General features: G+C 41.2%; 1 protein-coding gene across 1 annotated transcript; it reads left to right on the top strand.

Annotated features, from left to right (window-relative positions):
• Window positions 1-21,008: 21,008 nt before the first annotated feature.
• Window positions 21,009-51,381, top strand: GAD1 (glutamate decarboxylase 1). The gene is made up of 17 exons (XM_054277512.1): window positions 21,009-21,215; window positions 22,356-22,501; window positions 24,235-24,297; window positions 29,604-29,762; window positions 30,467-30,709; window positions 33,422-33,512; window positions 37,553-37,665; window positions 39,016-39,131; window positions 39,268-39,347; window positions 39,552-39,606; window positions 40,575-40,691; window positions 40,851-40,915; window positions 44,237-44,315; window positions 45,912-46,061; window positions 47,402-47,509; window positions 48,180-48,269; window positions 49,834-51,381. The coding sequence occupies exons 2-17, from the start codon at window positions 22,432-22,434 to the stop codon at window positions 50,005-50,007; spliced, it is 1,773 nt and encodes a 590-aa protein (XP_054133487.1). The 5' UTR covers window positions 21,009-21,215; window positions 22,356-22,431; the 3' UTR covers window positions 50,008-51,381.
• Window positions 51,382-61,124: the final 9,743 nt, after the last annotated feature.

The raw sequence follows: 61,124 nt of genomic DNA, 5'->3' as shown, positions 1-61,124 counted from the left end.
AGGTGGCTCTGGGGTGCATCCTGTGCTGCAATGTACTGAAGTTAGTGGCCAAGATCTTCTGAAGAACTGGCAAGTTTGTACTGAGGTACAAACTGAGCTGCTGTTCACTGAACAATTAAAGTGCACCCTTTATAGGTGCAGAGCCCTTGTACAGAGTGTCTGTATAAATTCAGATTCCACAGTGCTCCTGTCTTGAAGCTCTTAGACGAAATATACCCTTCATTGTTCAGTGATATTCAGTGAATGTGGCAGACCACTCAGAAGTTCACAAATAGGACAAATTTGTGTCTCTGTGCACATGTTATCAAGGCACTTTTAAAGGAGCCTTGTGCTAAGGCAGCTCATCTCAATCTGCCTTCTCTGGAGTATTGGTCGTGGCCATTAATGCCAGTAATGACCAAGTAACTCCTGTCAACCTGTGCCATCATAAGGTGCAATCTTTTTTACATTTCTAATTTTCTGTTGCCACTGAATTATAGGCCTTTACCATGACAATGACTGACATGTCCTGAACTGAGTATATTACGTCACCATAGCATTTAGTATGGAGGAATGATGAACCACAAGGGGGGAAAATAATAGTCAAAGGCCATAAGATGATATTTTTCACAACTTAAACGTGTCAGTTTGCAAATACCAAAGTCAACAGCTTTATCAGAAACAATAGCATGTACCGATGTTTTTGCATTTTTAAAAGGTAGTGTTGTCTGCAAAAGCAATATATGCCTATTATCTGTAAGTTCCTGTTCTTATTACAGTACTGGCTGTTTAAACAATGTTCCAGTATTACCCTGTATAGTACTTGAAAACATTTTTCATTTTCCTTTTTAATAGGAACCAGACATCACAGAGCACGCTTTCAAAACAGGCTCTAATTATAAAGCAGGTTAAAAGAAATTTTATTAGCCAAAGCCCATATCTTCACTTAGGGTCATATCCCACATGCTTTTTTCAGGATCAGATGGTGTGCCTGTGATCTCCACATGCAGATTTCTCATCTGTATGGAAAGGAGATGTCAGTCACACTGCCACATTCGCCCGTATTTCAGACAGCTCTCCACAGGTCGAGAATCCACATGTGAAGAAGAGAAAGGAAAATGCACACTATTCACGCATTAAAGATTAGACAGGAAAGATAACACAGCCTGAGACTGTCAGGTGGTCTCAGCTATCATATGTTAACCCCAAAGGAGTGTGAAAATGGCTTCATTTCTTCCCCTCACATCTAAATAATTAGCTTTTCTTCTGAGCAGGAATAGTGGTAGTGCTTTGCTCTTGTTTAATTCTGCAAAGGACAGCCCAAACACTTGACATCTGCTTGCTTTGTATGTTCTAAAACATTGCTTGTGCACCTTAGTAGCCTAATACAGGAAGCCCATTCTTCACAGCATGACCTGACCCTTCAGCAGTGTGGCTCCACTGACTTCTTGCTATTAATTTGCTCTGAAAGAACTGAAAGAGTTTTAAGCTGGCAAAGATTACACTTTTATATTTTCCAAAATATTAACCAAATCTTCTTATGTGCCTACATGAGGCCTAAGGCTACGTCTGAGCTTCTTAATAAAATGCTTAAATAAATTGTATAATGACACTGAGAAGCTACTTGCAAAATCCAGTAATCAAAGCTGTGTTTGGTGGTTGAATACTTAGGTTGGAGAGAGCAAACCATGAGCAATCTTTTTAGGGGAAGTATGTTCTCTGTAACATTTTACAATTGCATGTGAACACTGGAACTGTAACTCTGCTACCCCAGTGGGATCATGAATATACACAGAGCAACACTAAACACATTCAGCATATTCTGGCAGTCTACAGGGAAATGGTTTTTTCTCATGAGAGGAAGGGCTTGTTTAAAGTTTTTTCCCATAAGAGGGGGAAGAAGACCTTCATGGATCTGACGATCTTTATGCTTCTGTCAAGGAGGAGGGCAAGGGAGGAAACAAAGTAGATAGGCAACCTTTACTTTTCATGGGCCACCTTTGCTTGCCCTCACAACTCTCAACACTAGTAAGGAGTCTGGGTTCCCCTCACATCCTAGATGAAAAGAGGAGGCATAAGACCCAAGAATTTTTTAGAAGCCTCAAGCTGCTTCACTTTCCTCAGTTTCCTTTTACAACTCAGGAGAGTTTTTGGTACAACCCCAGAGTTTTCTGCAGGGTGTTCCACTATGCAGCTGTTATATTGCATTCATGTCCACAAAACTTCAAATCTCTGTGCCTCACTACACATGAAGATGAAAGTTTCCTAAGCTAAATAAAGTAACTGTAAAGTACTGAAATCACTGAGACTTAAATGTGGAAATTACCTTCTAGATTTATCATTCAATTATTTTTCTCATTAGAACCACAGTTTTAATCTGCTAAGAAATATTAAATATTAAACAGCCAGTAAAGCAGAGTAGTATGTTACATTAAACTAATTCCTTATAAAGTGCCTAAGTACGTTAGAATCTCCTTTGTCTTTTTATTATATGCATTCATTCATCCTAGACTTAATTTAAAATGGGTGTCAAGTGTCAGATATAATACTGAGATCTAGATTCTGATCTAGTTGCTAGAACCTCTGACATTTAGTGAGTGTGTTCAAGGAAGGACAAGGAGGAGGGTAAGTTCAAGCCTGTTTTTAATTAGCTACAGCAATTAGATGTTTTGAATACCCAGAATGATGTATTAGAATTACACAATTATTTGGTTTGTTTGGTTGCTTTTCAATACACTTGAGAACCAGCTCCTAATTAAGATACACACACTATCAAAGATTAAAAACTTAGATGATGGTAAAAACAATTAGAATGATGATGTAGGTTTAGATTCCCCATGGTTCCTGCACGGAGCTGCAAGACAGCATAGAGTGTGAACCCATGGAATTCACTCTCTCTGCACAAGGTCCAGAAACAGCTTCACTGTTTATGTGCCCTAGAGGGACATGGGCCACCCCAGAGCAGGTGTGATGGTTTTCCCTGAGCTGGCTGGGGCCTTTGGCAACAGGAGCTCTACCCTTGCTGGGAGCTGCTGCAGTCACCCATTGCCTCTGGGTAAGGAGCTGTTCCTCTCTGCACAAGGCCGCCTTGGGTGCTGCTGTCCTTGCCCTGCTCCCAAGGGCAGACTACCAGATCACAGCAGAGCCTCTACCCCTTCAGAAAACATTCTTTCCTATCAAAAAGGTGTAAAAGAAAAACACAGCATACAACAAAGCACATTTTTTAAAACAGAACCCAAGATCCAACCAAGATTACCTCCAATTAAAGGTGTGCCTCACCCCTTTAAAATTAAATATGTAATATACCATGCTTAATATGTCCTGAATGTTTTGCTCTGGATCTCAAAAGCAGTAAGCACATCCTCTCATGAAATCTTGCTGCAGAAATGACCGAGTTCCTACCATCTCATGTGATAACCTCAATCAAAGCAGCCAAATCTCTTGACTTGCTGCTGATTCCACAGCAATTTTTTTTTTTTGTAGTGATAACCACTTTTCTCTATCATCATTTATTCAAAAAGGTAAATCAAAAGCATAAAATAGTCTCATCTGAGTTCTTGCCTGCAGGAGATGTTCTTCTCATCAGTTAAGCCATGAAGTCTTACATCAGCCAGAGACAAACTATGGCTCACCTGACTTTCTCTTCTCCTTTTCCATGTATAGAGGCTTCTTATACACCAGTTACAAGCTGGTCTTAGAATAAGAATTTTTAAAAGGAAAATATTTTTTTTCAGCAGTTTGGCTGACACAAAGAGGTACTTGCTTTTAGAAAGCTGCAACATCTTTTTATTTGCTGACCAGAAAGGCAATCTTCTGTTAATCCTAACAAAATAATCTGAATGTATCACTAATGCCTGCTAGTGTGAGTTGCATTTAGAGCTATATTAATGATGATTAATACCAAGGATTTTTACAATGTGAATTCTACAAATAAATTCTAACATTTGTGCGTGTAAAGTCACATTTTTTCACAGTGTGACTTTTACCAAGCTTATTTTCATTTAAAATAAGTAATTAAAAATTCACTTTGAACTAGACTGCAATAAGCAGCACTTCAGCCAAAAAGGTTCACTAAATGATAGAATCAGCCCTGAAGACCTGCCCAGTGATAGGTGGCATGTCAGATTACACAGCTAATGCCCCCAAGTTTTTGTGACAACAGATGAGTGTGGCTAAGATCACATCTTCCTGCCTTCAGCTCTCAGGCATCAGTAATTAGACTCTCATTAGTAGCTCTCCACCAAGTCTCAGTTTTTTCCTAAATTTTTGGGGGGGAGCTCTGATTCATATTTCTGGGATCAGAGTATTTTTCCCACTCCACTGTAATGCTCTCAGGGAAGACCTAACAGTATCCCACCTACATCTGTTTAAAATCATTTTGGTGCCTTTTGGGGAGCATGTGTTTGAGGCCATAAGGAAACTGCAGAGCTGCACATGCCCCTGGGGCAAACCACATAGTCATTAGAGAGTCCCAGAACGCAGGGTGAGCCCCTGCTACACGCAGCTTCCCTGAGCAAACAGGAATGGAGTTGCTTGAAATGGTTTTCTCAGGGGAAATGGTAAACATAATGGAGATGCACAGCTATCGTGAGCCAGACCAAAGGTCTGTTTAACCTAGGAGCCTGTTTTCCAGTAACAGATGCTATGGAAAGTGAATTAAAAACAAGGCATATATAAAACAGATATTTCCCTTGGCACAACCTCTCAGCTTCTGGGGAGCAGTGCTTCAGAAACTTCCTGAGCTGGAATAGCATTGTTTGTTGTGTTCAATAGTCACAGGTTGGCCAATCCATCACAGATTTGTCTTACCCCGTTATGACTGGATTTATGCTCTGTGAGTCTCAACATCCTTTGAGAGTTGTTTGAGCAGCCATGATGACTTTATAACCATTTCAGAGTTGTCTGAATGACCCTTAAAACTGAGGAACGGCACAGAATCCCATTCTCCAGCCCGTTCCCACCCACACATCGCGCTCCTCGGCGCATAACCCCAACTGCAGCCGCGGCTCGCAGGCCGCCCTGCTGACCGCAGCGAGCCCTTCCTGCCCGGAGCAGCCGTGGGACAGCGGGCCCCGCCCTGCGCCCGGCGGCGGCAGCCGCGCCCCCGCCGCACAAATCCCGGCGGGGCGGGACAGCAGCAGGTGCCGGAGGGCAGCGCCCGGGCCCGGCTGCGCTGTGGCCCCGCGGGGGCGGCTGCCCCGGGCTGTCGGTGCACCCGTGCGGCCTGGGGCTCCGGGTTGTCGGTGCACCAATGCGGCTGCCCCGGGCTGTCGGTGCGCCCGTGCGGCCTGGGGCCAGGCCGGCCGTGCCGGTGCCTCTGAGCAGGTGGGCTCGCCCCGCTCTGCTCTGGGACCCGTGGTAGCCGTGAGGGCTTGGGGACATAAACCTGACAGGAACCAGTTGGACGCATTTCAGACTTCTTTTGCGGCAACTTGGAAATAATTTTACAGAGTCGTGTGTATGTTCAGTAATAGATAGCTAAATTTTTTTATATAGTGGCTTTTGGTGTGTTGTTTTTGGTTTTCTTTTGGGGGGTTTTTTGTTTTGTTTTGTTTTTTTTGGGGGGGGGTGTTGGGTTTTTTGATTGATAGTTTGGTTTTCATTTGATTTTTCTGTTGTTTTGTTTTAAATGCACATGGCCCTCAAGACTTCTGCCTTTCATTTCTCTTACATGGGTTGTTCATCTTTCACTGCAGTGGGATAAGCTTTGGCATTGTTATGGTTCATTTTTCCTGAGGGTCAGATGTGCAGCAGCATTTCCACACCCAGCTCTGTCCTCACAGCTTGTCCTTGGGCTACAAAATGTCCCTGTCTCTGAAGCAGGCTATGTGAATTCCAGAGAAGCTTTTCTCTCATTAGTGGACAACTTTGGAGTTAAAGGGGTGAGTTGAAATATGAGGTTTTTTGTCTTTGGGATTTTTTTTTTTTTTGTTATATGCCTGTATAGCATGAAAGCTGATTTAATTTAAAATATAAGACATGATTAGACAAGCAGTCTTGACTTCTATTTTTTCCCTTTATTACATCATACAGAAAGATGAAAGTATTTTAGATAGCAACATCTGAAAGGTGATAGCCCTTCTGATAGTTTCTTTTTCCCAGGATAGATTTTGTAACACGTTATTCTTGTCTGACATATATATTCTCAATACAATGTACAAGACCTGTCAAATTTCCTGAATGCTTCAGATGATGGATATTTTTTGCAAGAGGCATGGTCAAATGTTTGGACTCTGTGCTACTTAGGTGAGGTTAAATAATTACTGGTCTTCTTTTTTTCTTCCCTTTGTCTGTTTTGTTCCTACTCTTGAATTAGTCCACACAAAGTGTCTTATAACCAGATCTCGCTAGCGTGAGCTGACTGTAAAATAACCTACCTGGCCTGAGTCTCATCAGTGCCCAAGTTACAGAAAGTAAAAGCAGGTGAGAATAAGGCAGGGGTAGAAGCAGCAGCTGTGTGGTGGTGCTGCCAGCCCTTGGGGCAGCCCTTAGGTATAGGCAGAGTTGCACTAAGAAGTCACCTGTGCAGTGCTGCCACGGTATTTCAGTGGCCTCTTCTCTGTGTTGTCAGAGGAGTGAGTGGAATCACACCCAGGGTGAGATGAGCTGGCTGAAGTTCAGCCATCTCCTCAGGCAGTGGCATTGTTTTCTGCCTGTTATTTCACCCCGTTGAAATCCCCTCTGGTCCCCACCTGGAGTGCTGTGTCCAGCTGTGGGCCTCCAACGTAGGAATGAAGCGAACCTTTGGAGTGAATTCAGGGGGGGGCCACAAAGATGATCAGAGGGCTGGGGCACCTCTCCTATGAGGAAGGGCTGAGAGAGTTGGAGATGTTCTGCCTGGAGAAGAGAAGGCTCCAAGGGAGACCTTAGAGCACCTTCCAGTACCCAGAGGGGCCTACAGAGAGTTGGAAAGGAACTTCTTGCAAGGCCAAGGAGGGGCAGGACAAGGGGTAATAGGTTCAAACTAAAAGAGAGCAGGTTTCAATCAGATATTAGGAATAAATTCTTTACTGTGAGGGTGGTGAGGCAGTGGAACTGTTTGCCCAGAGAAGTTGTGGCTGCCCCATCCCTGGAAGTGTTCAAGGCCAGGCTGGAGGGGGCTTTGAACTACCTGGTCTAGGGGAAAATGTCCCTGCTGATGGCAGAGGCTTTGGAACTAGATAATCTTTAATGTCCCTTTCAATCCAAACCTTTGTGTGTTTCTATAAATACACACAATACTGAAGAAACTTGCTGCTCAAGACCTCTTTCTGCTCCTCATTAACTTAAAGGAATAACTTTCTCTGACTTTTAAGGGAGCAGGGTCTGGCCCTGCAGTGGAATTCAAACATAAAACATTGTGCCTTCCTGACAGCTGTGTGCCTTCTGTGAGGGGAGCCCAAAACCCAGCCACAAAATCCAGCTTGCTTTAGCTGCTTCAAAGTGAGGGAGCAGCCAGGGGAAAACATTTATAAATGCCAGTAGTGGCAAGGAGAGCAGGGAGATGTTGGTCTGATGCTTTCAAGGATCAGCAACTACTGTGTGCTCAGGAATTCTGCTTTTTGTTATTGAGCTTCTGAACTTCTAATTTGTATGTTGTGGAAAAATGAAGGTATCCTTAAGACTGACCAGAAAAGTTGCAGATCTTTTTGTTTAATGTTCCTAGGGGTTATTTGGTATATGACTACTGTGTCACAGACCCTTTCAGCCTAAGATTAAAGGAAAACAGCTGATTCTGTTTATAGGAGCCTTCAGATCTCTGCTAGATTTTATGTGGATATGGTTGTGAAACTTGTTTTAAAATTATTTCTTTATGTTTAATTTTATTTTTCAGGAGTTTGAAATGCCAGAAGAGATCATTTCAGTTGTATTTTCTTATGAAGTATCTGTGACTACAAATAATGTGGTAGTATTTTTAGTAAGAGTTTCTAATTTCCAAGTCTTATTAAAATGTTGGAAAGTGTGCTTGCTATGACAGCATCAGTAACACATTTTAGTACCTAATGATTTTATTTTTGCTTTTTAATCAGTTTTTTAAGAAATATTATTGATATTTGTGTCTTGTCTTTTGTGTGGCCAAGCAGACCCTGCTTAAAATTAATAATGGAATTGTAGTGTAGTATGTGGGGTTTATAATGAGCTGACATATCCACTTGCTGGAAAATTGCTCTGACAAGGATATTCTACTTGAGATATCTATCATGATAACACACACGTGTTCCCATTCATGTCCCAAATAAAAATTGAAATTTTTTCAAGACCTCATTCCAACACCTCCTTCTCATGTAAATGTATAACTACAAATACTATATTTCAGACTTTTGAATGACTTTGCATTATTTATTTATTTATGTTAAACCATGCCTTTTAAACTTTTATTGTCTCACATAAGATAATCATGTAATTTTCCCCCCATTCACTAATCCCTAACATTTAAAATAGTTTCTCTGTGTTTGTTTGTAAAGTTGAACGCTTTTTACTGAGGATGTTTTAGGAAAGAAAATAAACCCCACCCACCTTAAAAGTCCAGTACACATTATATTCTCAGTAGTACATGTAATTTGTTCTCTATTCAGCTATCACATATAACAAACCATTCAAGACTGTAGTTTCCAATTTAAATACCATTTTAATTTTGTTTACATCTCATTTTACTGTTGCTACATAAAACCATTATGAGCATGTACTCTGAGAATTGCACAACACCAGCCTTGTAAGCTCCTGTAAGTTGTATTTACCAATCATGGTCTCCACAAATGTGTGTGTATGCTGGCACAAACATATATGTAGTTTACTCTAAAAGTTATTTTAAAATAAGATTTTTTTATTAATAGGACTGCACAGCAGAGGTCTATATAGAACATCTTATACTGTTAAGAATAATATCATGCATTAATGTTTCCAGTATGTTTTATAGGATGATATCTTAGCATGTGACCACTGGGGTAGTAGCTCAATTTTTACCACCTTTACTCTTAACTTCCAAAGTATTTTCTTATATGATCATGAATCATCTCGTAGACAAATATCTTTTGAAGTACATGGAAACACCAAGAATGCAATTCTAACTTTATTTTTGTAAACTAAATAAGAAAACATATATATATATATATATATATATATATATATATATATATATATATATATATATATATATAAAATATTAAACCTACTGTGCCAGTTATTTAGATGAACTTATTCCAGAGACATCTATAACTGACAAGGCAAGAAAAGAAAGACACATCATGACGAAAGCTTTCATTGTATGAAGGCCATTGGTTATACTGATTTGGGAAAGTCCAGTGGTAGATGGTAGTCTGACTAAACCCAGCATTTATTTATAAAAGCTTTTCCCCCATATTGTGTGTTGTGTTATTTAAATGAGGGTTTTGTATAGCAATATGGAGCAATATATTTTATTTGCAGTTAAAATGTTCCTCTTTAGATTTTGCTAATTTATGCCTTGCCTAATACCTACAGCAAATAAAAATGAATTGTTTTATTTGTTTACTGTGATTTGCAGGGATATTACTCCATGACAAGGTTACATTGACCTATCATTTCATGCATCAGCAGTTCTTCTATTGCACTGATTTGATCGCGCCCAGTGGATAAAAAAGGAGCCATCCAACCAGTGGACTAAGCTAGAATTATAATAAATAGTGCACATTCTGAAGGGCAAAGTAGGTTAAGTATGGTGCTTACTGCACTGGGCATCATTTTTGTGATGTGTCAAAATTTAAGCTTTTTTTATTCCAATTTCTACATTCGAATTTTGTACTTTGATTTTATGCAGTTATGGAGGTCATGCTGTAGCTACAGTTGAGGAAAATGTAGGGTTTTGTAGCTACTGTAGAATGTTTTAGGTTAGGTACTTGTGAAAGTGCAATTCACACTCCTTTCTGGATGAACAATTCTAGATACTGTTGTTGCTCCTCATGCTGGAGAATTTCCCCATTGTACAGTCATATGATGTCAAATAACCCTTCCAGTCATGGTTTGACATCTGCTAGACTGAGGAAAAGGGGCTGCATGGCTTACAGCTTCACTCTGCTTCTAGAACTGTCTTGTTCAAGGCTTGCTCTCCTTGAGTGCCAGCAGTAGCTCAGTGAATCAGGAGGGCTCTGTCCTGGTTGTTCTCTCCCAGGTAAGTTTTTCAGCTCCTGTTATCCAAGGCATGGGCCAAGGTGCCTGTTGTATGCAAGAGGTGAAACAGCTGGTAAATGTAAATGCTATTTTAATAGGACATACCAAATCAGAGTTTAAAATTACTCCAGAGTAAGATTTCTGGCTATTAAAAATAGAAGCTTAATTTTTTGCTTCTCTAATGACAAAGAGTAGACATTAGACACGTTTTAAAAATCTCTGCATTTTTGTTCCATGTTGCTTTGTTGTGGTGATCTGCTAGGACTACAAAAATCTACCTGTAGAGTGTGAGGGTTTAATAACAGTGGAAAAGCAAGGCTATCAGAAAATATAATCACAAATTCTAGAAAATCTGAAATGCTAAAGAGCATAATTGTTGCATTCCTGTGGTTTGCTTACTGGAGAATCCCCAGAGAAATTCATTTAAGCACACATGTAAGTTTTAGTGATCTCAGTAGGATGTGAGAACAAGCTGTGGGTGTTTACATAATCAGGTAGATCATGAGCTGTATATCAGTGTTTTGCTAGAAAGATGACTTATAATAGTGATGGAGACCCCAGCAAAGGAGCCCACCTCAAGAACTTGTAGGAAAGGAAACCTTGTTCAAGTCCTCACTGGTTTACTTTCTTTTTGTTTGTTGGATTTTTTTCTTTGTTTAAGTCAATATGAATTAATCGTTTCAGTAATTGAAGTGAAGTAAAAATGTGCTGTCTCAGGCCTTCTTTAAAAGAAAAGGAAAAGGGTGTTCTGTTTGTTCTGCTGTTCAGTGTCTGTTCAGACAAATTCTGATGGTCTGCTGTAAAGACAAAGACATGGTTGGTCTTTCGTTTTGTCATTTCATTTTCTACTAGAGGCAGTTGTTTAAAAAGGACAGAGACCAAGAAGGTAAGCATCAGCTTAGTCCAGAATCTAATATACACCTCCTTTGGTGAAATAGATTATTGAATATTTTACATTCCATTGCTTCACATATTCATGCAGTTAATTAAGACATTCCAAAATTTCAGATTATCCTTACATGGATTTGTGTTGAAACTGGTGAAAATTTTCCCTACCTCAGGACTTAAGTAATACCATGAATATAAAATTTAACTTTTTAAAGTTACTGTCTCTATTTTGGAAGCAAACAAAATGAAAAATTATCTGCTTACGGGCCAAAAGATAAATTATTTAATTAACTTTTATAATACTGTTTGCTTTAAAATACTCATCACTTAATCAGGGAAATTGAACAAAGCATGGGGTTGAACAATTTGATAGTGTATGTTTGAAGTGGAACTTTAAAAAATTTCACCATAAACTTAAAGTCAAAGAAATATTTGATTTGAGGAACAAAATTCCATCAGGTGAACCAAAATGTGAAACAACTGTTTTGAATTTGCTTTTCAAAAGTGGCAGTTCAAGCAGTACCATGGTAATATGTCTTCAGTTTTGCAGCTGATCTATTACATGGTTTTTTAAGCAATTAGAGCACAATAATACAACAATTTGTCACCCAATTAATTTTGAAAGACTGGAAATGCATGGATGAACTATTTAACCTGTGGTTCACTTGGCACCATTGTAATTTAGATCAAATAAAACATAGTATTGGGTGAGCTACATTATGGGAAGTCAGCATCTTCATGTTCTGTGACTTTAATCTGTTTTTATGTTTCTATTCTAACTATAGGTGAATGTATAGATAAATAAATATTACATGCCTTTGTTTTGTATAGAATGTTTAAATTCATTACAATTAGAACCAGTAGTTGAAAAAACATTTGTGAAAATGTTTCTCTGGGGTCCATTCTGTACCCCAGCAACAACAGAAAGTGTATCAGGAGCATTAATGTGTGTGGACTTGTGAATTGTATTTCCTTTACAACTTGGGAAAGTTAAGCACTGCAGCTAAAATTCTTCTAAAGCTAAGAGAAACCTATGAGCATGTCAAGTATAAACCTGGTACTATGTGGTTTTTTATTCTTCTGGTCTTGAAGTCGTGTGTGTGTATGTCCTGTTACTGCAGTGCATCAGAATGCAGCTCATTGCAAGGTTCTGCTCCTCCTGGGGACTCACAGTGTAAGGGAGATTTCAATATGGGCAATGTACTGAGGCCTGATTTCCAGAATTTCTGCACTTGTATTCACAGCACATGCTGACTCAGATTTTGGTAATTTTGAAAAGAGGTGTATGAATTATGGAATAATACAATAGAATCATAGGATAGTCCTAGTTTGGATGAACCTTAAAGATCATCTAGTTCCAACCCCCTGCCATGGGTAGGGGCACCTTTCACTAGACCAGGTTGTTTAGACAGCTTTTTATTCACAGACCTAGATTTACTCAAGATTTTGGTTTATAGTGAGAAAGGTCCACGCTACATTGTGTCAGTTATTCCTATGATTTCCCAGTGACAGCTCCTGATGAGAAATATATTTCTATGTTTTGCTGTGTTTGCAAAGCAGCACAACTTTGGAGGCCCTAAGTACATGATTATCAGGGCTATATCAGTTTCTCTTTCACCTGCCTGACTGCTGGCACTTAATGGTTGGCTTTGGTGTTTGTTCTTTGATGTCTGTTGCTGTTGTTGCCTCCAAGTGACTTCAGCTGATTTCTCCTGGCTCCCTGTTCATTATCTGGTCACAAGCTCCTGCATGCACTGTTTTTTAGGATGGGGAAGGGAACCTTCATTTCAACTAATGCAGCTGGGTTTTGTAGAAAATGCAGTAGAGAAGGAAGATGGACAAGAGGAGGTAGGATGGCAAAGCCCAAAATACTGGCACTTTGCTATAACAAAACTAACAAAATTTGTGTTAGCTTTTGAAAAATTACAATTGCACAGCCATTGTCTAACAAAATCTTGAAGGATGTAATTAGAGCAATTTTCATCTTCAAATTTATTCTTCTCTGTGAGATTTTTGAATTTGATTTTGCTCACTTTTTAGTGCATATGTGCAAGTGTTATGCAAAATAATATGAGATTTTAATGTTTTGCTATTGTGGAGCAATAGCAAAGGTTTAACCTGGTGTCTGAATTTGCTATGTCTGTTTTTCTTCTATTGCTTGTTTTTGGATTTGCATTTTTTCCTAAGAGAAAACAATTTGCTGAAAAACTAAGTGAATTCATATGAATGCTTTTACTAATGACAGGAAAAAAACGTGGGCTGGGAGTCATTCTTCTTACTTTATAAATATGCTTATTTTTCTGGACTGGCATTAAAACTTGAAAATGATTCAGATATGCTCTTAAGAGTCAAATTCCCCTTTAGTAGAGTAGCTCAAGAATAGATCATGTATAAAAACTCAAGATGGTTTACATTTTATACTAATATCTTTGCCATTTTTAATGCAGACATCTATGTGGGATGTCTGCCATATGTATTACCTCAAATCAGTTGGTGTCCACATGGTGAGGACTAAGTGAACCATGTTACAATGCAGAAAGAAATAGATAAGTTAAAATATTTTTAGAAGTTTGGATGTACATTGGCTGACATTCCTGTAAAAAGGTATGCATCTAACTTGACAGATGGTGCTACTCTCTGGTTTTAAGGTGGTGAAAAAGTACTTTGATTGAGCCATGCTACTGCAGGTAAGGCTTGTACCCATCTCCTACTTTATTTACAGGGGTTTTTTTAGATATTAATAATTTCACTGTAAAAACCTGCAGTTATATGGATGTGGAGAATTGGACTGAGTGTAATCACATTCAGTAAAGTTAACTAATGAGAACCAAACACAGCTAACATGCTGTTCTGGGGTAGACAGAAGAAAAGATACAATAAACATATTTTATTTAACACATGAGTACATTAAAATTTAGTATTGTTTTTCACTGCAGAAATTCTAGGGCCTGGTAGTAGTATTTAGGGCTATATTGTAACCATTTCATGCTATAATATTGTGTATATTTCTTTTACCTTAGCGTAAGAAAAATCTTTGTTTATCAATGATGTGTCTAAATGATAGTTAATGAAGTTTATAAGTCTTGGAGAAAGAACAGGTTAATATTCTCATGCTTAAATAGGTGTGCCCATAAAAAGAACTTCCATGGGTTTCTTTCTGCCTTTAGCCAAAATGATATCTCTGTGTTGTGTTATTTTCCTTTCAGTAATTCCTGATGCAGGAATAATAGGATAAACGTGACAGAGAATGCTGATCAAAAACTTGTGCCTCTTAACAGGGCTTAGCTTTGTAGGGTCTGTTTCTTTGTTTAACCCCAGAATCATGAAGAACATGAAATCACAGGTTTGAAGATTAATTACTCAAAGAGATCTTTCTGTGTTGCAGAAGTGCCTTTGCAGGTCTCCAGTACTTTATCTTGGTCCAAGGTACAATATCTCAGTATCCCAGTGGCATCTCAGATCATTCCTGGAGTCACTGTCATTACCACTGTATTCTTGTTCTTCTGTAGAGAATTAATTCCAAGTGAAAATTAAGGATAATTGTTGGGTGTTGTATGGTTTTAGAAAGGATTTTGCATCTTTTGTGCTCAGTTAGTTAGCTGGCTGGTTAGTTGTTTAAAATATGCATTTTTAAACTGACTGTTGACTAAAAAAACATTTTAAAATAGCAGATCAATCTGTAGTGCCTTTACTTGAAGAAGAATTCCTTAAATTTCTTGGGAGTTATCTTTCACCCACCTGGATCCCATGCTGTATCTTAGGAAGAGTCTATTCATTCACTAAGACAGTGATTTTTTTCAACATATTAAAACCCAATGAGCTGAATGCAGTCCTGCTTACTGCACCTGAAGTCTGCTGCAGCATTTCATACAGCCTGTCTCTAGCAAGCAGTGGTTATGTTTATATCTGATGACATTTAGGGCTAATTTACACCAATACACAAGCCAGATTCCATGTCTAACATATCAGATTCCGGAGAAGGAAATTCTGACTCTCTAACATTCTAGAAAAGCTACGTGTTGTTCATTCTTGCAGTTCTTCCAATCCCTAACGCCTCTGTAACAGAATTTTCTCTGAAGAAGGAAGCCAGTGGAACATCTGTAAACTTTTCTGTATGGCCTGAATAGCTTGAGTGTAGATACCTGACAAATCTTTCAGCATTTTTGCTAGCTCCAGTTACTTTCAGGGGAGTTGAGACATTTGTTTACACAGATTAATAATCTCTGAAGAAAAAAGATGACTGTTAGAAGAATGCTGAGGAGCAAGTCCCAGGTTGGTGTTCTGTTGTTGGTGTTCTCTCTGTAGCTGGAGAGGAATGCAAGCAGCCTCGTTACCTGTGCTGGGGAGAACAGAGCAGTTGGAAACCAGAGCATGATCCATTGTGCTCTCTTGACTCCCTTCCCAGACAGTTCCTTTAAAGCCTAGCAAACATTAAGTATTCCTTAAGATTGCAAAGAGAGAAGTTATGCTTGATTCACTGCTCAGAGCAGTGCTGCTCTTTATCTCCTGTGTATTTGCTTTTAAAAACTTTGTTGTGGCTAAATGTTAAAGATAGCATGGCTAAATTCTGTCCCCTGTTCTAGTGCTGAGTTGCTAATGCTGTCCCAGAGGACAGCAGCTCTGTTTTTTCCTGTGGTTGTCTTCTTCAAGTGCTACCATCAGAATACCATCAACAGGAGTCAAGAGCATTAGGTAAGTGTGTGCTTGCGGAGAAGTTCTGAAAGGTCAAAGTGGACAAGATTTTATTCCATAAATAGATTGGAATATGTGTCTGTAACAAGTCAACTCTAATCTGATTTTTCTGTCTGGGAGATGTCTTCAATTTGAATTACCTCTCTCTTAATCTGGGAGGAGTGGTTTTGTCCTTAAAAATGCCCCTCAATATTTTCATCATCTTCCATACTTGTACTGAGTAGAGAAGCCCAAGTAACTACTGATTGCTTTGCTTCAAGTTCATGCACACTTCTATTACCTCCAAATAGGCGTCTGATAGTTGTAAAAATGCTAATCAAGTCCACTCAGAATAGGGAAGATGAACTACTCAATCTAACAGAGAGAAGGGATTTTTTTTCTTACCTGTCCATCTGTTTTTTTCTGTTGGACAAACACGTCTTGGTAGACAACCACATATCACTGTGCTTTTCAGAGTACAGTGTGCCAGTTGTCCATCTTTGTAGCTGTTCCTACCATCCTGTTTGTGCTTCTGTGCTTTGACTGCACCGTGTTAAAAAATGTAGGTATTGGTGCTTTGTTTAAACTCTGGATTTCAATCAGGTGCACTTAACCTTCCATTTTGGAAACAATTTTTTTTCCATTTCTGTAATATTGTAACTATAAAGAAACCAGAGGAAGGAAGGGTTTCAAATGCAGTGCTGTGGGAAGTCTGCTATAGCCATAGTACTGATGGCTATCCAGGGCAAATGAACCAACTTGTCAGGGCATAACCTGACTTATCCACCAGAGAGGAAAGGGGGGGGGAAGGGAAAAAAAAAACAAAACTAAACAAACAATAAACCCAAAACAAACAAAAACCCCAAAGCAACCAACAAAAACAAAACAAAAAATCCTAGCTAAGATCACAACTCTAATGATCCCAAAAACTTTTGAGACTTGCAAAGCCTGTACCTGAAATTAAATTATGATTTGAGAAGTGGAGTTTTTTTTTAAAGTAACAGAAAACCCCATGCTTCTTGTTTCCTGAGGATTATTTATGAAATATGCCTAATTTCAATAATCATGTGTTGAAAAATCCCAGAATCCAGCTCTCCAAATTTGTTCTGAGATTGGAGAGTCAGACTGCACAATCTCCTGCAGCAGCATTCCTGAAACTGCTGAACATTCTCATTGTAAACTGATGCCCTCCTATGGGATAGAAAGATATAATTCAGTGATATGTATCAATTATAATATCACAAGGGGAAATATATCCAGGCATCAGCTGTCTTGGCTCTACAGGGTTACTGGGGGAGGTGGGAAATAATTTTCCTTTCAGATACAGGGTAAAATTGCAGTCTCCTAAAACTGGTAGAGAGTGGACTTACAGTGTACTATCACTTCTGTTATTCTTTCAAGTTGCAATCATTTAAGTAATTTTGTTTGATCTATCTAGATAAAAAAAGTTTTATTTAGTTACAGCTTGGAAGTAAGGGGATTCTTTGTTTCTTTCCATGCTTGCTTGGGGGTATTGGTATTTGGGATTGTACTGCTGCTGGATGTGGGTTGTTCTTTGGGATGTTTTTCAGATGAAGCAGATCAAAATGGACAACAAGACATGCCAGCGTGGATCAGGAAGGGGACATCCTGAATCAAGAAGCCACAAAGTATGTAAAACAATGTAGAAGCCACAAAGTATGTAAAACAATGTGCTTCAGATTAGACTTTTCTGAATGCCCTTCATCACAACAATGCTGAATGTTCTCTCTGGCAGTTCATATTGAGCTGTCTTTGAAATTCAAGTGATGTGCATGATCCTTAAATATGGGCCAGTTGGGTACATCAGTGCTGACTGTTCATAAAACCCAAAGCAAACATATTATTCATCTTCAATTAATTTTTGTCAAGTTACAGAAAACAGCAAGTTACCTGTAGAGTAGGAGAATAAATCCACAGACTTCACCAAATTTCCTTTTATAGAATTTTCTGGACAGGGCCAAGTAATCCAAATAATCAAAGCACTAATTTATTTTCTCTTGGCATGTTCATTTTTTTCATTACAGATATACAGGAAGTTATTTTCTGTGTTTTTAAGTGCTGAAGATGATAGCCAGAAAAGGTCTGAAACACATAGTTTTGAACAATTTTCCAATTTTTCTATGTCAAGAGTTAATGAAATTTATTATTTCAATTATTCCATTTTATCTAAGATACAGGTAAAGTAGACGTTTTTGTATACCAGAAATCGTGGAAAAAGAAAGAGATACTGGATGCAAGAAATATATTTTGTAATAATGTTTTGGATTACAAATTATAGCTGTATTACTAAAAAAAAAAAAAAAAAAAATCACAGCCTGCAAAGACAAAAATACAAACCTGCAAGTCCAGAAACATCATAGATGTTCTGTGTACTTACTATTGTATACAGTTTCAAGGGAAGAGTTTGCCTAATCCCAGCCTGCTAAAATATTTGTAATCCACACAAAATGGCAATTAAAAGGCAACACAGAGCATTCATGGAGGGAGCCCTCCACAATAATAATAATCACCAGAAGTCAAATTTGCTGCCCTGCCTGCAGATAAAAGCATATGTAACATGACTATAGTTCAGAATATGAAGAAATAAAAAGTGTTATGGCACAGGGACTTCTCTCTATTTGCCTCTCCATTTCATGGAGCTATGTTGTGACCTCCTTACAGTGTAGGCAGGAGGCACTCATCTCTCTTAAAATATTGTATACAGCTCCAAACACAGTGACTATTCAAATCTACAGGTTGCAATACAAATAGTGGGTTTTTCCAGCATTGTTTGTATGTCCACATCTATAAAAACTATATAATTATTGAGTAGACTTTGTTGCCAAAGATATTTATTGCATCACGTTCATTCCTTTGCCCATTCAGGGTATTCAGGATGCATATTTTAGCATGTGCAGTTTGTGGATGGAGGTGAATTCAAGAAATACCCCGTGGTCTGGCTTTTTAAAGTGAGTTCTAACTGATGTGCTGCTTACAAGCTTCAGCTAAGGGAGTTATATATCTTCATCCTACTGCCTTGATGATACTGTACATCAATGGTTTTTCTGTGTGTTTCACGCCCTCAATAAACATCTGGATTGAAAGCAAAGCCCAGATCTTCTGTAACCTGTGCATAGAATGCACTCGAGCAGTAGCCTCAGGGAGGGGACAGTCACATGCAAGGAGAAAATAGCAGATTGCTTGAGCAGCACAGCTGGAGGGGAAGACAACTCTCTCGGTGAAAGCGGCACGTCTCTGAGTGCCCTAGCCTGGGCGTGTACACTCTGCAAGGGTGTTTCAATGATTTCAGTTGGTGTGGCGAGTTCTGAATGAAGCCTCTGAGCTGGAGTGGTTCGGGTTTAGGTCGGATTTTCAGGCGGGTCCGTTGCAAATGAAAGTTAGCAAGCGTTTCCAGGCGTGCTGTACAGCCACGCTGTAGACGAGCGAGGGAGGCAGCGAGGAGCCGCAGGGTTCGCTGCTGTCCCCTTGCCGCCGCCGGGGCCAGGACGAGCGGCTCGTGGTGAGCGCGGGCTCGGAGCAGCCGCGGCCGGGCGGGCTCTGCGAGCGCTCTGCGGAGCGCCGGGCCTTGAGGTGCAGCGCCACCCAGAGGGGCCGCGGGGCGGGCGGCGGGGCCGGCCTCGCTGGGGTTCGCTCTCGGCGTCCTCCTGCACGGCCGGAGGGAGCGGGCGCTCCGCACACCCGCCCGGGCCGTGCGAGGCTGCTGCCCGCGGCCCCGACCGTGCTGCTCGCCCTGCCGGGGCTGCGGGGCCGGGCCGGAGCGGCTGCTGTCCGCGGTGCTGAGGGGAGCGCCGGGCAGCCGGGCTCCTCGAGGTGCTGGAAAGAGTCGTATCTCCAGCGTGACCTGGAAGGCTCGCTGACTTCATTGTCTGGCTCCTTCCCCTCCCGGGCCCCAGGTTCTACAAGGTTGTAAATATTTATGTTAAACCATGTTTGTTTACTCCAGACACACGCACTTCTGGAAAGCCAGAAGGGAAGGAATAAGCGTGTCGGGCATCCACCCGGCCGGGTCGCGCTTCATAGAGACTGATGGCTTAGGGGTTCTTTGTGTGGTCTTTCATTGACTCTTTGCACTGCAGTCCTGCCATGACTTCCTTTGAACGTTTGTTTACATTTATAAAGATGGTTAGTTATATTATTATTTCTCACACTCTGCACTGAGCAAATGTCTTGCTCAGTTGGTTGAAACCAGCTTTAAAATGATGATATGAGAAAAGATCGTGTTAGCTAGGGCCATTAATATCTGTAAAGCTGTGTTTAAAAACTGGCCTTTGTGCTGTCGATGTTTTTGTTACCCGTCTAGTTCCTAGAGAGTAAGTGTGCTCGACAAAGCAGTCGTCTTGGCTACTTAATGCTGTCAGTCGGATCGTTTCCTTTCCCAAACGGGCTTGTAAGTTTTTGCACTTCCCTCGAGTCCTTCAGAAAGGACACAGCCCTGCTGCTCGTTGTGCTGCCCAGCATCTCCTGCACAGGATGAAATTCTCTGGCTCCATCGGGCTGTTTCCCCTCCTCTTTTCTCATTGCGGATTCCTCCCAGCCCCTTGCGTGACATCTTTTTGAGAAGCCTTTGGTTTAGGCATCTGCGTAGCTACCGTGGCATGCTGAAATACAGCGCCGCGGTCACAACCACAAAATGTTGGCCGAGCATATTCGGAAAGTGGGAAGGAGTAACGCAGACATGGGGTTGTCAGGGGTGTAAAAAGCTTCTTGTCTTGACGCTTCTGGTTTTAGCAAAGCGGTGTCTGTTATAAAATCGTAATGGCAACGCTGAGGGCAAGTCACAGGCATCCAGGTGTTCGCTGCAGCGGTACCCGTGCCTCTGCCACCCTCTGGCGGGGAGGAGCGGGCGAGCCGCGGGAACGGCGGGCTGAGCCAGCGGGTCACATCAGACCCTCGGCACGGCGGAGGGGGGGACAGGGGGTGTTGCTAAGCTACAATTCACACGAACCCCGCCTGGCTCACTCGAGTCCCGCGCCACGCTCAGGGGAGGGCCGGGGCCGGAGTTCGGCCCCGTCGCCTCAGCGGCGCGCCGATGTGTGCGGTGCCTGTTAGCACAGCTGGCGACCTCGGGTCAAGCCGGTGCTGTCTAGGGAAAGCCTCTGGCTCCGTCCGCTGAGGGGTTCGCACGGCGGAGCCGCCTGCCCGGGGTGCCGCCCCTGCCGCGGCTGGACAGCCCCAGCCGCCGCCCCGGGGCGAAGCAGAGCAGCGGCAGCAGCCGGGGCCGGTGGGCCGCCCTTCCCCGCCCCAGCCCGCCGCCCCAGCGGCCCCCAGCCCCCGTGCGGAGCGCCGCGGAGGCGGTGGCGGCAGTCCTGTGACTCATGCCTGCGTCGAAGCAGATCAACCGGCGATTCACGCTTTTAAAAAAGCAAATCCGAGCACTTCTGGAAAAAAAGGTCATCTCGCATTAAATTCCGCGGCGCGATTGGTATTCCGACGTCGTTTCTGGCAGAGTTTATAAGCGGCGGGTCGCTCCCAGGCTAGAGTCGCCCTGCCAACCTGGACTACGGCAATAAGAGCGTCCGCTCGCTCCCTCGGTAAGTGTCCTCTAAACAGCATCCTAATTTTTTTCAAGCCTTTGGGAACCTCTGGAGCATTTTTTTTCTCCCAAAAATCGGTTTTGGTCGCTGTCGTATGAAAAGAGGAATAACGGGGTTTTTGATACAGCTACCGCCCTAGACATAGTGTTAACCTGTTACTTCACTTCTAGGCATTGTCTAGAAAATATCTTCTGCTTATGGCTGTTTTCTTTCTCGTCTTAAAAAAATTTAAATGCCTGTTTTCCATTGAAATCATTGATCCATTGCATTTACACGCGGGTGTACATCCACCCAGCAGTGGAAATGAATCGGTAGCTACCGGTTTGAAAAAAGCTGCTAACAAAGAAAGCATTCTTTCGTTACCGCGACCTTCATTTTCTTTGCAAGGGGAAGAAAATAAATCGCAGGTAGACGTGGGGACAAAGAGACGAGCTGGGCAGTGACCCGGCAATTCTCGATCAGCGACCCTGTATTGGTTATCGGAACGCCGTGTCCGCCAGGAGAGAGTTGAACATCTGGCGAGGAGCGAGGTCTGGTCCTGCACCTTCCTTTCCCCAGACAGACGTGCCTCTCCTGCCATTTGCGCCGCTAAAGCGAGCAGGGGCACGGGAGATCGCTGGTTAGTGCTGGAGCAGAGTGGCCCCGGTTTGCTGAAACATGTGTGTGCAAATACACATGTATGCGGCGCCTGTCATTGGACCTGGGCAAAACGCACCTTTGTGGTGGCGGGGTTCTATCTGTCAGTCTTTCCTGAATGCTTTAGCCTGACGTGTGTTTGGTAAAGCCCAGAAGCGGGCTGTGTTTGGGATTGTAGGTCGTTTGGGCTGGCGATTTCGACGCCCGCTTTGCACGTTGGTCTCCATTTGATGCGAGCCATATAACTGCCCTGCTCAGTGGCCACCGATATAATTGCTGTAGGCTTCATGCTCTGCTAAATCCGTCATTCCAGCGCGGGGGTAGTGCCCTGGAATCTAACGAAGGGAAGATTTTGCTCTTCAGTCTGTCGAGGCATTTTCCCGGTTCGGCCGGTCCTGCCGCCGCCTCGGGACCTGCGCGGCTGCTGCCCGCTGGCGTCTGGACGGGACTCTGGTGCGGTACTCCAGGAGACTAGACTAAACCCGCTGTTCTTCCTTCCAGCAAATTCCTTGCTGCCCACCCCTCAGAGGAATATCGAGAAAATACGAGCTCCGAGGACCGGGGCTTTTCTGAAAGGATGGCTTCCTCCGCTCCCTCGTCCTCCAACGATGCTCCGGACCCCACCCCACCTAATCTGCGACCTACAAGTAGGTTTTAATATTTTCCTCGTTTTAAGTGTTTTGGAGGCTTTCTCCATGTAGGCTCAGAAAGACCAGTTTCGAAACGAAATGATACATCTGTGAAGCCCTGTTCCGCGCCATTAAGCAAGGTGCGGAAAGTGCTCTACACAAAGAAACCATCTTCCTACTGGGAACAGGAGAGGTCGGTCCGTGGCGAGTAAAACGCTGTGAGGAAAAGCCCACCTTACCGGCCAACGTCTTACAGCCACGTTTGAGAGATACAGACAATAAACTGACCTCCCAGATGGACAAAAAAATCGGGATATTGGAAGGGGTGCGGAGAAAATGAATCAGTTAAAGGGCGAAGTTACACCAGGGTATTAAAGCAGGTGTCTCCCAGCTACGTTTTATAAATGCTAATTCTGCAGCTTCTTTTCAGCCTACGCTGAAGCCTGTAATCAAGCGAAATTTGGATGCTAATTGCAGCTTTTCAAAGCGTTATATTCCTAATTGCTCTGAATTCGCCTTGAGTTATTGAGGTGTGAGTGGGAAGCAAAGGCTGCTGCAGGTGGATAGGAAATCAGTTTATAGCCCAGCCCTGCCAGGCAGTTCTGACCATCGCCTACAGGAAAAAAAAAATTAAAAACAAAACAATAAGAGGCTCGATGCTATGAAGCATCAGAGACAAAGAGCGGGCAACAGTAAGAAATGAAAGGTTGTCAGGGACAGCAGAGCGGGTAATAGCTTTTACCCTGAAAGAGCTACGAGACAGGAGCATCGGAGTCATTATTGTCATTATTCTGAAACTGGAAAAAACGGGGAAGGAGGCGAACGGCAGCACTGGGTCTTGTTTCAGGCGCGCATAGCAGGCACTGCTGCCGTCGACTGAGGTGCCACACGCAGATATCGAATTAATTGGCCACACGGCTAAAACAAAGCTAACCGCTGGCAGCAGCATCCTGCCCTGCCCACACGGGCTCCCCGCCCCCGGGCACCGGCAGTGCCCCTGCCGAGCGGGCTCCTCCGCCTGGCCGGGAGCGCCGTGCCTCTTCCCCGCTTCCCCCTCCCGACAGTCAGGCCGCTGCCCTCCCTGCTTGGGTGAGCCGTCCTCGTCCCGCTTCCTCTGAAACCTTCTCCCCTCGTCCCCCAACGCCCCCGGTCGCCCTCTGGGGTCCATCGCTACCGGACTTGCGGCTGCCCCGTGCCGCGAGCGATAGACGGGAGAGGCTCGGTAGTGCCCGTGGCCGGTGCACCCTCCACCTCAGTCCTGGGCTTCGTTCCCCGCTTCCCGTGGGCTCAGCTCGGGCTGACCGGTGCGTGTGTGAGCCGCGACTCGAGGGACTGGGAAGCAGCCTGTTCCCTCTGGGGGTGTGCTCCCAGTAGGGCCGTCGGCGGCCCGTCAGTCCGTCCGAGGCTCAATGATGCGAGTCCGATCATCTAGTCAAATACTATTTTTCACCCAATTAATTCCTGAACTCTTTTGTGACCCCATTTCACGCCACTTTATTTTAAGCTGCTACTTCCCTGGAGCCCCGCCAGTAAATGATGAGATGTCGGGTCCCGGGTGCCTTCTCTTCTCCTCTGGGCAGGCCAGCATGTCACCTCGCTGCCATCCGAGCCCCAGCTGCCCCGCGCCCAGCGCCGCCGGGCTCGGAGTCGGCCCTTTCTCACGGCAATGCAACCGTGCGGGGCACCGGGGTGGGGCGCGGCGGCCGGACAACCCCGCCGCCCCAGGGGAACAACTCTGCTCTCTCTTCCAGCTTACGACTCGTGGTGCGGCGTGGCTCACGGGTGCACCAGGAAGATCGGGCTGAAGATATGCGGTAAGTGCGGCCGTGCCTCCCCGCAGGACGCCCCACACAGCCACGCGTGACGGCGCGGCCGCCCCGGCGGGGGCAGCGCGGCCCGAGCGCCCCCGCGGCCCCGCCTCGGCCGCCCCCTGCCGGCCGCAGGGCGGCTCCGCGGCCCCGGCCCCGCCGTGCCCTCCCGCGGGCTGGCCGTGGCCCGGCCTCTGTCCCCCGCGGGAGGGACGGCGGCGGCCCCGCGGCCCCTCCTGCCACACTCGGGGTGCAGGCGCCGGGCGCTCCCGGCGAAGAAAGCGCAGGACCCGCCGGGGAGGCCGGTGGGAGGAAAAGCGGGGGCCGGGGGACCGGTTCGCCGCTTCTCACTGTCTGAAATTTTTCAACCTTATCTGACTAGAAAATACGGGTCTCCTGGGGAAAAAAAAGATTAACGAGAGCCTTATTAAAGAGCAATTCGTCAGCTTGCTGTGCTGGTAAGATAGCGCTGGCAGCCAGTCAGCGCGCAGGCACATGAAATGCAGAAGGGAAACAAATGCACAATCAGATCGCAACGTTATAGCAAGAGATTCATTTGCAGATAACAAGCTGTCTTCCTTCCCTAGATATGTCAGTAGCGCCTTCGCTTTCAGAGGCTAACAGTCAAATCTTCATATTCTGATGGGGGAATCATTCTGTTTTGCCCATCCCCTTATGCATAGAAATTATTTCCCCTTTTCCTCCTCTGTCTCTTTTGGGGGGATGGGGAATATGTCGTGGGAGAAACGAACCTTTTTTCGATGCAAAGGAGCATTTAAAGCTCTTTCCCTGCTTGCTCGAGTCGAAGTTAATTCATTAAGCGTTTTGTTACCTGGAAGTTTGAACCGCAAAAGAATCAGGGTGCAAATATTTAGCCCTGTGTCTGTGAGAGATTTCACTGGTAGCCGCTGGCGACATTAACGAGTAGTCGCTTAGTTCTATAAATAGCTCCTGATCTGGGTTTAATGGACCATTTCCCTACCAGTCCCCTCAGTGGCTGGAGCGATGGGCATTTTCACCATCATTTTAATTTAGCCCGGCAAGCAGAACTGATAAAGTAACGCACATTTAGGCTTGCTCCATGTTGCTAGACTACGGGGGTTAGAGAAGGACAGCGCAGCTTCTCTCAATGAGATCAAATACACTTGAAAATAAAATATCCCACCATTTTGGATTTGAGACAGGCATAAGAGAGAATAGTGAAGGCTTTGTGAAGGGAGTTCAATACAAGCTGTATTTCTGGCTGTGGTTTGTTGCTCAGTTTTCTTTTGTTGGCTCTTTTCTCTTTTACATGAAGAATACACTCTGAATAGTCGTGATGCCCTTTTGGAATACTCAGATTTGATGACGAGCACTGTTTTTGCTTGTATGAGCCCTCCTGTTTGAATCGAACACCTTCACAAAGACATACAGGGAAGGTTGCCTATGGTAAACAAAGTGAGGTATTAAGGTTGCCAAGAATCCTAATTAAACATGCTAAACGAGTTGACATTTGACTGTTGCAGGTGATACCTCCTTGTCCTTACCTTTCACAAGATACCATTCCAGACCCTAAATATTGTATAGTCACAAAGGCGCCTTGGAATTGTTCCTATTGTGTGTATCACACCGAAATCGATTAATTTTGAATGCAAACTTTAAATAAGGGTTGATCTCAGAGAAAAGGCAGGTCTTGAACAATGAGTCGGTTCTTCCATCTGAGTTGTATATTATGGGTTTGACATTTTCAATAATTACATATCCAAGATGTATGTAATTTCTTCTTAAATAACGGAGCGATTTAAGGATTAGCTTTTTTTCCTTTTCTGGTTGAAAGCCACTGCCTGAAAAGAGCACTGCTGCTACCACTACTCCCACCCCTCCCGACCCCTTCCCTCCCCCACTCTTCGTCTCTGCACATATCCACCTAAAAAAACCAACCAAACAACAAAAACAAAAAAACTCCCCCCAAAAAAACCAAAACAAAACAAAAAAAAACCACCCAAAAAACAAAAAAAAAACCCACCCAAAAAAACCCAACAAAACCTAACTCCTATTTTAAGCGGTTTAATGAACTGTCACGGCGGCCAAAATATGGGCAGATTTCCCCCTGTATCTGGATTTGTATGCTACATTCCCACCATGGCAATTGTTATTGCTGAGACTGATGCTGTTAACATTTGGCACCAGTGGAATGTTCAACGTCGTAAAACTGCTCCGGTGCGTCTCCTGTTTGGCCTCGGCCAGCTGATGAATCCAAACCCAGTGAGCAGCGCGGGAGACTGGGGCTTCCAAAGCAGCCGTGCATGTTAGAAACTGGGCTCGTCTCCGGAGTCCGTAGGATTTTTGCTGCCATGCATACTTTAGGTAGTGGTGCTAAGCGCCCCGACCGCGGCCGGGTCCCGATCTCCTGCAGCCCCCCCGACGTGCAGCCCCGCTGGCTGCGGTGCCGCCGGGAGCCGGCAGCTCTGTCCCCGCCCGCAAGATGTGTCCGCCCGGGGCTGCGGTGCCGAGGGGAGCTCACACACCTGCCTTGCGCGAGGCCTGATGTGAAATCACGCTGAATCTGTGGTCGCGCAGCGCACCGAGCTACTCCCTCGCCAATCTGGTGTGACTCGGCTCTTGAAAACCCGGTCTCTTTAAGCGCATGGATGAAAATGCACCTGCGGAACAGACCTACTGCTGAAAAAGGCTGCGCTCTCCGCTGCTCCAGGAGAAGCAGCGTGGACACTATTTCGTACTCTGCTACTTGCTGAAAGTCTCCTACCCCGGCCTCGCTTTTCAAGCAGGATACAGATGAAAGGTCGGCTAAAGTCATGCGCTTCTCCCCGGAGGGAAAGGAGCCTTCGAGGACCGGCTCTTACGCTTCTCTGCAGCCGCGACGGCTCTGTGGAGCGTCCCACACCCTCCCAGGAAGAGGCTCGGCAAACGACATGGTGCGGCGGCTCCAGAGCGGGGGCTGTCCGTGTCCCACGGGCTCCCCCTTACACCGAGTCTCCAGATCCACGAGACACTGCCGTGGCCGAGGGACTTGAGAGAATGCACATTACTACAGCCGGCTGGGCTGATGTCGGCCGACAGCGTGATCCTGCCTTCGGGCTTTTTCCGTGCTCTCATCCCCGCCCTCGAGCCTCCCGAGCGCGGCCCCGGGTCCCCACGCGGCGCGAGCTGCCAGGCCCCGTGCGAGCCCCAGCTGATCCCCGGCCGGCCTCGGGACACAGCGGGCCCGGCAGCCTCCGCGGGGAAGAACGGCCGCAGAGTCGTGCGGGCAAGGGCTGAGCTCCCTGCCCGCAGCCTCTGGTTAGGTCAGACCCTTCAGCGAAGCCACGGCCTCGCTGGGCCCGATGGGAGTGGAACTGGGTGCGACTGCAGCCTTCCTCTGTTGCTGAAGCGGCGCTCCCTCCTTCCCCAGCGCCAGTTGTGCGAGGAGCCTGACTCTCGGGGCGAGCGGAACGCGGCTGCTCCTGCCGGCGTCTCTTCTCACGGAACCCGTCCCACCTGAGCATCCTACTGAGAGCCTGAAAAAAAGACGGGCGCGGGGAAAACAAAGCAAAATCAAGCCCCAGAACCCGGTAAAAGAGGATTCATAATTCAGATTAGACTGCACCTGCTTTGATATCAGCTGCTTCTCCTAATGAGCAGGAAAATAGCACTAGCTGTTGCAGGAGCTAATGATCGCTGCAAGAGCCATTAGAAGCAGTAACAACATAACTAAATACTACATATATATATATATATATATATATATATATATATATGTAGTATATGGACGGCTACTCTGAACTTATGCACTCTGAACTTATGAACTTATGAAGTTTCCCTTAAATAGTTTATGTCTCATCCATAAAAGCATCACAGAAAAAGACTAATCAGTAGAATATCAGAATTAAAAGGCAAAACGTGAGATGTTCACTGGAAGTATGGCTCCTACAAACTTACCTGTGAGCGACCCTCCTGGAGACTCGTCTGGGTACCCAACTGATGCAGAGGGGCCTGCCAGCCGAGCGCTCCTTTTTCGACAGCTCTTTCGTGAGTGCCTGCCTGGCAGCAGGGTCCGAGGCACAGGTACCGCGCCGGGAGCGATTGGCCCAGCAGCTCACTGTCGCTCGCTTTTGTCCCCCGACGTTCAGCCCCGAGCCTGCCCAAGATGCAGGGCTCCAGTAGGGCCGGCGGTGGGGGCCTGATGGAAGGTGCCCACAGTCCCGGCCCGCCGTCACGGCTCCGGAGAGCAGGGACTCATGGCCCGAAAGCGGAGGGCGCTGAAGAGAAGCGGCGTGGGGGAACGCGAGTGAGCGAACTCAGGACGTTGTTGTTCCTCCCTGCTAAGCCCTCCTCTCTGGCGGATATCCCCAGCCGCGACGAGCTTTGTTTTCGATTGTTGCTTGTTTTAAAAGAAGAGAAAGAATAAAGGAGACCCGGCATCACCGTAGTGCCCCTTCCAAACATACAGGCGCACTCGGTGCAACCCAGAAGGTCAAAATCCGACGCTGTCCTTAATGACAAAAAGCCCCACACAGTGGGCATCATAGATTTAATATATCAAATCCAGAAAATTAATTGTTCTCCCTGCCTTGTTAAAGTAGACAGATCTCATTACTCGCTGCGGACTCTGTGTGGCTCCCGCCCCAACAATTCTTGGGGTGAGTGGGTTTATTATTGCCATGACATATAACAGCAGCAGTTGTGTTCGGGTTCTGGGCGCCAAAGATGCAGTTCCTGGTGAGAGCAGAGCTCTTAAAACCTCCGGGGATGATTACTGTTAGCATCAAAGCATCTTTTCAGGTGGAAAATCCGCATCAGTACTTACTGATAATAGGAAGGTGGGGTTACATGAGTGCTACTGGTATCCTCAGAGCTCTAGCACTCTCAGGACGGATGCTCCAGAATGGCTGCTTGTTCTCATGCCTTTTGTGCGTGAGAGCACCACGAGGAGAACTGAAAATGGCCCTAATTTTAATCATACATCATTGCCCCTGTCTGCTAGGTCCATAAACTTCGCCTGCAGGCTGAAATAGCATTGACTCATCCTGAACTCTCTTCCAGTGGCTGATTACTGAAGTGGAATCTGTCTGATCGACTTAATAAGAATTTACCAGTGCACTAAATGACGAAATTTTGTTTTTTGCATGGCTGCGTTTTTGCAGTTGATGGCATTTTGAACTCTCCCTCCTGGAGGCAAATAATCCCCATAAATACCCTTATTCCTGACCTCATTAGCCAGATCTAGAGCCAACACCGCTTTTAACTGTTGTCTAGAGAGCTGCTTTAGATATTTCTAAACATGCTGGGAAGTGAGAAAACTCTGACCTGTGCACCTTGCAATAATAATGTAGGGTTCCTGCAAAGGACCAACAGCCTGGAAGACAAGGGCCGGATCGTCAGCTCTCTGAAGGAAAAGCAGTCATCCAAGAGCCTGCTGGCATGCGAGAACAGTGAGAAGGAATCCAGGTTCCGGCGCACCGAGACAGACTTTTCCAATCTGTATGCCAGAGGTAAACACTTTACAGTTTCTCCTTGCTCCAGCTCAGGCATGTCCCTTAGTAGTCCTGCCCTCATCTCCCCTGGAAGTGCAGCCACGTTCAGACCATGTTTTTCCTTGGCTGTTTTTGAAGGGAGCTCTGTGTCTGTGTTTTTGGGAGCTGCATTGGTGATGTATGCAAGCTGCCTGAAAAGCAGTTTTACGTACTTTGTGCTGATCACCTGCAGCTCAGCTTCAGTGGTTCCAGGGGTTTCTCCAGATCCAGCATCCGGGAGGAGAGTAATTCTATGTTTTTATCTTCCTTAATAAAATAGTAATGAAGCAGCCTATGGTTGCTGGTAGGGGGCCATTGCAAGAAGAGTGGGAAAGGGAAAGCAATCCCTTTGCAGGGTGGAGGTGGGGATGTTGCAAGGTAAGGGCAGGTGTGGATTTCAGGTACTTTTGGCCCACAGGAGTCGAGTGCCTCACACCACACAACCTTTGTGTGGCAGGGCGTGCTCTTAGGCCAGGCACCTTGGAGGTACCTCTGCTGTTGCTGTGGGTGACCTAGGCTTGCCTTTCTCCGTGGGGTGAGAGGGACCGGGAGTCTGCCCGGCTGCAACCAGGCAGTGCTGGGACCGTGGCTTCCAGGTTCTTGGAACGCTGTGGGCAGCCGAGGCTGGTTCATCTCTGCTTCTCTCTCCCAAAGCAAGTGCTGACAGCTGGTTTGCCCCACAGATTTGTTGCCCTCCAAGAATGGTGAGGAGCAGACCATGCAGTTTCTGCTGGAGGTTGTGGACATCCTCCTCAATTACGTGAGGAAGACTTTTGACAGATCCACCAAAGTGCTGGACTTCCACCACCCACACCAGCTTCTGGAGGGCATGGAGGGCTTCAACCTGGAGCTTTCGGACAACCCTGAGTCCCTGGAGCAGATTCTGGTGGATTGTCGGGACACCCTGAAATACGGAGTGAGGACAGGTAGGTTTTTGCACGCTACTCTGTGGCGAGTCCCTCCTGGGACTTTTCTCAGGCTCACGGTGAAGAGGGCTTGACAGCTCACAGAGGTAAGCCCACACCCTCTCTACAGCCATGACTGTGCCTCCGTACAGGCTTGGCTCCAGGGCTGGCTGCAGGCACTGGAAATGTTTCTGCTCAGAAACTTCATTTATTGATGACCATCCGTCCCTGCCGGGACGGGCTCAGTGCTGTTTTTAGACCACAGAAACAAGTTTTAAAGACGTAATCTCTTTCACTTGATGAAACACGAGCTGTCTGTATCTCCAGGGAGCAATATCATTAGGTAAATGAGGGCATAAATGACACAGAATTTGCAATTTTTCTTCTTTATGTTCATCAAACGTTTAATGAAAAAGAGACTGAAATCCTAGGAATCATCAATAAAGGAACCCTGTGGATTTCAGCCCATTACCCAGGAGGCCTGGCCGTCCAGGTCCTTCTGAATCAAACAGAAATCCCGGATTGTGATCAGTTATTTGACTGGGTGAGCTGTAGCCAGGCTCTAGAGCAAAGTCAATGCTCTCTCAGGCTGTTTGGCCTGAAATGTTTTGCATTGGATCCAAAGGAATCTTGGCTGGCAACTAGCCCTGACAGCCGTAGGTATCCAAGCAGGTCAGGAGCTGGAGCGGTAATGGAGTGCGCCGAGTTTCCTGTCCCCAGCCTTGCTCCTGCGTTTCAGGACTGCTGAGCTCTGCCTGGCCGGCTGCCCTCTTTGGCACGGCATGGCACGGCACAGCTCGGCTCGGCTCCGCTCGGCTCGGCCGCAGCGGGCGGGGATCTCCCCGCGGAGCCGGAGGGCGGGAGCTCGGGCCGGGGGCTGTTTCCCGGCGCTCTCCGGCCGGGCAGCTGCGAGCCATGGCTCCTGAAGGACGGGCCGCAGCTTTCTGCTGTGCTTAGTTTTGGAGCCGTGAAGACCCAATGCAGTGCATTCAAGGAGCAAAATCTTGACAACGGATGTGGCGTAGCGTTCTGTCCTTTTTCCTATTTACATGATGGTTTGATCGATTTACTGGAGTCAGGCGTATACTTTGATTTTTGTACTCTTAATCAAAGGCGAGAGTGTTTTACTCCCAAACGCTTGGGTTGTTGGGCAGGTGGCCTGAGGTTAAGTCAGAGTGGCTGCGCTCTGTGTGCTTGCACCATTATTCTGCTCTTTATTGTGCCGCAAGTCGTGCAGCCTCCTCCCCTCACCCCAACCTCCCCTGGAGCTTCTGTGGGCCAGCAGGACGTGTCCCCAGGACCTCAGGGGCAGGTATCCGACCGGACACAAGCTCTGTTCAAAGCGGTGTGTGGTGCAGCTTTAAAGTGCTGCTCGGATCGCCTGAGTGCCCAGGACACGCATTCTGCTGTGGGCTCCCGGGGCTCGCACTCTCTCTCTAACTCCCTTCAAAGTCACCGGGTCTGAATCTGCAGCCCAGCCTTAGGAGATCGCGGGCTCATTAACAGCTATGGGAGGTCAGCGAAATGTCGCTGAAGATAACTTGCCCGTCAGTGTGTCCTGAAAAGGGAGAGAAGCGCTGATTTGTGAAGCAAACAGGCAAGCCGCGGTGGTATTTCTGGGCTCTAGCCCCGAGCCGTGGGTTCCTCGGGCGGGAGCAGACCCCCGGCTGCGGCGTGTCCTCTTCGGGAAGTGTCGCGATGTGGCAGCGCCGGCAGGCTCACGCCTCCGAAAGATTTCTGCTGACATCGCTCGGGGCAGAATCGCATTTGTTTCTTCATGTCAAAAGATGCTGATGTTCCTCGTGTTGAACCGAATCCGACCTGACAGGGTCCCCTCCAGGCTTCGAGACCTGACCTCTCTTCTAGGGCCGGGCTGTCCCCAGTGTGCTATCTGCGTGTCCTTCTCCAGAGAGCAGAGAGGTCTAAATCATGGCAACCCCCCACCTCCCCTCAGCAGCCGGTACCGGTTGTTAGGAGTTTCCTCTCTTCATGCTAGAAAAGTAGGTCCCCGAGACTCGGGATTATTGCTTATGAAAGTCGTTAAAGCAACTTCTGCTGAAACACAGGGATGTGATTTGCTTCAGTTCAATAGCAAACTGTTTAATGAGGTGAATTCTAGCTCATAGACAATGTGGGGAAAGGGCCCGAGGCGAGGGCCTCTTGCGGGGCCCTGTCCCCCCTCTGCAGCGCTGGGACCTTGCTGCCGAGACCCCGCAAAACGTCTCTCCCGTGTCCTTGTACTCGGGAAGAGACTGGCTCCTCCGCAGCCCTGTCTCACTCCTGCAGCCCCAGTTCAAGCGCCTGAGCCTTCCTCTCTTGCTCCATTCAAATGCAAGTAGCCCCGGCACCTGGGGTTGTTACTGCCAAGGGGGTGTCCCCCACCGTGTACTCCTCTCCCGAGCTCTCAGCACCGCAGAGGTCGGAAAAGGGCTCTGGAGATGGGCTAGCCCAGGCCCCTGGGCAGGTCCCAGCGGTGTTTACAGCCGTCGATTCTGAGGTTCTCTTTTGAAGGCAAATGATTCCATACAGGAGCTCAGATCCGAAGCATTTTTTGAAGTTTGTAATAAGACACCCATGAATGTTGGCTATCAGTCTCCCCATAAGCAGGACTTGCTTTGAAAACTTTGCTGCAGGTATTCTGTGGTTTTTATCAGAAAAGGTAGGTGGTTTAAATTTGAAACCTGAGAGATGCCGGTAGAGTTTGTTCTAAGTTGCTCTCAATTCTCTTTACAGGTCACCCTCGCTTTTTCAATCAGCTGTCCACAGGACTGGACATTATTGGCTTGGCTGGGGAGTGGCTGACATCTACTGCTAACACAAACATGTAAGCAGTGTCTTGTCACCAGTGTCTGGGACTGGTGCTTACATGGGCTGCCATGTATCATGGTAGATATGTATTGTCACAGATATGAACAATTTTCATTTTTAAATGATGAATGTTACATCTTCCAGAAAAAAATATGTCATGTCTGTAAGACAATGAAAATAATTACATGAAACTGAACAGTTTTATGTTTCTTATAAATAGAAATGCAAATATCTGAGAGGACATGGTAAGTAAAACATGATTATTCTAATATAGTAACCGGAAATTACTTTTCCTTTTTGGACCAATCTTCTCTATATTTTTCTTTTCTTTAAAAAAGCTTTGTCTCTAGACTGAACAGGTCTGCAGCTATTCATGTTAACACTAGAACACAAGATATGGAAAAATTTATTTTCTTCTCTGCTGTTGACTTCAGAGATAGCAGGCTGAGGCAATACCTATTGTTCATGTGCTGGTAAAGAGTTGGCTTCTGGGTAGCTTCAAAATGATTAAAAATGTAACACTGAAAAATAATTGTATGCTAATGAAGGAATTAATCTAAGATTAATAAATCATGTGTAAACGAATAAAGGGAAGTATAAAAAAAGTAAAATTTGACATCTGAATGCATCAAATAAGAAACTTTTCCTAATTTTCCTTGACCTCAGAGTTAATGAAAGGTAAATGTCAGTGTAAGGAATTATGATGAATTTTTTTCAGCAGAGTGCAATTAACGAAAAAAACCCCAAAAAACGCTAAACAAAAACATCCACAAAAACAATATATGTTTTAATTATTAAACAAGTATTGTAAAAACTTTAAAGTGCTTTGAGGTGCCTTTTTAGCAGCACATTTCAAAGTGAAAACGGTTCTGATCACATTTCTAAACAAAACTTTGCTTAAAGGTTGTTTCTCTGTTTCTCTGAAATTGGTATATATTTCAGTGTCACTTTTTCCAAGCCCATTTGGCTAACTTAGTTATCCCAGTTTAGTTATCCTTTTGTAATCAGTGAAATTACACAAATCTGATAAGACATAAAAGAATTCAGCTCTATGGTAGACTTTGACAGGTAAAGAAGTACTGACATCATTATTCATAACATTGCACTCAATTAGTCACTTCTTAAAAAAGAACTCTTTTTAATTGATGTTTTCTATTTTTTTGAAAGTAAGCTGTTAAATAGCTACTTTCTCAACCACTTGTGCTTTAAAAAAGAATGCATCTTGAAAATACTTCTCTGTGAACATGAAAATTTAGTATCTATTTGTTAGCATGAGGCTTAGTGTGCCCTTTTTTCAGAAAACCAAAGTTGACATGGTGTGCTTTCAAGTAACACAGTACTTGCAAATAAGGTTAAAGGAAGATGTTTGTAAAATATGATTCTAAGAACTGACAGAAAAGGTTATTAAAAATAACCCAATCACCTCTGTGAGCTCTGGGGAACACGGTATTTGTTTTGAGTAGTGTTCCAGCACACCAGAACAGGTTTTGACCTTTACCTAGAAACTGTTCCAACCTATTACAGCTACATGAGCACATAACACAAAAGCAACCATAACATTGAATTATAGTAGGGATGTTTTTGATATGCCATTTTTTCTTTTCTACAGATAAACAATAGTTAAAATATTTATGAACAATTAAAAGTATGTATTTTCTTTTGCAGATGAGTTTTGAGTAATCAGAACATCTGTACTCCCTTAAAATTTTAAATTATCATTAGGAAATATTACTTAAGTGTCACTGTGAAGATAATATATAAAAATAAACATAATAAGCTTTCCCCATTGACTTGGAAATAATGTATCAATGTGCTATTCATAGCTCAATCTCTAATCATGAGACCTTCAGCATGGGAATTTCAGAATTTCATTATTCATCCAGTTCTGTAGCACAGGGCATTCTGTCACCATGCAGCAGCCAACTGAGGTTAAAAATAAAAATTATCTGGAAGTTCTGTTTATGCCCGCTGTTAGCTGAGACAAGGGAATACATGGGTGTTTTCAGTATTGTGCAAATATGCTTATGAATAGAAAATTGATGTAAAATGTTCTGTGTTTATTCTCAGACTGCTTTTTACATGCTGGCCAACAAAAGAATGGTAGCTAGAATAATTTGGTCTGATAAAGTGATTTGTCCTTTATGTGAGAGCAGAATTTTGCCAGCACTGGCTTCTCCCAAGAAACCAGTTAGTACATTCTGTAGTAACGAGCTGATACTCATGACTGTGAGTTAATTCACAGAAATACCTGTAAATGTTGTAACTATAGGAAAATCTAATCTGCTTTTTTTGGAGATTGATTCTAAAGTTTGATGGTTCCTTGTAAGCCAAACACATTTTTTGTGTTTTACAGAATATTTCAAAATAATTTAAGTTTAAAACAAGTAAGGTGGAATGAACTTTAACTAGACATGATTTGTAAATTCATACCCATCAACTAATATAGCTTCATTGGCCTTGCAATTTATAAACATCTACTATCATTTATTTCTTGTCAGTTCTTGGAGACTTAGAAAATAACTACAGAATAGAATAAATAAGTAGTATTTTCTTTGTGTTTAAAGATATTCAAAATTCAGTGTGCAAGGTCTCAGGACAAAACCCAAAATGTGTTTTAAACTGGTGGGGAAAAAATAATCACATTGACTTAAGAGTACCTTGTATTGAGCTACAGTGATCTATAGACTGCTGAGTTCCTGTGGACATCAGTTGATCATTCTGCCTAAATAAAAATTGGGATCTATTCTAGACTTGCAGTGCTTAAAAACAAAACAACTCCAAACCACTATTAGCAGACACTGGTTTATTAATTTTGTCCATTTGTAAATATTAGCAGCACCCAAACTTCAGATCAGTATTGAAGTGTCTCTGCCAGTTCTAATGATGATAAAAACAAAATAAGTAGTATTTTGGCTTTGAAAATAGCAGTCACAATAATTAAACAAATTAGAAATCTTTAATATTAAGGGAATATTTTAAGAATAATGGTTGTGTTTCTCTGATGGACTAAGGACACATAAAAATTGAAGAAAATATTAACAGTGGAAGCAACCAGTGTAGCTGTAAATAAAGGACAAGCTTTTTCAGACACTTGTTTCCTTCTCAATATCATGTCTCATTCAAGTACCTGTTCTCAAAATATCATTTTAGTATTAGAGAGACAATACAGACGTTTTGGCAAAATTATTCAAGCAGAGAATATCAGTCAAACCTGAAGTGTCAGGGTGTCATACTCTTACAGATTCCTTTGGAAATCAGAGGTTGATTTCTTCATTTCTCTCTGCTTCCTTTTCCCCCTTACTTTTTTTTCCCCACAGACAGTAAGCAGAATTTGTTTACAGCAGTAGTAATTTGTCCATCTACCTTGATCACCAAAATAGTTGTATGGTTGTCAATTTCCATCCACATATCTGACTCTGACATCAGGGCATGCCAGGATATGTAATGTTTTTTGCCCTCATTAGGTGGATACAATAGTTGACTGCTGACTTGGTTTTGGTAATTGGTAATTAGAAAATCATCATTTGTAATTACTCTTGACAGTTATTGATCACGTTGTATTGTAGAAGTAAGTTGTCCTTGGAGATCATCAACAGAATAAATCCACATAATTAATTATATTTAAACTTTGAAACCCTAGCTCAATACTTCTAATTATGGTTTTATTTAGCTCAATGAAGTTCACTGTTTTCATAAGGACTTAGCAGAATGTTATTCCACAAGTGTGGAATTGGCACTTTGGGAAACAGTTGTTTTAAAGGACAAACTTGTACAGAAGTCAGCAGCCCTATGATGTTGAACATTAGGTTTTACATTCACTATATAGAAAGCTGCAAAATATATAATGCTGCAGTTTTTATTCATCAGTACTTCCAATATTGTCTTCCTGAGGATTTTTGTTTGGGTAAAGTTTCAGGATCAGGACCTCAAGTTACAGGAAAACTTTTAGAAACCTCGAGCGTTTTAACAAAAGATCACAGTCTGGGAATTTATTGTGTGTTTTTAGAATCTGTATCTATATTGTGCTTATTTGGTATTTTTGCTTTATCCATGCAGGTTTACCTATGAAATTGCTCCTGTCTTTGTCCTCATGGAACAAATAACACTTCGAAAGATGAGGGAGATTATTGGATGGTCGAACAAAGATGGTGATGGAATATTCTCACCTGGTGAGTTTTTCTTCTCTGTTTTGGTGGTTTGACTAAAACTTGGAAAGTTAAAATAAACATAGGCTGTGTCTGAATACTCACACTATATGCAATTTAGAAGTAGGAATGCTTTGTTTAAACATCCCACAGAATAGTTGGGGTCAAAAATTATCTCTGTGTATGGCTATGCATTATGGCATTTAAAACTTGACCACAGTATACAGTTAGGCATTTAGATACCCCTTTTATGAGCTTCATTTCTGGAGGCACTGAGCAACCACAGCTCCTTTTGACTAGAAGTTCTAAAAAATCATATACTGGTTTCTTTGGTGGTCAGCGAGGATTTGGGCTCACAGTCAGAAAAAGTTTGTGGTTGTCTGTCACTTTCTGGGACTTGTTATCTGGGATATAATCTGATTGCATTCACAAGTATGACTGTGGTGTAAAGACCAGGACAATGTGTCTTCCCATGCAAGGAACATAAAGGCAGTGACAGAAATGACTGGTGATGAAACATGTGAAGGTCCTGGGTCAATGTGTGGACAATGTGGATGCCCAGCAGGACTTTTCTAGGTTTGGCATGAGGGAACACCATCCTGTCACAGAGCATAAAGGACAAAACCACCTCATTTTGGAACAGCCCACAGAAAGTGCACACTCCATTCCTATCTGCTAGAAAAGTACAGATAATTCAGTGTTCTCATCAATGACATTTCAGAGGAAGAAGTCATCCTAGGCTTAGGCATGAGATTGATCGTATTAAAGCTTGAGGTCTGCACCAAAGAACTGAGCTAATTGTTCAGGGCTCTTTTTCGCAGCAAACCAAGATAAAAAGGTGCTTTCCCTGTATTCAAATTCTTCAAAATTAAGTGTGAAAATAGATTAGGTGAATCATAGCCTGTGATGTGCCTCTTTCCCATAAGTGACTGTGAGGGAGTTTAGAAGAAGTAGCTCAGCTGTAGAAATCTACCTTTCAGCATCTACTTCTACATCTACAGTAAGATGGGATAAATCCATGAAATATATGACATTTCTTCAATCTCAGAAAAGTTAGTAAGTTCCTATTGTTCTTGCAAACAAGAAGTTTGCACAAAAGCAGCACAATGGAAGCTGAACTTTTTAGGAATGTGTTACAAAATGATAGCAATTGAAAGAGATGGCACTTAAGAAATTCTGATTGTTACTCTGGCTTTCTCGAGAGTCTGTCCTGTGCTATTCAGACAGATGCCAGTGCATTTCAGAGAAATGTTTTTTCATAGCTCACTGCCACTTTCACTGCATTATGCAAATGAGACACAAATGTCTGTGGTATAATATACTTTTTGTTGTCATTATCACTATTGTATTACTCATTTATTTGTTCATTCACAGGAGGAGCGATCTCCAACATGTACAGCATAATGGCTGCACGCTACAAGTATTTCCCTGAAGTTAAAACCAAAGGCATGGCTGCAGTCCCTAAACTGGTTCTCTTTACCTCAGAGCATGTGAGCTTAATACACTGCTGATTCTTAATTTACATAAGTTTACATTTTCACAACACATGTCATAACATGACATATGTTGTGAAAATGCTTCACCATTAAACAACCTCTCCATTTCATGTTCATTTGTTTGCTGCAGAGTCACTACTCAATAAAGAAAGCTGGAGCTACACTTGGATTTGGAACAGACAATGTTATTTTGATAAAATGCGATGAAAGGTAGGATGAATGCTAAAGTTTTGATAGATTAAATGTGTTCATGTGTTAAATTTGTTTTATTGTGTTTAAGGACTGATTTAGTACAGTGTGTCAAGTTGTTAATGGCCTGTTGAGAAAATCCTATTAAATTATTTCAACTGCAGCTATTATTTACATATACATTCTTTAACTTTCTTTGCCTTTATGTTTCTGTGATAATTACAGAGGCAAAATAATACCAGCTGATTTGGAGGCAAAAATTCTGGAAGCAAAAGAAAAGGTTTGTGTTTTAAAAAACTGGTGCTTAAATGCTTGGCTTAGTAAAATTGCTTCTTCCTTTGAAGCCAGAGTGTGGACATTAAAGAGAACATCATAATGATATAAATACAATAACAGTATTTTTATATGTTTAATTATACATTCATGTATTGTTTACAGAATTATCTGTATGTCTTGGTGAGGTTTCCATTTTCTGTTTAAAACCAAAAGACTTTTTAACTCTTGAACCACAACTGTAGCTCATGATTTTTAAAAATAACTTCCGGTGTGGAAATATATGGAAACAAGCATGGAAACACAAAATCTTTTATCTGAACTTTTAAACTTAGCCAAACCCATAAAAGATTCTGGAGAGCCCTTAAAAATCCTATAGATTTCATGTAAGTAGCACGTATATTCATTAAATATAGACAATAAGAATAAATTTTTGGCATTAATTGCTATTTCTTCAATCAATGCAGTGGGAAACCCCATGGATTTTTAATAAAATAACCAAAGAGAAATCAAGGGGGTTTTTTTTTATTTCTTAATTTCTTTATATTTGGGAACTCTATGAAATAGCAGCTCACATTTATTTCATCTAATTCAAAACTGTCTCTCTTTGATCTGATAGTTTCTCATTTATTGCTTTTGTTTTAGATTGCTTTGTTCTGCTTTGTTCTGTTTATTAGTAGATAAGGACTAAAGGAACAATTTCAAGCTTTGAAATAATGACTTTCAAATCATATTTAATTAATTTTTGTTTATACTGCTGTAAAAGTCCCAAATTTACTTGAATATTGTTAATCTTCCATGACATTATTTGAATCTCTTCACTGAAAGAGATTGAACAAAATAATATTCTTTATAAACATTTTTAGGTTACAAAATGAGATAATATTTCTGGAATTATTTTTATTTTTGTTTTTTCTTTCTCTCTCTGAAAGTGTTTTCAATTTATAGTTGACTTTTTTTTTTTTTTTTTGGTAGGGATACGTTCCTCTTTTTGTAAATGCAACTGCAGGCACAACAGTATATGGAGCCTTTGATCCAATACAGGAGATTGCAGATATATGTGAAAAATACAACCTCTGGCTCCATGTTGATGTAAGTAACAAAAAAGCGCTGCTAGTGGGGCAAAAGAGGATCTCACTTTACATGGTTTTTTTTCTTGAATTAAAATATTTATTACTAGACTCTGAGTAAACTAAAATCTGTTGAGCTTTTCCAAAAAAATGACTCTTCTGATTTTCCTGTCTCTTCCAGGCTGCCTGGGGGGGTGGACTCTTAATGTCCCGAAAGCACCGTCACAAACTGAGTGGAATAGAAAGGTACTACCCAGGGCCTCTTTTTAATTCTGTTCTTAAAGTACTTTCACAAGGTACATGGCACTTCAGCAATTCATGAAAATGTTCCTTTGCTACGGGGAGGAGTCTAAACACTAAATTAAACAATAGTGAGGCAAAAGGAAAAGGTTCAGTCTAGGGAGATGGAAACAATGCTACAGAAGAAATCTGTGATGTACCATTGAGTGAGAGGTAAGTTTTCAGCAGATTTGAAGGAAGACAAGGGTATTACTTGGCAAAAAGGAACTGAGGTTGTTCTGTGAATAGCTTTGGAGGGATCATAAGTCTGGGAATGGATGGAGAAGTATTTGAAGAAAAAAATGAAGTGTGAGAGCTAGACAATCTCTGAAATGTAGGGCTTTGAGAATACCAGTGATAAGTGAGGGATCCAGGGAAGGTGTTTGAGCATGAATACCCACAGTGGGAATTTGTAGAGGTTCTCTCCTGAAAGATGTTTGCAGGTTTTCTGGAAAATAGAAAGTGTATTTTCATGAGTTCTGTAAATGGAACACATACATATGCTTAGTCTTATATCACTTTTATTTATACACAAACACACACACAAATAGAGTGGTGTGTACAACAATGAGAGGAGGTAGATACTGAATTAGCAGCAATTTTCAGGGGCAAGTTTCAGTACCTTTAAGGCTTGAAAGGACTATGATAGACAGAGCTGCTACACTTCTGCTGTACCATGGAGAAGACTGAGGTCATTTACAGGGAGGCCAGAAAGGGTCACAGATGTCACCTGTCTGAAGACACAGGGGCCTGTGTGTTGGTGCCATGTGGGGATTACATGACGCAAGCAGGAAGCTCTTGTTGAGGTCAGACTGAAGTCTGGAGAAAAGAGCATGTGTGTACCCCCAGGTAGGTAACCCAGTTTACCAAGATGCCCACTGAGACCAGAAGCCAGCCTTTGATTGAATCAAACTTGAAGAGGCAAAGCATTTGTATTGGTAGTGACAGCAGAGTGAGAATGTGACCCTCCCACTGGTTCTTACAATTTTGACTCAGGACTCATTCCAGGCATAGTCTTTGGCACAGTTGTACCCATATCCAACGATGACAAGTCTGTAGAAGATGCTATATTTATAATCCCATGGGTGTGTTGATCTCTAGATTTTCACTGAAAGCACTCAACCATAAAATGGTGCCCATCTGAAAAAAATCCGAAAAGCAATGAAGAATCACAAACTTTAGATCTTTTCCATCATTGCAGCTATCAGCCTTCAGAGAAGAAAAAAAATATTTGAAGCAAGCTCTATCCATGTACTTTTTAATTAGCATCAAATTACTCCCTTGAGTTGGCCATTCTGAATATGGCACTGTGTAAAATAGTAAAATGAGTATAGTGAGCAATGCTCTTCCTTAGGGCAAACAAACTGTCCTAGGTGTGGGCATCTCATGCAGTAAGTGAAGAATAAGTACAACATCAAGGATAGTGTATGGAAGGACTGGCAGCAAAACCATGGGGGCCTTTCTGTTGCAAGGACAGCAGCATATGATGTGGAGTACCCTGAAGCAGCAGAATCCAATCAACATTTGCCCAGCCCAATTTACTTGTGAGTCACGGCAACATGTCTAATATTAAGTCAGCATTGCAAAATAATTTTCTTAAGATACAGAGGTTTGGTCACAGGAGTTTGGCACACCCCTTTTGACCTGAGGTCAACCCTAAGGTGCTAATTAAGGCCATAATTTTAAGTAAATAGAGAAAGCAGCAGGCTATGAAGCATGAAATGATTTCTTTCCCAGTCAGCTATACAGGTTTCAGACAGGGGATGGGGCCCACATGCATGGGGTAATTGCCTGTCACGGGCCCCAGCTGGGCTCTCCTGATAACACAGGTTGTACTTGGCCAGCTTGGGCACGCTGGCATGGAGGGCTGGCATGCTGCCACGGCACAGAGCTGGGACTGCCTGTGGTGGGACAGACTCTGCCTGGGGGCTGCACTGAGGAGAGAGCGACAGCTTTGTGTTAACATAAACCTAATGCTCCTTGTGAGGAGCGACTTGAAATTGTCTTTGTTTGAAACCCTGAAAGTTAAATGAATGTGCTAAACTGAAGGCGTGGTGTTTTCAAAAGGAAACAAGTTGTTATATAAATTCCATTTTCCTGACTGCTTCATCTGAACTATTAGTGAACTTTTTCTAAAAGATAAGTCTGAGCTATTTATCTGCTGGTTTGCACTGCATAAGCAGCTGATGTCAGATGGATGGTGAGCTCCCCAGGTACAGCACAGGCTGCACTGTTCCTTCAGCTGAGGGCTGCTACAGTCTAATCTAGCACATACAGGGATTGGAATTGTATCTGGAAATCAGTGATCCTCAGACTGGGGTGAAGACATCACTGTGTTCCTCAAAACAGAGAAACTGTGGTTGTGTCTGTGTCCTCTGAGAGCAAGGTGTCAGAGAGGAGGAAATACCTTTTAATTTTCTTTCAACTACATTGTAAAAACACATGCATAGCCTGTGAAATACAATTATGAACTTTGCTTCTCTGGAACATGCAGTGAATCAAGGGGACACTTGGTAATTAATTACTTGGGGTGGAAAGGTCAATGGATGTGCAACGTTGGCACATTTATTTCAGTGTCACCATTAAACTGTCTAGGATAGTATGTTAAAATACAGAACATCTGTTTGAGTTGTAAATTAGATGATCTTGTGCATTGACTTGTGTTTACATGTAAGAAATTTTAAGCTTTACATAGAGAATGGTAGGATAAGATGTAAGGTTTTAGAGCCTTTTAACAGTCCACAGGCTTGACAAGCAAGGGCTGTGGCTCTAACTGGAAAAGCAGGTAAGCATGCAGAACATCTTTTTATTTCCTTTCTATTTTTCCAGCAGCTGTTCAGTAAAGAACTGTATTCTCCCACAATTCATATTAGTCCCTTAATTGTCTGACACCCCACTTTCCCAATCAGTACCCTGAATCAATAGAACATATCAAAGAGGTTTTGTTATTTTTATTAGTGCTATTTCTAGAAGAGAACTCATCTGGGGACGATGTTACTGTATCAGCTAATCAGTCTGATACTTATTAACTGGTACTGGTAATATTACTGGTATTAGTAATAATATAAAATAATCACAAGTCTGATATTGCAATGTTAACATGAAAAAAATTCCTTTCCCAGACAGCATAGCTGGGAAAGAAGACACTTAAGAAAGCAATAACACCCATAGTGATATCATCATGGTCAAAACTCCCTGTATTTCCAGCTGAAAGCAGAAAACAAAGGTGACTGCTTCAGATTAAGTTTCTGTTTTCCAAACCTATCTGAATGTGTAATTTTTTTGCAGAGCCAACTCAGTCACTTGGAATCCACACAAGATGATGGGAGTGTTGTTACAATGTTCTGCCATTCTTGTCCGGGAGAAGGTCTGCATTATATTTAATAATTAAACATTTTTTTTAAAAAATAAATATCAAGCCCTACTTTTTAAGAGGGTACTGCAAAATCTGTTTTATTTCAAAACTTCTTTTGGAAGGAATAATTGTGTGGATTTACATTGTGTTTTGGAAGTTGTTTTATCTGTCCTAGGGGTTTTGGCTCTTTTAAATTAAAGTAGTAGACAACATGGGTCAGATCCTCACCTGTTGGATCTTTGCATATTCTGATACCAACAACAGAGCCATGCTAATGTACTGAGAACCTGCCCCCTTGTTTCTATGATACATTGAACATAGAGCCTTTGCTTTAGTACTTGGTCACAGTCTAAACTGCTTAAGAAGCAAGTTTTTACCTTACACAGTGGTTTAGAAGTTTCCCAGTTCTGTTGAAAAGAAAACATGCTGGTCTTATTATGACTCTTAGGGCTAGCATCTAGATTCTTAGTTGTCATCAATTAAAGAAAAACCTTGTGTCTTGTTTCTTTTAAGCAGTACGTATTTTTATTAAATTATTAAAAAAAATCGTATCATATGTGGTATCACATGTGGATAGGACTAATGGTGTTGCCTACTAACCTCTTGTATGCCAGTTGCTACTAGAGGCACTTAGCTGAAGCAGTAATCCCTGTGTATAGAACTGGGATGGAAGAATTGGAAGCTGCAGCCCTAGGTCTGCCATTGCTCTTCCAACCAATCCATCTCTAAACTGAGGACTGCAGCGTTTATTTCCCTTTGTAAAACACATCTATTGAAGGGAAGCACAAGCCTTTGTTTAGTGGCATGCATGCTTATTGTGCCAGCTATTGCAGGATTCTGGCAAGAGTTTTTGTTCTCTGTATGAGAACTTTGATAGATGTTTTTGCATTTATGAGACACACTGGTGTCTTCAAGTTTCTTGCAAAAAGCAGTTTTAAGGAATTTCTAAAGGAAATGTGAACCATTTTGGAAACGTCACATATAAGACTTCTGTGTAACATAAGGAATTTGCTGCTCGGTGTTTCCACCAGGCATTTTTTCCAGTAGTCCCTAGATTTCTATTGGTCTGTGAACCATATTTATTTATATGCAAAAAATGTCCAGTTTATGTTATTTGTGCTTATACTTATCCCTAATGTTAAGTGTCATAAAGCTGAACAACATTCAAAGTTTAAACCTTCAATTACATTTTTCACTCCATTTTGTGTAGCAATCAGTTGCATTGAGAGACCACAGCTTTATTCTAGCGGGTAATTTAACAAATCATAAATTTAAGTTTAAAGAACATAGCCTTATAAATTGAAGTGGTGAAAGCTAATATCACAAAGTAAGTCTCCAAATTAATCTGTGAATGTTTTCTCAGGGGGGTGTTTCTGTGTGTAAGACCATATGGCTACTCAGAGACTTCTAAGAGAACCACCTTAGGTTAATGAAATTACTTTTGTGGCTCAGGTTTGCAAAACAAGGTCAGTATGTTATAATATGTCCCATCAAAGAAAAATCCTCCTGTACAAGTTTGAAATACATTTTTATACATTATTAATGTGTACATTCTCTCATGCACAAATGCCAGGTAAGTCATGTAAGTGTACATGTTTTTTGTTGTAGGGTATCCTTCAGGGCTGCAATCAAATGTGTGCAGGCTATCTCTTCCAGCCAGACAAGCAGTATGATGTCTCCTATGACACTGGAGATAAGGCAATACAGTGTGGTCGGCATGTAGACATTTTCAAATTCTGGTTGATGTGGAAAGCAAAGGTAAATAACAAAAGTTTAGCTCAAAAACCAGAAATGCATTTATTTAATTTCTAAGTGTCATGTAATGGAATACTTCATTTTAACATACATATTTGTGTCATGGCAATCTCTAAACACAGAAATATCCAAGTATTAACTCAGAAAGGTACTATGTGAATTGTAGAACAATGCTAGCTGTTGGTAAATTCAGATGGCAATTAGAAGAAAGATTTAAGTCACTAGATGAGTCCTGCAGAAAAACCATAGAGTGCAGGGCACCAAAATGATCTCTTGCTGTGATGCTCTACACTTGGATAGTATTTTATGACAGATTACTTGTAACAGCAGAGCAGCCTTGATGACTTACAAGGGTCCTTTGAATATGACATTTCAATGCAGAGATTTTATAAATGGCTTTTTAAACCAAAAAAAGGCCTTTTTCTGAGCAAGCATTGCCCAAGTGACAATTCCACAGTTATTCTGGTACTACTGTGGTATGCCTGGATGGCTGCATTTAAGCATGGGCTGTTGTCCAGGCTTACATGTTCACAAGATGAGGATTCATGTAGTCAAGAAAACACATTCCATTTTTATTGCTTTATCTGCAGTCATCTCATTACTGTTATTCTTTATCTTCTGCTGGCAAAATGGGAATTCAGTTGGGTAACCTGTCCAGAGTCTAATTTTTAAAATAAAATTGATATGAAATCTAATGATAAACTCTAAAATCATAAACCAATTTTCACTTTGGGAGAAAATGCTTGCTTCTTCATTCATGTACAAAGTGTACTTAAAAAAAAACCCCAACTATTTATTATCAATATTCATATACTTTTTCTATACTTTATACTTTTTATGACCTTGACAAGATATCAGTGGGTAGGCAAGTGACATAGTAAACGTATGGCAGACTTTTGCTTGCTGGTTAAATGCACATTTCTAGCAAACTGTTCAGAGGAAATATTTTACTTCCCAATTCTTACACTTTCAACTGAATTCCCATTCTAAGTTTCTGGTCTTTCAGCAGCAGCTGTGAAGCCAGGACATAATATCCATAATATTTTTGGAAGCCCAAAAAATATAAAAGACCGAAAATAATCTACTAAAAATAGTGAAAGCCCTTGTTATTTTCATAATAAATTCTCTTAAAATGAGACAAACAAAATAGTGACTTACAATTGGGCCACTTTTAGCCACTTTTTAACTGTTGATTAATGCTACTTTTAAGTTACAAGAAATAATACTGCTAAATGTTTTCTGCCTGAAAATATTTAAGAGTGAAACTTATCTGAAAAGGTGATTGCATCAGAGCAGGAAAAGAAATGACCATATAACTAATACCTACTTTCTTATTAAAATAGGGTACAGTAGGATTTGAAAATCAGATCAATAAATGCCTGGAGCTGGCAGAATATCTCTACACTAAAATCAAAAACAGAGAAGAATTTGAGATGGTATTTGAAGGGCAGGTAAGTTTGCTTTCACATATGTGTGAGCCAAATCTGTCTTCATGCTTCTCACAGTTCTTCAGGACAGCTATGCAAAACTGCTCTGATTTTCTAAAGAACTACTTGACTATTGGCATCTGAGCAGATTTTTTGTCAAATACATGTGGTTTTGTATCATAAATGTCAGGTTTATCTCCTCTTCTTCCACAGAAGCCTTCTCAGTTTAGGGCATGAAGAACGCTTTAATACAACCTACTCATACTGAGATTATTAGTACCTAACTGAGAATCTGCTATTTTTACTGTATATTCTTTTGCCAGAGCCAGTACAGAAACCTTTGGATCATAGTATAAACTTCATTTCCCCCTTTGCTGAGGAAAGGAAAATTGGATTGCCCTTGCTGTGATCCTGAAAAACAGTTACTCATAGAACTGCACAAGGGTGAAAAGCACTTGCACTTCATTAGCAACCTAAATATTGCAAATGGGACAATATATAGGGAATCTAAGGCAGCAGAGGCAAGCAGCAGTACTGTAATCCATTTCTGGCTGTTTAACATGCAGGACTAGGAAAGTTAATACTATATTTTGTCTTTCATGTCTGTGATAAAATATGCTACTGACTAGCCTTTAGTGTTGGAATGAGCTGTATAATTTTTTTAATTGATGCATATGTTTGGTTCTTTTTGCAGCCAGAGCATACAAATGTATGTTTTTGGTATATTCCTCCAAGTCTCAGGGGCATGCCAGACTCTGATGAGAGAAGAGAAAAGCTACACAGGGTAAGTATTTTTGGTTAAATGTAAAAGGATAATTCCAAATTCTGAGATGTCAGTTCTCCATTGCTTGTAATGACCTTGATATTTGTTCACTTGTGTCTTTCATTTATATTGATGTTCAAGAAATGTTTTCCCTATAGAACCAGATTCAGAACATATTCAGTTATCCTGTGCTCAAAGTGTTACAAGCCTTCAAAAAGTAGCTAGGCCTACGGAATCACAATCTTCTTTGGATAGGACAGCTTATCTACAAGAGAAACAGAGGGTAATTGTTTGAAAATGCTTGGACAGGTAAAGGACATGAAAACCTGTGAGTTCCTTCTCAGGTATTTATTCTGATTTTAAATGCCAATGCATTAATGCATATCAGTGAAAATGAATACCCTTTGGAGGACTTTGGGATATATTTATTTGAAGTAGTAGAAGAAAGGGAAGGCATCATAGAAGCACCACCAGAAAAGATATCTTATTCAGGACCTGAGGGAAGCAAAATACAGTAATTTTGTAGTAATGTTTTAGACAGAAGAGGAATGAAATACTTTCAGGAGATAAAAGAATGATATCACAGTGTCAAAAATAATTGCTCTTTGTGTCTGTATGTGTGAGTGTTTGTTATGGAAGGGAGAAGAATGAGCAAACTTGGGAGATTTTGTAGAGGTTTTAATGGCTGCATCACAATGGGGGAAGAGAATAGAAGGGACTAGAAATTCCTGGGTAAAATTCCTGAGTCAAGCCAGTCCCATGTTAGATAAAGAAATTGCCAAAACAAAGAGAGAATAGAGGAAGATAGCGGTAAGAAGTAAGAAACAGCAAGAGGGATGAAATATTTGATTTAACCCTGTTAAATGTTAGAGGACATCATAAAGCATTCTACAAAACAGTGAAAGAGCCAGACATCTGACCTTGCCTGGCAGAGAGTAGAGCAGGAGAATGAAAGTCTGGATGGAAAAACTGGGCTTAGTCAATACCAAATATTAAGACTGTCAGAACATTATTCCTTGTAAATTAAACCGAGGAAGTGAGATTGTGGTAAATGCACAGTACTGCAAAATTACTGGAAGGTTTCCATGGCTTTTCCTAACAAAAAATATTCTTTATTACATAGATCTTATTGAAAAATTTCCATTGTTGTCCCCCCATATAAAATGCTTTGAGAATACATAATATTCTCATGGAAAATATCCACTACCCTCAGGAAGGTCTGGAGTGGACATTCATACCGAAGCAGAAAATGTTTCATCATGACAAAATCTTCAGCACAAAGAAATGAGATATACATTTAATATATAAAATAATTACACAGCAAATACTCTGGAATACTATTAATTTGTAAATCAAAAAGATGGATATTATTGTTGTCAATTTTTCTTTAATTAGCCAATCTTACTTAGTTTTTCAAGCTTTTTCTTGTTACAGACATCTTTTATTAAAACAACAAATGCTTGTCAATTTCTTTTTTCTGAATTAAGAAATGCTGTGATATACAAGGAAAGAATAATTTTTTTCTTCTCTCTTTGTGTGTGTGTGTCTCTCTCTCTTTTTGTGATCTTTTTTTTTTATGATAAAGGTGGCACCAAAAATCAAGGCATTGATGATGGAGTCAGGCACCACCATGGTTGGATATCAGCCTCAGGGCGATAAAGTCAACTTCTTCCGAATGGTCATCTCAAACCCAGCAGCAACCAAGTCTGACATTGACTTCCTCATTGAGGAAATTGAGAGGCTGGGGCAGGAGCTGTAGTGGTTGAATGATTTATTTCTTGAATTCACTGTTTTCCAGCACTGGCTATTTTTTAAACCCAGTTCTGCAGAACATGTTTAAAGGAAATTCTGTAAGTTGCAATCTCCTAAGACATCCTTAAACAAAACAACTATAGGCTACTGAAATATATATGTGTTGGTAGATCATATTATTGAGGGAAAATGTATTATCTTGAAGTTGAAGTACTATTGACTCTTACATTGGTCTTGTTTATTGTAGACAGCAGAAAATTAATAGATATTAAAATAGCAAATTAAGAACTCTGCACAGTATATATGTACAGTATAAATAAATATATATTATTATATATACATACATATATATATATATATAAAGTGGTTATAAAGTTAGATCAAAGCCACAGCATGTTTTCCACTTTAAGAAAATTAAGTTTTCCTTCAACAAATTTGATGTGGATAATGTGCTACAAGTTTTTCTGCCAGACAGAAATAGACATATAGAAACATTTCTAAAATGTAGATTCTTAGGAGCTAAAGAAAATGTATAACACTATTAGATCTTATTGTTGGTGCTTTTCTCACATACAAAACAGCAATCTCTAAGAGCACCTTTGAGTAAAATAGTTGTACTTGCCCTTTAGTGTCAAATCAGGGGATGACAGTAGCAGAGTCATTGTAACAGGTATATTATTGCTGTATTTTTAGAGGTTAATTTGTGTAGATTGTGTATATTATTGTTAAATTACTTTGTGGAAAAGGATTTAAATGTAATAGTTTTACAGCAAGATAACTGTTTAATTGTAGGTATCTGAAACATTTGCTTATTTATATGCAGAGATTTACCATGCTGAAGAGTTGTCTTGTATTTTCTTCCGTTTGTAATGTAACCTATTTATATATTATTGAAGTTCTAAATAATGTTTATGGTATTTTAGTGTCTTTGTGAGCCAAAGAAAAAATAAGAAAATATTAGTTGACACTTTTGTTTAAATCCTAGTGCCCTTAAAGTATAACTTACAGATAATTTTACTGAAGATAAGGAATTCTGACATTGTGTGTAGACTATCAAATCATGGAATCCCTTTAATCTATTAGAATTATTAGAAATTTCACTTTTATTTATTGTAATGTCAAACTGTTCTGTGTTCTGAATGCTTTTCTAGTCAATATTGATTGCTAACCAAGGCCCCTGGTTTTGAGTTTTATTTCAGAACTGACCTCTGTGACCATTTTAACTAAATTCTGTGGGAGTTTTAACCACATCATTCTTTTAGTGAAATGGAATTTCACTAAAATGGAATTTGGAGCTTATAAAATAAATAAAACCAAAAGTAATCTCAGTATCTTTTAATACAGCCAGCTTGTCCCAATAATTTCAACTGGTTAGTCTTTTCAAAGTCTGCATCATCTGATCATCTGCATCTTGATCAATTTTAATCAATAGCTAATCAATATTACTGAGTGGAAAAGTCCATACTAGAAACACAGTAGTGGAACAAAATGGAGATTCAATAATCCTCTGTTCACTGAGTTAGTGTCATGGTGATAAATGGAATATGCTAATTTCAAGTGTTTTCACACGTGATTCTTTGCAAAGCAGTAATTAATTGCTTTTTTCCCCTCCACCTCAGTAATAAAATTGAATTATTTTAGAAACTTTCAGTGAAATACAGTCATGCCATGCAGTTTTTGCAGTCTCTCTGGCCCCTGTCAGTCCTGTGGAAAGACAGCTACAGGTAAGAGAGATTTCCATCCTGCAGGTCCCACTGGTTGTCCTTTGAGGATGGTGTCTCAGGTTTGTGTTAGCAAAGGGAGAAGGAAGAAGCTGTTACAGTAAATGCTGTCTCCTACAGCACAGCCTTTCCAGGTTTTCATAGAATTCTTGCTTATTCCTCTTTCAAAATCTTCTGTAAAATCTTTTCTTCAAATCGTGTTGAAGCTAAAAATTATTGTAAATTTGTCACTGACCTTTAGATTTATGAGTATGACTTTCTAAATCGATCTGGATTGTTACTCCATATCATGAAACCCCCTAGTAATCTTACCAATACAGTATTCCTTTCATTAGATTTTTTTCAAGACAGTGTTTCTTTGTTGGTTTCTTGCCTTCTTCATCTCAAACCTCAATCTTGCTCAATTATAAGCCTACTGTATTACTTTGTAGTCAATATTTGACATTTCCTGATGGAAACATCCATGCTGTATGACCTGAGGCCTGCAGTACAGGTGTAGTTGGCATAAACATTGACTTTAGTGATAACTTCCATAATATTGAATGCCAAACTTTATAGATACCAGCTATTCATCAAAACTAGAAGACCTCTCATTGAGAACTGTTCTTAGAGTACAGAAAGAAGCTTGTTTTGAAGAAGCACATGTCACATTTTTATTTCAGACTTCTGTCTGAAATCTGGTCTCAGTTTTACTTTATTCAAAGGGCAGCTATAGAAGATTGAAAAAATTCTTTTAGTCCTTCTTGTTCATGAGAAACAATATGAACTAATATAATTAATCCAAAGACACATAACTGGTGACTTAGCTTCACTAGAGGATTTTAGGTTTTCTACACAAATGCCATGGTTCTTATGATTTCCCCAGTTCTTAGGTGGGAATTTCTGATTTCCTCCATCTCCCTTGTCAATAATGGTATTACTAAAGCTCCATCTTCCCCTCAGTCCTCTAACCTTAATATTTTAACCTCAAGAACCCTATAACCAGATCACCATCTCAACATTCTAATAGTAGTTTAATGTATCTGAGCTGTTAATTCTCCTTGAAGCAAATAAATGAGGTGAAGAGAAACATCTTCATCCTGATCATGAAGCTGTAGGAAGGACCAGAATACAGCTGATGGCATTCACACAGCACACGCCTGACAGTTCTGAAATGCAGTCAGAAACAGATCTAGACCTCCTCAGTGCATGTATAATGTTTTGCTCACTAACATTTCTGCTTCTTCCTTTTATGAAGTACCTTGTGTTTTGAAGATTAAAAGCATCAGAGGCTCTTCCTTTTGCCATTGATGGTTTGCGGCTGAGTGGGAATAATGGCGCTCCTCCTGCTTGTTTTGGAAGAGAGACAGTCAATGCATTGGTGTTGTCTCTAAAGACAGAGGGCTTAGATTTATCTTCCTACCCTCTGCATTTGTCTTGTTTTTCTGCAGTGTTGTGTCTTGACACAGATGACCACAACTGGATTTTTGCAAAGCTTTTGATTCTAATATCAGATTCTGGGGTGTTTTCCTATGAAATATACTGTGTTTAACAGGCACTGTGCTCGTAATAATTTCTGACTTGGTTAACTGATTTTAACAGAGCAGTTGTAGTCATTAGTGAGAAAACTCATCTTTTTTCTTATTAGGTCATTTTCATCTGAGTAAAATGCCACAGCTTCTCAGACTAACACTGACCTGGAACTTTGCTTCTTTTAAATCCATATACTATTGACTGTGAGAGATTAGGATGTATGGATATACAGGAGTATTGACTAATGTAAAGCATTTTAACTCCAGGTGAGCAACTTTGTTTTTCTGAGGTTTAAAATACACTCTGAGCTAGCAATTTTGCCTTTAATATCACAGGGACAATCACTGTAACTTTGCATGGGTGAATTCAGATCAATTAAACAATAGGCAAGATCTTAGCTGAACAGGTAGCTGCAGTGCTTATGAAATGATATCATTTATTTGGAAAAGACTGACCACTGAATAAAAATCAAGAGCAGCTGGTGATTTTGAATGAGAAAAATTCTGACTGTGTTATTAAAGGTAATTTTTAGAGAAGATAGATTATACCATTCATGGCAGACAGCCAGAAGCAGGGGCCTTGGGAATAATCCAGAATTTTAAAATCATCATGAAGTTAGCTCATAATCTGTTTTTTGAATGGTGACAAATATGAAGGGATTTTTTAAACAGAATCTCTGTTTTGTGGTTTAAGAAATGTTGAAGTAATAAAGAAGTTATGCGATGCAGTTTTAATTTTTCAATAAAAGTTTATCTTAAAAATTACTAATTTCTCTCATATAATTTTTGTGAGATCTTTTGTTTCCTTAAGAATATGAGACAAAAGCCATGCAACATTATTCCTCACCTTAAAAATAGTAAGGCAAATGTTAAGGCAGCTACTTAATTTAATTGTGAATTTAATATGAGCTTGTACCAACAGTGACTGAGGAAGAACCACAAGCACAGAACCTTGGTCAGTTTGGACAGGATTGTTGAGACATTAGTACTGTATGTAATATGAAAAATGTGCTTTAAAATCTTGGATTCTAGACCATGCTTTGGGGTAACCCACTATTCTCTTGTAGGAGATAATATAATTTTAGTTTTTTTACACCAAATAGATTGAAAAATAAGAGTACCTTTTGAATTCATTAAAATATAATTTTTTTTCATGGTATAGATAAATTCTGATTAATTGCTGCTCTATGCATTATCTGTAGGATTGTCATTGATTTTAACAGTGTATAGGAAATTTTATTTTGATTGCTTTAGGGTAGGATGAAAATCCTTCAATTAGGACGAGTTTTCTTAAGAACAGTTTCATTTTTAAGTTAAATATTTTATGAAACAAATTGGTCATGAGAAAAATACGTTCAAAGAAACTTATTAAGTCAATTAGTGTAGCATACAAATACCATCATGTAGAGCACTAAAAATTATGGAAGATGATTGTATGGTGTGAGTATTAAGGAATGTGCAGCTTATGCACAGACTATTCAGTAAAATGTTAGGACCACAACAAGGCTGTGGGTAGTTAACACAGCTCTCTGTGGTCAACAGAATTACACCTGCCTGGATTTCTCCTGTAATGTTTTATGATTTGCAAGCTGTGACAGTTGTGCTGAGGGTGATGATACATGAATTGGCAGTACTGCTCACTCAAGAACAGCAATTAAGTGAGGAGGAGATGAGAAAATGCAAGCACTGTCTGAAAGCAAATGATGAAAGGAAGGATGGCTGCAAAACATAGAAGGATTTCTGTTTCTTTTGACTATTTGAAAGAATCAGACTTTTGGACAAAGCAAGATTAAAATTTTGGTTAGAAGGTAAGATGCAAGAAGAGGATTTTAAGTAGACCTGGTAAAGTCAGAGAAAAGTTCTGGTTCTCTGTTTCAGTAGAATTCTGTCTACTGGGGGAAAATGGAACACTGTTTGGTAATGATGATAAAAGAAAAAACTGAAGACCTTGAATTATTTCTACTATGTATAAGTACTCTGTTCAGCATCTGAATGTAATTATTTCAGATTGGATAAGTCGACTTGAGATGTGTATTTGTGAATGTATTTATATGTATTGGTATAAATGAGAAGAATGGGTGCATGCCCATGCTCAGTGTGTATCAGAAAACAATAAGTTTTGCATGATGATGACTGTTTTTTTTCAGGACAGTTGAAGAATAATATTGAACAAGTATATGGTGAAAGAAACAGTAAATTATTTTCCCCTACCCTTAAAAGTATGTGTGTGTTGGATATTTACATAAATGCTTAAATCTCTATAATATCAAATTCAAATTCTCAAATTACATACCTTTTAACAGGATACCAGTCTGGTTCATCTACAAATGGTTGGTTTGATGCAGGAATTACTGTATAAAAATTTATGGCCTTGTTTTTTGTGGAAAGGTGTTGTGTCACGACTGTGCGAGCACAAATATGTAAGATCAGTGCAGATGATAGGAAATGGAGAAAAACTAAGTTTAACATTCAAGAAAACCTAGAAAAAATGTTACTGCAAGCAGAATCAACACATGTAAGTACAATTACTTTAGCTTAGATTGTAGAAGTCTATCATCTGTGGCCACAGTGTAAACTGGTTTGAAGCAGTGCCTACTCAGTGTGACATAATTAAGAGTTTCAATTATGCTGGTGCATAAAGCAGGCATGTTGGCCTTCCAAAAAATAGAAACTTGAATGCTACTTTAAATCCAACAGGGGAAAGTGTCTCTAAAAAGCAGCGTGAGAAAGGCATAAGAGATTTCTCATTCAGTGTCATATGCTATGTATATCTTCCAAAGTTTGCATGTATTATAAATTACATTCACTGTTTAACACATTGCCTTGTTAGGACTTCCCCTGGGCCTCAGCAAAAAAGACCATTAATCTCAATTAAGCTTTTCCTTTACTTTTGGGAAGGTTGCCTGCAGGGTAACACTGACATTCATTCTTGTGGATATACATCCAGTCTTACCACCAGATAAATTCTTTATTTCCATTAGGCTGGGGCTTCTTGTGGTTCCTTGTTGCATTTTCTGGCTGTGAGCACCCTCTGAAGACAAGGCCCTTATTGAGTGTCTCTTCCAGGTGATCACTCTCCTGCCACACTCACAGCACTGGCCATCAGTAACACACTGGCACAGCTCTTGGCTGTCTCAAGGGGCACAGCTTTACTGGGCAGCAGACCTCCACATGCTGGGTTTACCAGTGCTGAGCTAAAGAACCACAGCTGCTTTGATTACAGCAGGATTTCCTATTTGTGGAAAAAAAAAAAAGACATTTACTAATTCATTATAACCACTACTCCTTATTTGCCAGTAAGTGTGCTGCTACAATAATTCACTGTGTTCACTTATCTTGGCTGCACTTTACAAGTCTACTACTTGTACCTGACTCAGGTATGTTTCAGGGGTACTATATTTCTTCATACTGTTTTGGATATCATGGCTCTTCTATTAGTCTACAAATTTTCCAGAAGAAGCGTGGGGGATTTTCCCACTGCAAAAGAATCCAGTTTAGTTTCTGTACTATAAATACCCCATATTGGTGAGTAGTTGTTAGTTTTTACTCAGTCATAGCAAAAGTAAATGTAATTATTCTGTAGATATAAATTAAATGCCAGCTTTATCTTACAGTATGTGATGTGTCTTCTTTTGTCTTCCCAAGCATATGAGGCCTGTCTTTTTGCAAGCTATGATGTCCCAGATTGTTAACTGTGACCTGTCTCCCTGGCAGTAAGAGCTGTAATTGCCATCAGACAGCTCCCTCTGCTTCCTGAAGTGAGTGTGTGCAGACTGATTCCAACATTAGAGCTTATGTTGCAGGTTGAAGTTAAAAAAAATTTCTTCCTTTCAAATACGTCAACATTACTCTAAAAAGAACTACTAGGCCAGTAATTGCTACAATTTTCCTTCCCTAAAAGCCTAGTGTTTTTTTCCTCTCAGAAATTCTGTGACTACAGTGTAAATAATTATGCTTAGCTATTGTTGAACGACTTGAGAACTCATGTTAATTTTCTATATATAATGCTGCTGTAATTGTACAATTACTGCTGTACTGGAAGCAGGCCAGAGGTGGAATAGAGGTTCTCAGGGGAGTTGGAAGGCTCTCTCATTTATTCCGTAGCTCAAATCAGAGCTGTCTCCATTAAGCTGGCAAAGTGGCCAAAAAAGTCACTGAAAGAATTGGTTGGATTCTCAGAAAAATGTACATGGCTTGAATTTCCAACAGGAATGCCTGTTCCCCTCTAGTCTTTTAGCAAATACATTTAATTAAAAGAGCTTCAACAAACATAGGGCCCTTACCCTATGACCATGCCATCACTTTAGGGTTTATGTAGTGAGCTACTAATTCATCCATCTACACAGGTAATTTCTAAAAAGGCACAATACAAGTGTACATCTCGTCCTTTTGAGGTGACTTTTATGATGCTTGTATCCCCATCCATGCATTTAGCCCAGAAATAAGTTTTGCACCTTGAAGACTGGTTGTGAGAGCAAAGGAGGGAAGAAGAATCCAGAATTTGTTATCAGGAGCTGCACTTGCTCCCTGCATCCTTCTCCTGGACTGTGCTCTCTGCAGCACAGACAGTGGGATAGAGCTCTCCTGTGCTTTTGGTTAGTTTTTAGCTAGCTGAGGCAGTGAATTTCCCTGGACTCTGGTTTTTCTTCTTCTTGGAACTGTTTGAACCTGCACTGGACTGAAAACCCAGAAGAGCACCAGGAGCTGACACCTGTGGCCACCAGGGCCTGGGACACTGCATTCCAGCACTGGAGGGACTGATAATAGACTGAGTTACAGACTGAGCCCAGTTACAGCCCACTAAGGGAACTTGCTGAGTTTGTCATCTCTCGGAGCAGCAAGAGGTTTTATTGTGTAATATTGTTCATTTTTTTTGTGCTGGTGAGTGCTTTGCCTGTTAATAAACAGGGCTTTTTCCACTTTTCTCCAAGGAAATCTTTTCCCGCACCAGTTGTGGGAGGGACCACTTGAATTGCTTTCTAAAGGAACCCCCTTGGGGGCTTTCTCCCAAACTGCCTTAAACCAGGACAGTCTCTAGGCTTGTAAAAACAAATTATTCTGCAAATACAGGGCATCCCCAACATTTTAGAACTAAATAATGTTTTATATATTATCTTCCCAGCATTCCATATTTCTCATCCTTCCAGTGAATGGATCAATAGATCCTTTCAAATGTGTGTATAGGGGAGAGAGAGTGTACAAGGAAAGATTCTGTGCCATGCTGCCACACCAGTTCCTTATGCCCATCTTTGAATGGAAGACCAGATTGTGAGCTTGTTCTAACACGAGAAACAGCCCACTTGGGTACATATTAAAAGGGAAAGAGAACTGTTACACCAAAGAAGAGTCACATAGGGCTAATTTCAAACTAGTAAAGTTGTCCAGCAGGCAGAAAGGAAATGTACAGTACACTTTTGGCTGTGGTCTTTTGGCTGTGGTGTTTTACCACTTTTACAAAGTGGTAAAACATTAGAAGAAGCCAAGAATTAATTTGATACCACTTAAGTGATGTTCATTGCATATAGTTTGAAATAGGCACCAGCATAGAGTAGGTTATTTTGTAAATAGAAATGTAGATGAATATCTACCAGTCCTAACTGCTTACTTATATAGTTGTAGATCCACAAGGTTTTTCTGGCAGTAATATTTTTTCATTACATCCACAGGCACTAGGAACCTTTTTTACCATCTACATCACTCAGCAAAAGGTACTAAGAGGAATTGTGTAGAGAGGTAAAGCTTTCTTCCACACACTTTTTTACTTATGTTTATCTATGTTAAGTCAGTTTAATTTTCTAATAGTGTTGATGTCTGTAAAACTGGATGTTGGTTTCTTAGGCCAAATAATACAAGTTTCATTACTAAAATAATTTGATATGGCAAAGGGCAAAGTTAAGCAGTGAAAAATAAACTGCATAGAAACAGATGTGTAGAAAAAAGTAATCTGAGCTAACAGATTATTCTGTCTCTATGTGATTTGAGTCTGATGTGCTCTCTGAAATGCAGATTCAGCAATCTGAGCAGCTGTTCAGCAGTTACAACAAAGAATACCAAGGATTTAGAAAAATTGAGGCCCATTTCCCTATTACACTGTAAAATCAGGCTTTTGTCTCCAGTTGTGAATGAGATGTGATTTGGTAGGTTCTTGTCCACTAAAACCAAGTCATATTCAGACTCTGATAATTTTTAAAAATAAATCAATTACTATTTGAAAATCTTTTACATAGTAAGTTATGCAGAATCTTCTCATGGAGAACTGGATATATATTTCTAAATCAGACCAAATATCTTAATCAATTATAATATAAGAAATGAAGAAAACAATATAAAATAATTTATTTAAAGCATGCATATAAAAATACAGCAAATGTTAAAAATATTTTACCCAGAGTATTTTGATTTTACATTCTTTTGTCATGCACTACATCCTACAAATAGCTTTTAAGCTACCTTAGAAACTGAGGAGCTTTATCATTTCTTTTGTATTTATCCATGCTCTATAAGGCACATTGTAATTGTAGCTTGTTTTATGAGCCTGTATTATTTGTAGGTCTCTGGACTTGGTAACATTTTATAAGAGGCAGCTGTTGAACTGCTTTTAGCTGGTTCAGTAATGGTTGCAATTGTTTTCCAGTTGACTGTAATTCCTGGGATTTAGTTGGTTTGTTATTTAAAAACAACAACAAAACAGGAAACCTTTGATAAATTACATTCCTAATTTATGCAGTTATGTTGTAATGTGTTGATGGCTCTCTAACAGATTTAGACTTAACAGCATAAATAAAGATGTAAAGATTTTTTTAAAAAGTGACTTCACCCTGGTGTAATGCTATTGAATTTTAGTGCAGTTACACTAAGGAAAATTAAGGTGAAAGTGAGTGAATAGAACCAGGTGTACTGCCCTGCTTCTAAAAGGGATGTGACTATAGTAGAAGAAAAAAGGAGTTTAGGGAAAAATAAGGTCAGGGTGATCACAAGAGATGCTCTGCATCCCTTTTGTCAGCCTGCACCTTGGTTTCCAGCTACAATTTCAGGGTCATATTTCATGGCTGAATATCAAACAACTCTAACCTGCCAAACTTTGCAGCTGTGGTACAGCTGCAGGTAATAGTATAAGAATGGTGGGCACTGTAATTCCTCTGTGACTACTCAGGTTATATTGTCCAAGACCCCTATTCAGGTTCATGTCCAGATTTCTTCTTTGATATCTCTAAATATGAAGAATGAGGATGAATCTGATATCTGGTGTCTCCTATTTTCCTTCTGTATGTGATGGTGAAGCCTGAGCACATACCTGGAAGTGAGAGTAGATTATTCCACTTGCAGTTAGGAGGGAGACCTGACTAGTAAATGAATAGTATCTAAACTACCTTAAAATCTAGAGACCTGCAAAAAATAAAATAAAACAATCCTACCCCAAACAAACAAACAAACATCCCCCAACCCTAACCAACAATAAGAGATCCAGTGTAAAAGGAGACAAAATATTTTCATCTCCTTTCCAGGTATCAGAAGAATCAAATTTCGAGGTTTAGATCTATTAATCTTTTCTATTTATTTGGCCTGAGCAATTATAATACTAAACATGCTGGAAATATTTCACAGGTGATAGAGAATTGTATTGTGTATTTACAATGGAGAAATAAAATAATTCCCCTCAATCATCTTAATATTTTTGACAAGGGTTAACCATTGGAACCCTCTTATACAGAGTCAGGAGTTTCACTTAGAACAGAGAAAATACTGAAGAGGAAGGAGATGGAGTCCTCTGTGCCCGATGTGCTTGGACTTCTTCATGAATGACTGGTATTGACTGAGACAGTCTTCCAAAATTGTGTCGGTGTTCTTAAAGTAGTTGTGTTTTGATCTGTTTCAACAGCTTTGCTAACACT

Source organism: Melozone crissalis, unplaced genomic scaffold (genome assembly GCF_028551555.1).
Source record: "Melozone crissalis strain CALT ecotype California unplaced genomic scaffold, PUWL_Pcris_2 ptg000023l_1, whole genome shotgun sequence".
In the NCBI taxonomy this organism is placed as follows: Eukaryota; Metazoa; Chordata; class Aves; order Passeriformes; family Passerellidae; genus Melozone; species Melozone crissalis.
The sequence above is the reverse complement of the archived record's forward strand: the minus strand, read 5'-3'. Positions and strand labels throughout refer to the sequence as shown.

Bases quoted from the DNA above. Each gene is read 5' to 3' on its own strand.
- GAD1 (XM_054277512.1), top strand. From the start codon at position 22,432: ATGGCTTCCTCCGCTCCCTCGTCCTCCAACGATGCTCCGGACCCCACC. The intron at 40,692-40,850 runs GTAAGTAACAAA...TGTCTCTTCCAG, and splicing joins ACCTCTGGCTCCATGTTGAT to GCTGCCTGGGGGGGTGGACT. The intron at 46,062-47,401 runs GTAAATAACAAA...TTATTAAAATAG, and splicing joins GGTTGATGTGGAAAGCAAAG to GGTACAGTAGGATTTGAAAA.